This window comes from Paramormyrops kingsleyae, chromosome 15, assembly GCF_048594095.1.
Source record: "Paramormyrops kingsleyae isolate MSU_618 chromosome 15, PKINGS_0.4, whole genome shotgun sequence".
Taxonomy (NCBI): Eukaryota; Metazoa; Chordata; class Actinopteri; order Osteoglossiformes; family Mormyridae; genus Paramormyrops; species Paramormyrops kingsleyae.
The window spans coordinates 12,170,452-12,242,540 of record NC_132811.1 but is presented as its reverse complement, the minus strand read 5'-3'; the positions used below and the strand labels follow the sequence as shown (position 1 = coordinate 12,242,540).

Genomic DNA, 72,089 nt, shown 5'->3' with positions numbered 1-72,089 from the left:
TGCTATGGAAGATGAATAGATCAGACCTACGGCTTCTGAAATTTACAATGTACACAGGAGGCACCAAGAGTAAGTCCTGATAGTTTCCAGAGGAAATGGAATGACAGAAAAAAGTTGTATAACTGGTATTTATTGATTAATTTCTTTTAAAAAATAATGTAATTTGAGTTTTCTTCTTCTGGCATAAAATGAGACACCTAGCAATTTGTATACCTGTTATGCCATATGGAAGCATCATGAACGCCTGGGAGGGGGGGGGGATCACCAAATGTGGGGGAAAGCCTGGAGACCAGTGGCAACTTGGCAAAAACTTACTAAATTAACTTGACCAGGGAAAACTCAACTTAACAAAAATCTGTGACTGCAATGGAAAAACTAAAAATGCAAGAACTCCTGTATTTTGCTTGGTTACTCATGGTCATGGTTAGGGCTGGGTAGGGGTTAAGGTTGTCATAGTTACCGTTAGCATTTTCCCCATAGAAATGAATGAGCGGTCCCCATAAAGATATGTTTACCCGACGTGTGCGTGTGTGTGTATATACATATATACTGTATATATACACACATATAGTGCCAATAATAATTAAAAATCAATTCTATAAAACTTCTTTGTATGTTATTTGTCCTGATCTGTTATTTAATGTTACTTGTTATATGTGGTTTAAGTCTGAAGGGAGGCATGCAGGAAGTATTTTATAGTACATGCACAAATGGAAATAAAGCTTTCTGAATCCTTTACAAATTCAACAATTGCTGTCGTTAAAGTGACTGGTCAATGATAATCAGTGATTCCCTTGATTCTTTGAATGTCAGTGCCCATTAGAGATTAGTGTTGATGTCGGGAATTGCCCGTCATCTTCTGGCTTGCCAGCAGAGCCAGGTGTCAGAGCCAGCAACAGATTCTAAAATAAATCATGCAGGTTAAGCAGCTGTTCTGTAGACAAACATCCCTCTTTCCTGATAACATGTAAAACACTGATCAGCAGTAAGTCTTGGCGGTCTTATCATAATCCTGCAACACAGTCAAACTTGATTCTGAACATCCCTGACTCTCTCATGCTCTGCACATGTGTATGTAGCTTTAACGTTATTTTCACACAACGGCGTATTTAGCTTGGCAGTGTGACTATCATGTGTCACGGGGTGTTACGGTTGTCATGATGCTGAATGGCCTCAGCCAGGGAGGTCAGGACAACCGGTGTGATTCACCCTGGGCAGAATCTGAGACCTTCCCAGACTGCCTACACATGCTTTTGCTGACCACAGCTATCACTTCAGCTCAACAGCACATCTCTGGAGCGTAAGATTAAACAAGGTTACCTAGGAAAATTTCACAGAAGCACCAGAGCAAAAAATTGACATCGCATTCAAACCTTCCGGAGCAGAACAGTGAGGTGACATAGCTTTAAGCTGTTAAACCACAGAGCCACCATAATAATCATAATTATTATTATTTTTTGTTATTTCTTTTCATTGTTTATTAAATTATATATAATTGCATATACAGTGGGGAATTTAGAAAAAAAAAATTCTTAAAGAGATGACTAAGCTGAGTAAGAAAATAATACATTATTAACCATCTGAAATGGTTTTAAAAAATAGAACCATACATAAAATATGTATAACAGTGATACTCTGAGATGGTTCATTACCATAAAACATACGGTTCTCACCGAAGCTAATTTTTAATGATTGTTTGCACAGGATAAAAGGAAACCTAATTAATTTTGACTTGAATGTCATATTGATTATATGGCTGCATGACTAAACCTGTTCAATAAAATTTTGGGGTTTTTCAAAATTAATTATCCTCTCTGGGACTCAGAATATCTATGCATTATTCTGTTTGTTTCTAATACATTGTCAAAGGCATTTACTGCCAAGTGAAACATGCACTCATAACTGGACTGTGGTGCCTGCAGATTACTGCAGACCACCAAAGGTACTGAACGCTTTGGGACGATTCTGGGATTTCTCTAAGATGACCTCCCTTGTAATGAAGTGTTTTGAAAGGCTGGTTAACGACATCTGCTCCATCATCTCTACGACCATCGATCCACGTCAGTTGGCCTATCACCCAAATGGATCCACTGACGATGCCAGTATTCTCACCCACTTGGACAGTGGCAGTGGGAATTATGTGAGACTACCGTTCCTTATTTGTTACATATTTGTTATAATGTAACTTTGTCTTACTGCTTTCAGTATTCTAATGGATGAGTTGACCACCTCGTATTTCACTGCAGGTTGTAGTTGGACTGTATGCCTTTGCATGTGACAAATAAAATCCTTAAGAGGGGCCATAATTTACACCTTGGTGCCAACCTTATCATTAACCAATGATATGTTTTGAAATGGTGAATAACAGGGGAGGGGGCACCGCTGACCTTGACCCTATATACAGCCCTGCAAGTACGGTAACAAAAGACACTGTGGAAAAGTTTAATTTATTGTAGCCAAACACAACTAGTTAGTCATTTCAGTCACTGTTCAGTTACAGAGGTATGTAAACTTAAATGATCTTATGATGAATGTTTCATTTTGATCCACAAATTGCCAGTCCAGCTGGATTCTGCTCATCATTTTCCTTACTGTATCAATAACCTTTGGCAGAACCAGACTGTTGAACTAGAAATATTTTTATCCGGACAACCTCACCTTCACAGCGTGATCATGCAGTCAGGGCTAATGTGTACTTGAAATGATGCATGTTGACGCAGAGGCAGGGAAAGTGGCCGAGTTTCAAATGACAGCAGGACATCTTCATCGAATGTCATTACGACTAGTGCGGCATTCCATCAATCGGCAGAAACTGTGGTGATGGAATGGCCCCGCTTTTTTTTTTTTTTTTTGGTGGGGGGGGGGGGGGGTTACAACACAGCATTCTCATGTGTCCCATCAAGCGACCTGCAATGTTTTCAAAAACGTGTCGACATCCGGACGTCTGCCACCACCTTGTCTATTAAAACAAATTACAACCTTGTATCCTATGCAGAAGATCAAATGGCGTGCTTCTGTCATGTCCTTCCAAAATAAACACATCTCCCTTAAGTACTCCTGGGGCCTGTGAGCGACATCATGATACTCTAGCAGAACCATTTTTATGCAACATTTTGTGCCCTGTGTCAAGCTATTTGTCGTCCTTATTCATGCTCCATGAGAGGGTTTTGGCAGCTGCTGGGGAGTTTGAATGAGAGTTTAATTTGTTCCCTGCGCTTGTTTTAAATCCCACAACAGGTTGCTGCTATACAACGTATGCACAGGATAAAACGTGCACTTCAAACAATGATTCTAATGGGATGTAAACTAAATGGACAGCGACGTGTAATTCATCCATTTGTGGATAATTACTGGCCAGCATCCTTGTCTGACCTTAGTTACATCATTGCTAAAAGAGATTTGGCTCTAAAGGACTAGATGCCTAAGAAATAATAAGCCACAGCCCAAAAGTCATTTACAGGAAATTTAAAGAGGCAAAATCACAGATGCTTCACAATGGTTTGATTACTCAAACGAGGAAGTCTTTCCCCATATGAGTAATTTTCTCATTTGCTTGCGTGCATAAATTTGGATACCCTTCTAGTATCTATTACCTTGTGGTCACTGTTTTGTAGATAAATCATTAAACCGTATCTGGAAACAGATAATCAGCTGACCAGTCACTTCACCGGGATCTGCCAATGGATTATAAAAGTGGCTTCTGTAGTGACGCCTTCATTGAAGCATGATGGCTCCCTAAGGAAAAGCCATTGAGAGATACCTCCTACGCATCATGCAGAACATTCTAATATGCTGAATACACTGTATTGTATGAAATCGAAAGATCATGGTAATTTGATAATATTAGAAGGCAAGTATCAGTTAATCCAAAAATGCAAAAATGTTTGCATCTTTATTCAAGTTTCTAACCATAGGAAGAGGTGACTTTCCTTGTGGTTGTGGTGGCAAATTCATTTACAGTAATAATCATGTTTTTTAGTATGATTCTTGGCTTGTGGTGAAATGATACATTAGCTAGACTATGGGGAATCTTTGACAGGTGAACTTTGAGGTGATAGACTGATACTTTTAGGAACACAGCGTGTCCACTAAGTTTCTGGAGTCTCAGAGCAGAAGTTGTGCACTGTGTCTGCAGAACAGCAGTGACTCGAGAAGCCTTGAGGGATGATGGAGACCAGGGGAGCCGTCAATAGGGCAAAGAGTGAGGGACCCCGCACCAATCCCTGCTGAACACAGCTAGAGAGGATATGACTTAGAGAGCTAGAGTGCATGTTCTCAGGATTTGGGCGGAAAGGGGATAAGACATATATCACTAGTTCCAGACTATACCAGGATCAAGAGTTGACTTCTTCCTCTTCAAAAATTGATGTCAGTGGGAAAATAAGCAGTAGAAAAGTGAGAATTTAACAACAGATGAGATAAAAGGAAGGGGTGGAAAAATAAATCTGGGGAACAGGCTGGTGATAGAAGCCAGTGTCTCTTTTAAGTGAGGCAGAATCTTCTGTGGTGAGAGAAGTGGAAAATGGAGGCGGAGGGAGGGAGAGGCGAAAAGAGAGAATTAACAGCATGACTCGGCTGAAAGAATTCTGAAAGAGGGTCACCTTAGCAGGGGTGACTGTAGAGTGGCATAATGCCAGGATATTCCTGTAGATCACCAAGTTAGTTCGATCCTTGGATTCGTGCCATTTCTATTCAGCTGCACACAGCCCAGTCCTGCTGGCATGAAGCACGTCTGGAAGTTGAGACCTTGTGGAGGAAGCGGACAGAAAGATTGAGAGTGAGAATAAGAGGAGGTTATTGGCCACTTGGATGTGATGGCTGGGGACACATCAGGTCAGTGGGACAGTGTAAAATTTGTTACCCTGTGATAAAAGGGACATTGTCTGGGCTGGTTGGAGGTGTGAAGTGGAACATAACTTATTAGGGAGGGGGTTAGAAGCTCATTTGGGACACCTGGTCAGTCGGAAATGGCAGTCAGGCTTCCTTGTCTTTATTCTGGGTATTACTACCACAAATCTGTCTTTATAGTGGTGGTTCTGCATACAAAGGGTGTATATAAGCTGTGATTAAAGCTTTGCAGTTTAATGAAAACCGTAGTGTTTGCCTCAGATGAAATGATGCTGGCATGATTTTTGTAGATGTCTTTGGACTACAGGAGGAAACAGGATTTACCAGAAGAAATGCACAAAGCATGGGAAGAATATGCAACTCCACAAATGAGCAGAGTGAGGATTCAAAGCCCCAGCCCTGGAGGTGATGGGACTATCTACTGAGCCACTATTACTGAACACAATTCAGGAAAAGTTATTGTTTGTGTTTATACCTTCCACAGACAATGTAAAAAGACCCCAATGCCATTTGTGTTTTTGTATAATTCCTTAGCCAGCTGTTGGTTTATATTTTACTTGCCAAATTGTGGAAGAATAAAATTGTAAAAAGGCTTTTAAGTTGCGGCTGGAGTTGACAGTCAAACTAATGCGGTAATAATGAGTATTTCTGCTCTATATGTCTCACTGCCATTCATGATTCTTGCAAGTGCTACAACAGTAGAGCTACAAGGAAAAATGGTTAGGTACTTTTGTAAAGCTGCAAATATTTTTGCATTTTCAGCATTTTTGAATAAATTATTTCAATTTCCATTGTTATAAAATTTGCAAAGTTATAGGAAAGCTTTACACTTGTTTATACACAGTGATGTTGCAGCAATATATTTTGTTTATTTTGAATTATATAATTGTATGTAATCGAAGAGTCATTGTGCAAAGAAAAGGTCATTTTATATTTAGGATTAGTTACAATGAAAAGTTATCATTTTGCTTTTTTCAGTTGATCTCTAAGTTTAGTGACTGTAGGCATTGAATTTTTAACTGAGGTATCACTTTTAATTGATTGCTGGTCGATGATTGATTTCATAATTGTATCATCTGATCTGCGGCCTTCCGTCTTGGACACTCGGGTAAAGAGAGGGGCAGAGCTGATCAGGTGGTGATCAGTTGGCTCAGGTGGCGGGGGAGGAAGCCGGTCAGACCTGGTAGGCCCAAGCGCATAGTGAGGGTCTGCTGGGAACGTCTGGCAGAGGCTCCTATTCGCCGGAGCTTTAACTCGCACCTCTGGCAGAATTCCGACTGCATGCCGGGGGAGGTTGGGGACATTGAGTCTGAATGGACACTGTTCCGGACCTCCATTGTGGAAGCGGCCGTACGGAGCTGTGGCTGCTGGGTGGTTGGTGCCAGTCGTGGCAGTAACCCCCGTACCCGATGGTGGGCACCAGAGGTGAGGGGGGCCGTCAAGCTGAAGAAGGAGGCTTACCGGGAATTATTAGCCCGGGGGTCTCCAGAGGCAGCTGACGGGTACCGGCAGGCCAGGCGGAACGCGGCTCGGTCGGTCGCAGAAGCAAAAACCCGGGCGTGGGAGGAGTGCAGTGAGGCCATGGAAAGTGACTTTCGGTCGGCCTCAAAAGGGTTCTGGCAAACCATCCGGAATATCAGGAGGGGGAAGCAGCTCCTGGTTCCTACTATTTATAGTGGGGAGGGGGTGCTGTTGACCTCACCTGGGGACATCACCCAGAGGTGGAAGGAAAACCACTCACCCAACAGGACAACACCCTAAAGAAAGTTTCTTCTAAGTCCATCCATCCATCCATCCATTTTCTCCCGCTTATCCGAGGTCGGGTCGCGGGGGCAGCAGTCTCAGCAGGGAAACCCAGACTTCCCTCTCCCCGGCCACTTCCTCCAGCTCCTCTGGGGGAATCCCGAGGCGTTCCCAGGCCAGCCGAGAGACATAGTCCCTCCAGCGTGTCCTGGGTCTTCCCCGGGGCCTCCTCCCAGTGGGACATGCCCGGAACACCTCACCAGGGAGGCGCCCAGGAGGCATCCTAATCAGATGCCCGAGCCACCTCATCTGACTCCTCTCAATGCGGAGGAGCAGCGGCTCTACTCTGAGTCCCTCCCGAATGACCGAGCTCCTCACCCTATCTCTAAGGGAGAGCCCAGCCACCCTGCGGAGGAAACTCATTTCGGCCGCTTGCACTCGCGATCTCGTTCTTTCGGTCACTACCCACAGCTCGTGACCATAGGTGAGGGTAGGAACGTAGATCGACTGGTAAATCGAGAGCCTCGCCTTTTGGCTCAGCTCCTTCTTCACCATGACAGACCGATGCAGCGCCCGCATCACTGCGGACGCCGCACCGATCCGCCTGTCGACCTCCCGCTCCATCATCCCCCCACTCGTGAACAAGACCCCGAGATACTTAAACTCCTCCACTTGGGGAAGGATCCCATCCCCGACCCGGAGAGAGCATTCTACCCTTTTCCGGCTGAGGACCATGGTCTCGGATTTGGAGGTGCTGATTCTCATCCCAGCCGCTTCACACTCGGCTGCGAACTGTCCCAGCGAGAGCCGAAGGTCACGGTCTGATGAGGCCAACAGGACCACATCATCTGCAAAAAGCAGAGACCTAATCCTGAGGTCACCAAACCGGACACCCTCAACGCCCTGGAAATTCTGTCCATAAAAGTTATGAACAGAATCGATGACAAAGGACAGCCCTGACGGAGTCCAACCCTCACCGGAAACAAGTCCGACTTATTGCCGCTCATGCGGACCAGACTCTGGCACCGGTCATACAGGGACTGAACAGCCCTTAAAAGGAAGCCCGGCACCCCATACTCCCGGAGCACCCCCCACAGGACTGCCCGAGGGACACGGTCGAATGCCTTCTCCAAGTCCACAAAACACATGTAGACTGGTTGGGCAAACTCCCATGAACCCTCCAGAACCCTGCGGAGAGTATAGAGCTGGTCCACTGTTCCACGGCCGGGGCGAAAACCACACTGCTCCTCCTGAATCCGAGGTTCGACAATCCGGCGGACCCTCCTCTCCAGAACCCCCGAATAGACCTTACCAGGGAGGCTGAGGAGTGTGATCCCCCTATAGTTGGAGCACACCCTCTGGTCCCCTTTCTTGAAGAGGGGGACCACCACCCCGGTCTGCCAGTCCAGAGGCACTGCCCCCGATGTCCACGCGATGCTGCAGATGCGTGTCAACCAAGACTGCCCTACAGCATCCAGAGCCTTCAGGAACTCTGGGCGGATCTCATCCACCCCCGGGGCTCGGCCACCGAGGAGCTTTTTAACCACCTCAGCGACCTCCGCCCCCGAGATAGGGGAGTCCACACCCAAGTCCCCATACTCTGCTTCCACATCGGAAGGCGTGTCGGTGGGATTGAGGAGGTCTTCGAAGTATTCCTTCCACCGACCCAAAACGTCCCGGGTTGAGGTCAGCAGCACCCCATCCCCACCATAAACAGTGTTGATGTTGCACCGCTTTCCCACCCGGAGCCGCCGGATGGTGGACCAGAATCGCCTCGAAGCCGTCCGGAAGTCGTTTTCCATGGCCTCACCAAACTCCTCCCAAACCCGAGTTTTTGCCTCAGCGACCGCCGAAGCCGCATCCCACTTGGCCTGCCGGTACCCGTCAGCTGCCTCTGGAGTCCCACAGGCTAAATAGGCCCGATAGGACTCCTTCTTCAGCTTGACGGCATCCCTCACCACTGGTGTCCACCAGCGGGTTCGCGGATTGCCGCCGCGACAGGCACCGACTACCTTACGGCCACAGCTCCGGTCAGCCGCCTCCACAATGGAGGCACGGAACATGGCCCATTCGGACTCAATGTCCCCCGCCTCCCCCGGGACATGGGAAAAGTTCTGCCGGAGGTAGGAGTTGAAACTCCTCCTGACAGGGGATTCAGCCAGACGTTCCCAGCAGACCCTCACTATACGCTTGGGCCTGCCAGGCCTGGCCGGCTTCCTCCCCCACCAGCGGAGCCAACCCACCACCAGGTAGTGATCAGTTGACAGCTCCGCCCCTCTCTTCACCCGAGTGTCCAAGACATGCGGCCGCAAGTCCGACGACACGACTACAAAGTCGATCATCGAACTGCGGCCTAGGGTGTCCTGGTGCCAAGTGCACATATGAACACCCTTATGCCTGAACATGGTGTTCATTATGGACAATCCGTGGCGAGCACAGAAGTCCAACAACAGAACACCACTCGGGTTCAGATCGGGGGGGCCGTTCCTCCCAATCACGCCACTCCAGGTCTCACTGTCTTTGCCCACGTGAGCATTGAAGTCCCCTAGCAGAACAAGAGAGTCCCCAGAAGGAATGCTCTCCAACACCCCTTCCAGAGACTCTAAAAAGGGTGGGTACTCTGAACTGCCGTTCGGCGCATAAGCGCAAACAACAGTCAGAACCCGTCCCCCCACCCGAAGGCGAAGGGAGGCTACCCTCTTGTCCACCGCGGTAAACCCCAATGTACAGGCGCCCAGCCAGGGGGCAATAAGTATGCCCACCCCCGCTCGGCGCCTCTCCCCGCAGGCAACTCCAGAGTGGAAAAGGGTCCAACCCCCTTCAAGGAGACTGGTTCCAGAGCCCAAGCCGTGCGTCGAGGTGAGCCCGACTATATCTAGCCGGAATTTCACAACCTCTTCTAAGTCGGCTTTTGTATACCCTGTATATTTCTTTGCTTATGACTGCTAGTGTCAATATACAGGTTACGTTTGTGTGTCCTTAGATAATCTTAGTGTTTTGTGTGCCACCCTTATAGCCACGTTCACGGAGTATCACCTATTTTACCCCTTTACACTTGGACACTTATATAAATTTGAATAAATAAATAGGTATAGCTACCACTGCATATATGTTCTCATGGTTATACCAGAGGAATCTTGAAGATTGAATAGTCTAACCAGGTATCTTAGGGCGTTTTTCCACCACACTGTACTTTCGGTACTTCCATAAAGTGCCGAAAGTATGGTACTTCTTTCGTGTCGGTTTTCCACTGGCATAAAAAATGGTACGGCGCCAAATGACATCATCAGTAACCGCCCCTGACTGACATCGTCACAACGCGCAGCTTAAACCATAATTTAATAAAAAAAAAAACCAGCTCAAAATGAAAACTAACAGTTTAGGTTTTATTGTTATGTCAGCTTCTATCACGGTTTAAGATTCAGTAATATCCAGATTGCATGAATTCTGCCATCATTTACGTTTACGTAGGTACACTTAGCATAAAGAATTAGCTTACTGCTAATTCAGTCTTTTGAAAGCAAACAAATTATTTAATTATGTTTTTTTATTTTCAAGCGGCATTGTTCGGTGTTTCGCGTGTGCCCCAAATGGCTTGGTATTATGGTGTTCCGGGCAATTCAGTTTCCCTATGTTAATAATCAGCATTAAATAATAATTAGTTAAAATTTTATTAATTTCAAAACATATTGGTGGAGATATTAAAATTTACCTGAGCTAATAATTCCTACACTGCCCAGCTCCTTCTTACGGCATGGATTCTCATGTACAGCTGTGCCTGATTAGTTCTCCTCCAAGACCTTCTCAAGACCGCAGATAGGACAAATGTTATTGCAAGACAAGACAGTGTGAGACAAAAGTGCAATATAGGAGATGGTACAATAAGTATTAACAGGTTTGTGCCAGGAAAATGTCTTAATTTTTTTTTGCTATTTATGTGGAAATACAGGTGCACATGGAATTTACAATCTCTTTAAAAAGGTCAGGAATCTCTAGTGTAAAAGAAAGAATTAAAAATCCACAAAAACTAGTCACATGTGAAAACAGAACTCAATTCTGCCATGACTTGGCTAGAAAATCTGAGCCTGCGTGGCGTGGCTCCCAATGAGCTGTGGATGCTGAGCGTGATGGAATGATCTTCCAGCAGACCATGGCGTGCAGTCCATGTTCAAACAAGTGAGGCTCCTCTCACCTCTAGCCATGTTCTTAATTTAATTCTGCCCCAGAGTCCACATCCGCAAGTGGCTTTAAGGAAAAAGCAGCCTCATCTTCTCTATAAAATTTTCTCTCTGGAGCTCGCTGGTCTCTGCTGTTCGGAAAGGTTCAGCCACAGCTCATCCCGTCTGTGCGTGACCTTTTCAAAGTTATACATACAAAATGAGATTTTGCTCCTCCAGGAATAAAACATTTGGCACTGATTCCATGACTTTGTAAATACCTTTCGAGGTAGGAGGGACCTTCTGAAAGCTATTCTTAACCATTTTCATTTGCTTTTTACGCATGTCACACCACAATTTTGAAATATTTTAGGATTCTACTATGAAAACTCTTTCTTGGACAAAAGCTTTCACTCACTGAAGTGGACATTGCTTTTCAGTCAAATTCTATTTCATAAAGTCCTAAACCCTATTCTGGGAGATTTATATGCAATTTTAAACCCACTTCCACTAGTTTTGGTTTGACTGTACTCACACAAATCAATCTGAGGAAGACACAACAATATTCTAGCCAGATTCAAAGCCAAGTATTAGTCACACAGCATTGTGTGCACAGCACCAAACATGCTCCAACATAACTCCCTTCCGAACTCTTGTGCATAACGGTATGACTTACAAGACTCTTTGAGTCCAGCCAGAATTCTTTGAGGTAAATCAACCACAAATGTTATTGAAAATAACTGAAGTGATAAGGAGTATTTTTTAAACACAGGGAAGCTCAAACAGAATGTATAACTAAGCTTCTGAGGGATGGAATAGCATCATTGATGCTATGCTATTTGTTGCTGTTTGTTTTCCCTTTTTTGATTGTATATTGACATTATGCTGAAATGCAGCCATCTGCTTATTCATTTCCATCTCAATGGGCATTCAATTTCTGTTTATAATGTCTGCTTTAGTTAGCATCGGGGTCCATTTGTGACAACAAAAGGCAGCGAGGCCCCTCTTTTCACATTCTGCTTTTTAAAAATGTGGAAACATTTCTGGATTTCTCTGTCCTAGTCTAGACAGCTGAGGGTTGGATGGGGTCATGTGACCCATTGTTTACCCGGGGACCTGTGCTTTAGAGAGCGATACGCATAGCCAGTGAACTTGATGATTAAACCAGCTACCATCTCGTCATGCCATTCTGACCTGATATAATTCGATGTAGGATGACTCATTTGCGAATAGACTGAGTTGGATTACTAAAGTATTTTTGAATGGCAATCATAATGTCATCCATTTAAAATTAATTAAAGCATTAATTAAAGGTCACATAAATGTAGCTTGGGTGAGTCTTTTTTTAAACTAAGCGCATAAATGGGAATAAGATTTACATTTATTAGAATGTACACTCAATGGCAAATTTATCGTGTGCAGTTGTACGTTAATGCAGACAGTCAGCTCCTCCAAAGAGGGACTCTCATGACTGCACCTACATACAAGATGCAGACGGGATCAAGAGCTTCAGTTACTGTGGGGCTAAGCACAAGAACGACTTAGACACCGGATCTGAGGGAATTTGAATGTGTTGTGATTGAAGGCAAGAACTCATACTTACGAACGGACTTCCATAAAGCCTATTATATTAAAAATTCATGTTAAACACAATAGTTTGTAATAAAGAATGCACACACTACTTCGTGAATACATTGTGTGGCTTCCACGGTTCGTCAACTCGAGGTACAGTACCGTTACTTTTAATATTACTGTTTATTAATTATTATTATGTGCTGTGTTGTTTTTCTCACTTACCTACAAATCTGATGTGAAGACAGACATAGGGAATGGATCTATGTCGTAACCTGTACTGGTGTCAGATGATTCCATGGCGATTCCATCATTTCAGAAACAGCCACCCTCCTGGGATTTTCATGCACTCGAATGTTTACAAAAATGAGTGTGAGAAGCAAAAAATATCCAGTCACTGGAATTGCTCGGGCTGAAAACATCTTGTTAATGACAGACGTCAGATAGGAATCGAAAGACTAACAGCTAACAATAAGGCCCCGAGTGCAAAATCACAGCTCAGGACAACAGTGGTGTGCAGAGAGGCTTCTCAGAATGGTACTAGCTAGGCTACCTTATAGTGTCCACTGAGTATACACTATCCTGAAATACTGCAGGAAATTATTTGATGCACAGGAATTTTCCAAATTATAAACTAAAGTTTTTATAGTGATGCACGGAAGAACTGAAAGACTGTCATAATAGACAATCTAAGTTGCAAACCACAAAAATTTGTTTCTCTTGGCACTTATTGCCATTTAAAAACACAAACAAAATGGTAAAATCAAAAGTACATACAGGTTGTTTTATGTACGCAGAAGCTTCATACAAATTTGACAAGTGTGAACATAGAGATCATTCAGAGACTAGTCTTCGAGCAAGAAGATTAAATTACATATGTCTGAAAACTCGGAAATACTGAAGCCAGTGGCATCAAAGAACCATTGCCGTCTGCTGGAAGATGTGCAAAGAAAAGCACTATCCTCTCATCCTAAGAAAACATCTCATTTTGGATTTCAGTAACAAATCCTGCCCATCCAAGATCAGACTTGTGTCATGGAAATGGCAGCCCATAATCAGAAGGAATTCACGTAGGCTCAATGAGTACTACTACAATCACCTTGTCCACAGGATTTAAAATGACTGAGGTATAAAAGGTTCCTGACACTTAAGCTCCTAAGGGGCCAGCGAAGGATGTCTGTGTGTTTGTGTGTGTGTGTTTACAAAGATCACATTTGAGGACCAAATTGTCCTCAGTGTAGTAAAACCAGAAATTTCCTTACTTTTGGGGACATCTTTTGAGGGCCCCATTTGGATAACCTCAGTTTTATAAAAATCTGTGGATGCAATCCAAAAAGTAAAAATGCCAAAAGTCTTGTATTTGGGTTGTTTACTTATGGTTAAGGTTAGGGATGGGTAGAGGTTAAGGGTGTCGTGATTGGGATTAGGGTTTTTCCTGAATGGACGGTCCCCATTTAGATAGGAAGACCAACTTGTGTGTGTGTGTGTGTGTGTGTGTGTGTGTGTGTGTGTGTGGACGTGAAAGAGTGATGGTGTCCATAGTTGCTCCAAGGTGAGTCCTTCTCTGTGGCTGATGACATCAAATCTTCCCAGAATCCTTTTCCTTTGGGCAGTTGGACTCATGTCAGCGTTACTCATTAGTCCGTCCACCCGAGTGTGTCTAATGTGCCACTGATGTGAGTCACATCAGAAGTGGTCTGTTCACTGCAGCCGCTATGTGGCCAGTGGCAGAAAATTCTGGGAGGGGTTGGTTTAAATACCTATCCTCCACCAGTGTGAGAGTGTTTGGACACTGCCCCAACCCACCACTAATTTGGGAGCTGACAGAACTTTGGAAAACACACCTGGAAACATGTTAGCTAGAAAGCGTCGTTTTTCCAGCATTTTAAAGGTTATCATCAGTGGCTGATCATCTATTGCCTGCCCAAAGGACTGTTTTCTTAAGGACATAATGTCAGGATTTTAAGTTGCTTTCAATGGAGGGTAGATAAATAATATTTACTAGTTATCTAGAAATCTAGATGTGCTTGTAAAAGTGCAGCTCTTGGCAAGGCTAGGACTGTGTTCAAATACTTTTCCTCTACAGCTGACTGCATTCATAAATTTCCATATCCCAGAAATGTTCTAGGCAAAAAAAAAAAAACCTCAAAAGGATGGTCATTACTTCAAAAGCTAAGAACTCTTTAATGCATCTTTTCTCAACAAAAGTCCTTAAAAACCTAGGAGTCCAATCAGCATTCTCCCTTTTAACTCCAAAAAAGAATCTAAAAACTAATTATTTCAGTCATGAACATCCCCTTATGTTCATAGCTATACAGCCTGTCCCCAGGTTACGTTGGGGTTACATTCCGATAAACCTCTTAAAGCGAAAATGCATTGTAATACAGTACACCTAACCTAGCCAAGCCCACCTTAAACATGCTTATAACACTTACATTAGCCTACAGTTGGGCAAAATTATTAACACAGAGCCTATTTTATAATAAAGTGTTGAATATCTCATATAATTTATTGAATTATGCACTGAAAGTAAAAAATATTTGCCCGTTGTAAAGTCGAAATATCGCAACACGGCCATCGTAAGCCGGGGAGCGCCTATACAGCTTAAACCCATCTTCTGAATGAAAGATAAAGTCATTAATTTAGCAATAAAAATGAATTTAACTTATTTCTCTTAATTTTCCCTCACAAAGGGAAAGGTGCACAGGGATGTTCCCACGCGTCTCCCTTCTCAAGAGAGCAGAGGCTCAAAGCCGATACTGCTGCCCTCTGAGGTCCCTTTGTTCTTTGTTAGAACTTCTCCTAAAAAAATATTCTCCATATTTGGGGGAGAAGGAAACTGATCAGAACATCTGACCCTGGCGTGCAGAAACATAATAACAAACCCTTCATGAAGTGAGTATGAAGTTAGTATGAAGCCAGTGTTCCTGGAAACCACAATTCGTTACATACATCCACGGATGTAGGAGGGGCTCGGCACCTTGGCTGATTCAGGGGGCCCAGCACCTTAAAGGGGCCCTTGAACACGTAAAATGATACACAGCATTAGTTATGTTATATTGTCTCCTAATATAATGTCTGCATCACTTGCTCTTAAAACAGGAAGAAAGTTTCCCAGACATATGAGACAGCCAAGCACAGGTTTTATAATAGCACTGAAAATCAATACTAAATATATGTTTTGGAGAATAACCGGTTATTTTCTGCGTGTTTTTTTCTATTGCACCCTTAACAAAAAGGAAAGCTGTTTGTAGCACAGCAGACACATGGCTGCTTTGCTAAGCTAGATGATTTATTCGTGAAAAAATGTGACCTCTTAGTGGATGAATGTACATGGATTTAGCTTGCAGCATAAATAATAGCTTCTGGTGCGACAAAAGCTCTCCAGTGTGCTGACATTTGCTGTAATTTAACAAGGCACCTCTGTCACCTGCAAGCCGTTGGTCCTCGTGACGGTAGCTTAGCACAGATCTGCTGGGCATTGCACCTTAAGCTTCGGGAATATAACACATATTAGTGGTGTTTCTTGGGCACCTTAAATGCTAATGCACGTTATGAAAGTCACGACCCGTCTCTGCTCCCGTAGTAGCAGGACTCCTGCTCTTTTTGTATGGAGCATGCAGAGAAGGGACTTAATGCCCTATTAAAAACAGGCGTCGCCATCTGTCCTAAAAATGTCTCGAGAGAAGGATATAGATACTGCTAGGGTGCTCGCCAAGTTTTTTTTTTTTTTTACCCTCATTCACACCCTTTACAGCACAAGGAATGTGGAAGATGCACCAAGAGTATTGGGCAAACGTTAAAAACAAGCTCAAAGACAGAGGGTGATGAGTGTAAAATCTGAACAACAGTTGTCAGGAGGGTTTGAGACAGTTTGTCATTTCACTTCTTTAATGCAAATTAAACTACTTGCCCATAGCATGGAAACAGGGTGCCTATGCATTGCAATAAAATATTTTGCTTGCTGCATAATGAAAGCCCCCTTATTGGCATTTGTAAGATGCATTTGTTGCAGTTGCTGGGAAAAGTCGCACATACCTTTGTATTCTGATAGCTTTGTTGGGTGTTTTGGCTGCAGGTCTTGGCCTCATTAGTCTCTAAACCAGATAAGACGATTGGACTGATCGCTGATTGGATGAGCACACATGTCATGAGATTTATGCAGCCATCTGATTGGTATGACTTGACTTGCACCCCCCCCCCCCATCTTTCTTCCTGGTGTTGACTTTTGTTGACCTTGGTAGGCAGGTAATCATTCCAAAAACATTTGTTTGGAAAATTATGTTAGTCCAGGAGCGGGGTAAATGGTTAGATGATGCATGGATAGAATAATCTTAGCATTGTTTGTCTCTTTGATTATTTCCTTTTAACAGGATTTTATTTATAATGGGTATTATTTAATACACTAATCACGCACTTGTATTCTTATTCAAATTATTCAAATTGTAATTAAACAAAAGAACCAGTCCACTTGACCTTGTTAACCCTTTTTGATGTTATTCTCCTTATTGAACAAACTAATACCCTCTACAAATGGAAGAAGACAAGCCATGTCTAATTTTACTTTACAATGACAACATTTAGGGATCACAAGAGCTCATATTTTCAGATGCTTCTGTGCATCAACTGACAATAAGGAAAAAAGGTAAAAGAAATGCTTCCATATATAGACATTTTTACAGTTTTAGTTTTTATAGTTACAGTATTCTTTATTCATTATCCAGTTTCTAAAAATATCCAGGGTACATGTGTTGGTCCTTGTATCTTCCCTGCAAATACGTCCACTTGCCAGTTCGGCAGATCACAGCAACTGCTGTTTTCTCAATTTCCCAAATATCTGTTAGAATGTGTCGCAAAGGCACACAGAGTCTGGAGGACTTGGCAGCGTTTTTGCCTTTTGGGCCGGAATGGAGCAGTTTGTGATTGAGCTGACAGTACACAAGAGGAAATTCCAACATGAGAAGCTGGAAATTATGAAATGGAAGATCTTGGGACTGGTGTCAATAGCCATCTGGGTTATTGGGGGTGACAACATTGACACATCGATTTAGACATAGAGCGCAGACTCAAATAGTGGTGGAAATTGTCAGGGGAAGATCACCGCCCCCCCCCCCCCCCCCCAGACCACGTGTCCCTTGTCTGTCACAATAATTCTATGGAATTGTAATCACAGTATTTTATCAACCTTCATTTTTTAAACTTTATAATTCAGTTAATCAGCCAGAATTTGTGGAAAAAAGTATATGTCAGCTCTTAGTCCGAAATTTAGGTGGTATTTAATAGGGTGACTTCATTTTTCTTTTCTTTTTTTTGCTGGTGCCTTGTTTTTGAAGACTTCATATAAGTGCTATATCTGGAGCAGGATTCTTCTGAGGTAAAACAAATCACCCTCGTAAAGTCGAAATACAAACGGCATCCTGGAGTGAGATCTGTCGACCGCTCATTTTCCGAATACATATTTTAATACGGTAACGTTTTTGATACACAATATGATAACATATATTTCCATCATTCTGTGGCGGGGCATACTGTAGATAAAGAGCAAGCGGGAAATGTTGTATGTACTAAAATGAGCATTGCAGGGGCTGCATTTATTGAGTGAAGGCGGGACTGAACTTGGTGCAGACTTCGGCGGCCTCGCTCCCACCCAGAAACAACAGTCGGATAAGCAAAAAGAAAAAAAAACGCTTAGAAAAAAGCTAGAACAAAAATCGATAAAGTGATTACAAAATTACTGCTCAGACAGCGCGGTCGCCATTGCAGCTCTGCCGACTTTTGTCAGCTGGCTGCATACGCATTTACACGTATGTAACAGTTTTATTACCTTGTAAATAGACTGTGGGGTTTGCAAACTACCCTGATGCTTTTGATGTAGCTAATGTTAGATTTATAATGGAATAATATAGATTTCCCGTAAGATTTCTTGCCTGAGTGTCAAAGTCTGAACGCATGAGTGTCACGCCAGATGCGTGAGGGTTGGCATCCCTGCCATTACTTCCTGGCACAGTCAGGGTATTTTAAAATCTTCATCCGTCTCTGGAGGTGTGTCCTTTTGGGCGTAGGTGTCCAAAACCCTGGTCCTAAAACCTGATATGGTACTGCACCGTGGCACGCGTGGGTAGGTCCCAGAATCACCATAATATCAATATGTAAGATACCTGTATACCTGAATATGGTTATACTTCTCAGACATGTTAAATTGTGTTTTTATCACTGATACAGTCCATTACCCATATTATCCCAACAACTACTACAACTATCATTACTACTAATTAATGAGCTTTCGCACTGTAAGACACTTCTACAAATACTGCTCTCCTGGACGTAAGATGCTTGGTTCACCTTAATCTAGGCTACATTTCCATCACCATGATGTTGCTTCCTTTCAATTTATTTGTAGTATTATGCATTACAGCAAGAGTTAATGTGGTGAATTTTGTATCCCACGTGATTGTCACTGCAGAGATAATGTGACAGTATGCCTTAATTAACTTGCTAATGCAGCAAACATTTACCGCAGCTTGCGATCGTGCTTTCTGGATGTGCAAGTTACAGAGTAGGCGTAGCAGGGTAGACAATTTTTACATCCCAGCGACAAGCCAAGACAAGGCAATATATTAAAAATCACAGCCACCCCAAAGGAATATAGGACGACGGTAATAAAAAAGATCAGCTGGATAATCCGTTCTCCTAAAGTGTAATTATTTGGACAAGCCTGTCACATGTGAGATGTAAGTTTTCACGTCCAACAGTCTCCCATGCCCAGGTTGGGCATGAGCTGTCAGCAGTGGGATGTCAGTCTGCATGATAGCTCCAGGGGCATAAATTCATTATAAATTCACAACTCAAGTTCCGAATCCAGATTTGCCTACTCGGCTCAATAAATTTTCCATTTAAAATGAAAAAAAAAAACTATGACCGCACGTATTGTTCAAAAGCCCTCTAGGCTGTTATATAATTATTTATGCTGTCACCACCGACCTGGTGGGTGATGCTCAGACTGACCCTTCAACACCCCCTCAGCGATATTTGTGGATGTAGGAGCTGGGGGGGGGGGGGGGGGGTGACACCACCCCAGTACGTGAAACACACTCAATTTCCCGCATACAATAATAACTGAAAACGCATCACTGCGTTCATGTTAAGTGTCTCCACAGCTTGCCATGACTGACAGTGATTAAGTGCACGACTAACCGGAAAAATCTTTCTTTCTGACTGGATGAGTGCAGCACCCCCCACCCCACCATCACCACGGTGTATTTGTGCATGAGAGTACATTTATAAAGAACATCATAAATTAGATAATTAAAGCAAGAAATGTATGTTACGTGTGACTACTCACCACATTTTGTACAGAACAGAAATATATTTAAATGTTTTGATTATTTGTGTCCTATAGTCCAGGAGTTTTGTTGATTGACCACTGGTTAATGCCTAATGTGCGTTAAGAAAAAGTACTCTGTTTGCAGTTTTTGGCAGTAATTTTAAGCTGAAATTGTTACTTTGTTTGTCTTCAGATAGGGCACTGTGTGCCGTGTGCACTGTCATAAGCTTGGGACCACAGCCTCACCACTACTGTCTCTCACTCCTGCTAAACTTTCCCTGCCATGTAAGTTGACTAAGTAGCCTGCTGTCCCAGCACACGGTCTGATGCTAATCCATCCGTTATGCACCCGGGTCTCCTGGTACACATCCAAGGGCTCCGTACCATACCAGCGGGTCACTAATCGCCTAAGACTTCAAATGATTGCGTCTTGCCCCCCTGCCTGAGGGATTTCCCCACTTCTTGTTTAGTGCCGGGTGGCTTTTTGATTCCTTCAGTCCCCCGCTGGGACCCTCCAGGAATGACGCCAAAGTGCGACAGTCGCAGCTCCCGTCTCACCATCCCAGGCCCTGGTGCAGCATCCCCACAAGCGACGTCTTCCTCCTCTGAAATCGGAATGTTCCGTTCTTTGCGGTTTGGCTGTGTCTCGCTATGATAACACGCTAATATGCGACACTGGTTGGGTCCCTGTTTTACGTCAACTGCTCTTGAGCCTGGCTAGTGTTTAATATAGTCTTCCTTTGCAGTTGAGGTCTTACACTGACCAAATATAGGTGATTCGCTGAGGGGCCTGACAGGTATAAATAAATGCCCTCGATATGTCCAGAACCTTCTCCTTTAAAAAAGTCTGCATACTTGTCTTAGTTTTGCACGCACATGTATTTTAGTACAGTTTTGTAACTTGTCAAAGCTATACATATATTAAAAGTGTTGTGGATAAAATGTAAATATTACATTCTAACATTTGTTTTCACAAGTACTTGGAATGGCTATTTAAACGTATAAGCTATGGGTACAAAGGAGTCATTTAAATATATATGAATGAATAAATTACTGCTATACACGATTGGTAAGGTGTCCTTGTTAGCATTTTCAAGTACCCCAATGTGAATTGGTATCCATGGGGACAGTGTGGCAAGAAGAAGTGGAAAAGAAGGAGATGATATATTTTGTCTTGTTTAGATTAGCCAGTAATGATTATAATATTGAGTGTAAATTGAGAAACAGAGCATGAGAGAGAGACAGAGAGGAAAGGAGAGAATCCTGTGTTAGTAAGTGTTGAAGGAACTTGCTTTTTCACCACGGGGAGCTATATTTTGTGTAAAGTGCAGCATATTTAGGTGAGCTCAGTTGCTCACAAGACGACGCACCCATAACATCCCATGCCGAGCCATACATATATTAAAATCTTCAAAAATTTCCTTGAAGCTACAGTACAGCTTGAGTCGGATTAATTTTCATAAACACACAGACACCCAAGGCTATGGATTTTCAATGCTGCAAGACATGCTGATGGTGACGTCTTTGGGATTTTTTTCTGAGCATATGGCATAAATAATAAACATCGTTCATACTCCTAAGTTGACTACGAACCAGCAAAGAAACCCCAAATGTACTTAAACTCACAACATTAAAGGCTTTGCTTGCATTTAATTTTTATTATGACAAATATACCCTAACATTTTAGTACCTTGATATGATTAAACAGTTCTCATTGCAGCAGTTGTTCAAATATTCCAAATATATTTCTATTTTAGAAGCAATTACATGAAATATTGGATACCGCACCAATTAAGTGCATGACTGAGTCTCAGAAAGAATAACAAAGCAAGCCAGCAATGTTCCCTCACATTTGTGATGCTATCCAGAGGTTTACGTAAGTGTTGTTTACTGCACTTTAAAATTGTATTTAGACATTTCTTTAAAGCAGAGGCTTTTGCCTTGATGCATGGTTTTATAACAGTGATCAGACATGCTGTGATTATTTTGTGCCGCATGTCAGCTCTCACTAGCAATCTGCAGCAAACGGGAAACCAAATTGCTAACTCTTTTTGCATAGTCAATTCATTTACCGCCAGTAAGTAGGAGAATGTGCTTTGTGTAAGTATTACTGTTCGTGTATTTTTTGGGTATTGTACACTCAAGTAATCCTGGAACTTTGAAGGTCTATTTAAAAGACTACATCTTGGTAAACGAGCTTTCAGTTTTGTTTGTTGATATATATTTTTATTTTCTGATATATATTTATATATTTTTTTCCATGTCCCACACCATTGAATTGGTGTCTCTAAAAGTCCAACTGTGTGATTGTGTTTGAATAATCCAAGCCCTATTAAAATTCTCAGAGGATACCTCACAAGTAACTTTTTTCCAGGCAACAAACCTTTGCAAAGAAAGACTCTGAATGATTTATTTGCAGTCATTAAATGCAATCAGTTTTAGATGGCACTGAGGTAAACCTGTTTAATGAGAATTGCAGAGATCAGGCACAATAGTTCATGCTGTTCTCCTCTCTGAAAAGTGATAGTAATCTTTGTTGTTTGGAAGATAAGAAGAAATGAAATGATAGTCACTGGTTTTAATGCTAACCACATTTTGAGAGTTGCCATTTCCATTCACCTCGGAAAAAAATAAGTAGGGCATTGGTTTACTTTTTGGTCCTGTCCTTGTAAAATGTATGCAAAGCAGCGGTCAAAGTGCATCAAAGTGCATCAATGTTGCATCGATGGACCGTCATCGATGGTTTGACGGTCGGTAACTGCTGATGTGTGTGAGTTGATGCACACAAGAGGAAAAGGACTGTGTAGTATCATTATTATTGTTTATCCAAAGGTTTTACCACACATTTGATATTGTAGCAGGGGCAGATTAAGCAGGAGCAATGTGCAGGCTATACAGGCAGCATTTAATTCATGGGGCAATGTTGATAAGCCATTAACTCATCTATATGAGCTAGCACAATACTTAAAAGCAATATATATCAGCATGGCTCTTTAGATAAAATGATATTAGATAGAAATATAAACTAAAAAAGTATTTAAAGTTCAAAAAGTAAAACCAATGAAATATTTAATTTCTTCCATAATAAGGCTTCAAAACGACTCTAGCCTTAATGTAACTTCTGGCTGTCGACCTTATAAAATGGCTTCAAATGAGCTTTTTTGACAGGTGAGTGATGCTGAAAGCATTCTGAAGTAAACCTGCACTGGAATTTCCACTACGGATACTGACATTGTTATCCAATGAATTAATATAAGACTGTGTGAAGTGGCCGTCCTTTGCTGCCATCAAAGCATACTTAGGCCCAGGCAGCCCGGCAGATCAGGAAGTGGACTGAAAACTTCAAACATGCTCGTTCAGCTCATTGAGAAAGGCCCTTAATGGAGATGGCTGGTTAAAGTAACTATCTGTAAATTTACGTTTGGAATAAAATCTTCATTCATCATCTAACTACTACAGGGGAAGCGGGGAGTGGAGCTATCCCAAGCAGGACAGGGCACAAGGCTGTGGAACACCCTGGATGGGATGACGGTGCATTATGGGAAACACATAGAAACCAGGGGCAATTCAAAGACATCAGTTAAGCCTCACTGAATGTCTTTGGAAGGTGGGAGAAAGCTAGGGTATTTTTCAATAAGCGTACTTGTGTTCTTGCGTACACATTTGATGTCATTGCCGAAGTACAGTTTCAGTACTCAAGAACAGAATTATGGAGGACAGTAAAAATCCCCAGATGTTGTTCTTGCCCAGTGCCAAATATCAAGGATGCATTGGTTGCATCCACGCCAGTCTGAACAATCTTACATTTTATTGCGGCCCAATTTCATTCTTGGGAGGCAAGTTAGTAACGACGTTCTTGGTAAGAATACAAGTATGTTCTTTGCGTTCTTGGTATTGATAAACACCCATAGACTTCCACGGTAGATATTGTCAGGCTGAAGCATATTCTGATTGTGCTTCAGATCCATCCTGCAACCGAAATCTTTTTTGTCACATCAATGAGAATCTAGCTGACAAAATTATGACATAGGAGCAGAGGGACACAGGCCTGGTAATCTGACCATGGCACAAACAAATACTGTATACAACCCGTTTAAAAAAAACGTTGTGTACAGTAAAATGTAAATAAAAACAGCATGCAATGATTTACAAATCATAAAAATCTATGTTTAACTGAAAATAGAAGAAAGACAAAATAACAAATGTTGAAAGTGAGAAGTTTTATTGTTTTATGACAAATATATGCTAAATTTGAATTTCATGCCAGCAACATATTTCAAAAAAGTTGGGACAGGGGCATGTTTACCGCTGTGTTGCATCACTTCTTCTTTTAACAACACTTTGCATATGTCCAGGAACTGAGGAGCCCAGTTGCTGGAGTCTTGTAAGTGAAATGTTGTCCCACTGTTGCCTGATATGGGATTTCAACTGCTCAACTTTGTTGTATTTTTTGTTTCACGATGCCCCAAAAGTTTTCGGTGGGTGACAGGTCTGGCAGGCCAGTCTAGCACCCGGACTTTTCTACTAAGGAGTCATGTTGTTCTAATACAGTACGTGCAAAATGCGGTGTGGCATTGTTGTGCTGATATATTCAAGACCTTCTCTGAAAAAGATTGTCTGAATGGCAACATATGTTGCTCCAAAACCTGTATTTATCACTCAGCATTAATGGCGCCTTTCCAGATGTGCAAGCTACCCAAGGCATGGGACACTAATGCACCCCCGTGCCATAATGGATGCTGGCTTTTGAACTGTCTGCTGGTGACAAGCTGGATGGTCCCTCTCTTCTTTAGCCCAGAGGACGCGCTGTACATGATTTCCAGAAAGAAAAAAATGGATTCATCAGACCACAGGACAGTTTTCCATTTTGCCTCAGTCCATCTTAAATGAGCTCAGGCCCAGAGATGTCAGCAGCGTTTCTGGATCATGTTTAGATATGGTTTCTTCTTTGCATGGCACAGCTTCATCCTGCATTTGTGGAAGCAGCAATGATGTGTGTTCACAGATAATGGTTTTTGGAAGTGTTGAGCCCATGCAGTGATTTCCACTATAGAATCGTGTCTTTTTAATGCAGTGCCGCCTGAGGACCCAAATATCGCAGCTATCCAATACTGGTTTTCAGCCTTGTCCTTGTGTACATAGATATCTCCGGATTCTCTGAATCTTGATGATATTATGTACTGTATATGATGAAATTCTCAAATTCTTTGCAATATTATGTTGAGGAAACTTTTGCAGTTTGCCCACGCAGTGTTTCCCAGATTGGTGAACCTCTCCCCATCGTCACTGCACAGGGGCTCTGCCTCTCTGGGAGACCATTTTTATACCCAATCATCATACTGACCTGTTGCCAATTAACAAAATTAGTTGAGAGATATTCAACCAGTTGTTTTGTTTTAGCATCACACTTTACTAGTCTTTTGGTGCCCTTGTCCCAACTTTTTTTGAAACATGCTGCTGGCATCTAATTCAAATCATATTTTCATCATAAAACAATACAGTTTCGCAGCTGCCACATTTGAAATGTTGTTCTTGTTCTATTTTCAATTAAAAATGGGTTGATATGATTTGCAAATCATTGCATTTCATTTTTCTTTACATTTTTCACAGTGTCCCAACGTTTTTGGAAGTGGGGCTGTATTGTTTGTAGGCCCAGCACAAAAAATCTGAACAGCTACTACACACTGTATGATGTCATATACAGGTATAAGTGCCTTATGATGTCATATACAGGTATAAGTGCCTTATGATGTCATATACAGGTATAAGGATGCCTTATGATGTCATATACAGGTATAAGGATGCCTTTCTGGGTTCCAGGTCTTTAAATCAGCTTTCTTGTATGTAGTGTTCCACAGATTAAAAACAATATAAATTAATTATAATTATATACAAATAACAAAGCTATTTTAAATATATTAATAGTATACACATTTCAGCTGGTTTTAAACTGTATATGCTGGATTTTAATCCTGTAATTTTTATTTTTAAATTACATGATGCTCTTAATGGCATTTATAAATGAATCTGTGCTTCCCCCTTTTTGACCTCACAAGTCAATCAATCAATGGAGCAACCACTCAATTATTCAATCAATAAAACATTTATTTTTATGTGATAATCCATCAATGAATTTGCTTCATTCTACATTATACAAATAATACATTATACGTATTGCAATTATTGCAATTCTGTCAGTATAAATATAACATTGCAACGAGAAAAAAAAAAGGAGAAAAGTAATCATGCTGCACAATACTGTTCGTACATGTACAAATCTCAGATGACAGATATATATCTGACAGCTTTTCCATTGTTGGCTGATAGTAAGTGGGGACTTGTTTCTGAAGCTGGGTGATCTGGACTTTTGCAAATTGAGGAGGCTTGATGCAGATTAGCAGTTTGAATCACGCATTAATCTTTTACTGTACCTGGATATTCTGAAATACTAATGGTGTGGCTACCATCAGTGATCTTTTAGTGTGAGATCAGAAATCATCAAGAGGGGACTTTATACATACATACTTTGGTGTGGCACACATTCAGATACAGAATAGCTCTGGCAGACTGCTTTTCCTAACAAAAAGCCATAGATGATGAACAGTGACACCTAATCATCATCAAACACAGCTAATGGGCTCAGTACCTTTATCTGTAAGTTAGGCTATATAGATCCTTTACACTGCAAATCCAGGTGATGTGCAATTAAACAATATGTCTAAAATAGCAGCTGTATCAGAAAGGCTTTATCGGAGAGTTTTATGCAAATGGTGTATGGAAATTACTATGCTGCAGACATATTGTCTTTTATTAGGTTAATAAGCATTTCAGTTCAAGAAGTGTTCACTTGTAGCCACAAATTTAATCATTTAAAATGGCTTCCAGATGCTTCACCTCCCAGAGGAGTTAGGAAGGGTTTTCATCTATATGTGATATCCACCACGCATATTGTGCCTCTCAATACATAAATAGATAGCTGCTGGTAACAGAATTACAGAGATGAAACTTTTATATTTTATATTGTCTAGAGGATCTAATCTGATCTCATTTTTCTGCTGCTTCTCCCAGAGAGGGTCATGGTTTGTATACACAATGCCATAATCTTAAAAATATATATGTAAATAAAGTATTTTAATTTAAATGGCTCAGACTGTGAGAATAAAGTGATGAAACTCTTGTCTTCCCTGAGGAGATTTTAGATTGATTCCATTGTATAGCATTCCATGTTGGTTGATTTCCCATGCTTGTTGAGTACAATAAACACAAAGGCAAGTATCCACAAAACAGTTACTATAATGGTTACCATTTAATGTTCACTAAGTTCTGAATCAATATACATTTGCATGAGAGCCACTGCGGTTTGGGCATAATGCTTGTTTTTTTATTAATTAAGAATATATACGAGCAGAAACTGCAAGGCTTGCAGCTAATAACCACACTTTGAAAAAATGGATGTAATATAGAACTGATTTAAGTTTTAAGATTAATTCAATACTGGAGTTTTACAGAGATGATTTGTAGGAAACCTTAGTCTGTGGCTTTGTGACATTAACACTATTATGGTCTTATACAATTTACAAAAAAATAAATGAATGTGAACCCCCAATGTTATTTATCTCATTTGCAAACGTAAATGTCAAGCATTACTCGTAATTTAATTTTTTGGTAACAGCATAGTGAGCCTTCCCTTGAAAATAGCAGAGGGGCTAGATTTCAGTTTATAACTGAATGATATTATTCCAAATTAATCTTAATCTTAAAATCTCTGCAAATTTCATTAAGGTTTTCTACAATAAGGAAAAAAAAATAACAGGCTCACGATTCAAGAAAGTATTTCATATTACATCCATCTTAATATAATTAGATCTAGAAAGCACAAGTGCCATTACCACCACCAACAAACAAATGACTAATTCCAAGTATTTAACACTAGAAGTTTCCAATCTCAAAGGGGGAGAGTGCTTTTAAATGACATGTACATACTAGCTGATTACTGAAAAAGACAAAATGCTGTGAGTGTTTGCTGAGACGTCATGCCAGCTTCATAATATTTCCTCATTTGAGTTGCTGATGAATTTAAGGTTTGAGCACCATAAAAACGAAAGTGTTTGTTTCAGATCATTCAGTTATTTGTCATTCTTAACCTGATTTTAGTTATTACCATCATTTTTGTACTGGTCAATAAAGTTATACTATAGAAGGCTATATGTTAATCTGCATTAAACCATTAAGAAATCATTGATTAGAATCATTAACTGATGGCCACAATGATAAAAAAAAAAAAACCTGTACCATGCGTTAGTGGTGTGATGCCTTTCTAAAACAGCCCAGTCAAGGCTCATTACTGATAGCAAATGCTAAAGGCTAAAGATGGGCAGCCCTGGTGGTAGGAGGGTGCAATTGCACAACATCATGCCTCTGTTGTAACCGGAGCTGCCACTCTATAGAGAGGACAATATGACTGCTTCACTACTGTGAAGAGTATAACAATCAGCACAGTGTGTAGTGTGACTGCTGCTGTTTTCTGCAGAGATGCTGATGTAACACTGAACACCACAGCCCGTCAATGCTAGGTTCTCAGAGGTCACCAACTTAGCAAGCTGTGCCCTCCCTCCCAGGGTGTGCACTGTCCAAGACAAAGTGAAACTGGGGCGATCATCGGCGGTCAAGCTTGCCCAGAGTGTCACAAGCGCTTTGACCAGATCTGCCAAATACTGTATGATGTAATGCAAACCCAGTGATTGTTCAGTAACCAAAACTATGAACTTCTATCCACCCATATATCCATCCATTGGGCTGATATATGATGTTTTTACTGGAACAATAGCATAAGGGAAATTTTTGTTCTTTAAAAATTTAAATAAACTAATAAAAAAAAAAATGCACATTTGTGCTATCAAACAATTCAAAATTAACACATGCAATATTTCATTCAGGACTATGAAAAATATGACTAGGTCCAAAATTCAAAAATATAAATGAAGATGAAAACCACAAATTGGAAGAGCTTATCAACTGCAGAAAAAAACAGGGAGAATATTAATGGAGACAGTCAGATACTTGTCCAAATGAGATACATTATGGTTCAGCCAACACACGTGCACTAAGAATTAATATGCTGCTCATACCCATCGAAATTTAGGACAATGAACAAAAGCTGAAGAAAGCTAATCAAAGACAAGGGCCAGAGCTGTGGGTAATTCTGTGACTCTAATTGAATTAATGTGAGTTTTAATTCTTTTAAGAACTCAAAATGATGAATTACAAATGAATTATGTTTGCTGTTACTACCGTGTAACTGAGGCAGTATTTTATGCATTATCACAGAGTATCTTTTCACCATCCTGACTTGACTGTCTAGGAATTGTAAATAATGGATTGTTACAGTTCCCACTTACTACAAATAAAAAATGTGACATTTGGCCTTTAATTTGATTGTGATGTTGAATTTGGGTTTTTGCATAATTGTTTCTGCTTTTTCATTGTACTGTATCTCAATAGTAGTACCAATACATTAACTTCGGTGGTAGAATGTGACTGCCATTTGGTACAATAGAACATTCATGTTTATTGAGTATCACTCCTTGTGATGGTTTAGAGTCCAGGAGGCTTGATATACTGCAATTTTGAATGGATAAAATGTGCCAGACAATTTCATAAAATGGTTTTTCTTCTCTTCCTGTCATTTTGTTGAACTGAATTGAGAAAATTGTTCCATGGAACAGTAGTACTGTATACACTGCACATTCCACGCTATACACATTCACAAGTCTGAACTGTCCTGGGAAAATTAGCTTTTGAAAATGTTCTTCTTACTTTTTGTCATTTCAGCCCCAAAATGATGTTATTTTCACTCTGTACTGAAAAAAAAATTATTATATATATAGTGGGACCCCTGTAATTGTGGTTTAAGTAACTGCAGTTTCAGTTATCTGCGGTTTACCACAGTGCAAAAAATAATAATAAATAATTGGAAAACAAACAGTTCATAAGTTTCAAACTGAGTACAGGCTGTAGTGCTGAAATCCAGCAGGTCATTGGCAGGCAGTGTGTGACTCTTCTCCCTGTACAGTGTACTTTATTATTATAAGTATTTGATGTAGGTAATGTGTTTCTATGTATAATTTATCAATTTACCTTTACCTATGTACGTATGTACACAAAAATCATGTTACCGTCACACCCTGCCTCTGCCCTTTCCGTTTCCTCTCCAGTGTGGCCTTAATGAGCCTAAAACCCTAAAACCACAGCTGCCCAACTCAGTGCAAAATTAAATGTGCACTTCGATTCACCTGGTTCCGCCAAAACTGTTTATCGGAAGCTCCACAGGGTCAATATTCATGGTCGGGCTGCTATAGCCAAACGTTGGTTTCAATGGTGCTAGCAGCACAAATCTTGGGCTGTGGACGATGTGAAACATGTATTGTTCTCTGATGAGTCCAGCTTCCCTGTCTGTCCCACATCTGGTAGGCTTACCACCTGGATTGTTGTGCAGCACGGGGTTGGATGAGTGAGAGTTTGGGCTGCAATATCATGGCATTCCCTAGGCCCACTACTTGTGCTGGATGGGTACATCACTGCCAAGGACTACCAAACCGTTCTGGAGAACAATATTCAGCTAATGGTTCAAACAATGTCAGGAAACGTTTTCCTCCACCAGCATCACATAGTGACCTGGCTACTGTGCAAGAGGAATGGCTCAAAATCCCCATGGCCACTGTATAGGACTTGCATCTTGAATTGATGCTGTATTGGCCACAAAAGGTGTTTCAGTTTCATCGCCCAACCTCTGTATATAGCTGGGATCGTTTTAGTGACCTTCGTGAACACTTGATTAGACTGAGTACAGCAGGGATGTTAGACGCATATACAGTATCTGTAAAAAATGATAACCTTTCAATTCGTTCTTCCCTTTCATAATGCAAACGATGTGTCTGGGCCATTTCCTGTGATTTGTTTGGTTTTCCGCGTCGCCTTTGTCGGCCAGAGCTAAAGGCCAAGAGCAACACTTTGGGACCTTTTCTCAGAAATGACAAACTACTGCAGTCCCACCATGTAAAACACTGAGGCAGCTGCAGCACCACAGCTCTATTAATGTGTTTATACTAGTACTGAGATAAAACAGAACAAAAAGCTTTCAGAAAAAAGCAGCTTCTGTGGGCTTATAACTGGCTTCCTATGTCTGCAAAACACAAAACCACCCACAATTTAAAAAGACATCATTTAAACACGAGGCAATGCCTCTTTTAAATCAGGTTTCATATAAAATACATGCTTTGCACATTGTTACAAGTTTACAGTAGTATTTACAGAAGTTTGTACAGAACAATGAATGTATAGGTGTTATTCTTTTCAAGTTTACATGAAGATCGTTTGTTGGTTGGCATTAGGGCCAGAATTTTTGAAACCTTTCCTTAAGTTTGTGCTGTGAGAATATCCAGACACACATGTATGAAAGACCCGACCGATTTTGGTCTTCACTGAAACACAGGGGCGTCTTGCTCTTTACAAAAGTTTTGATACAGACTGAAATTTTCTCTGAACCGTAATGCAGAATTTGCTGGGTAATCACCAGGCACTGAAATGCAATAAATAGCACTTGTGCTGTGGGATGTGATTAATAGGTTTTAACAAAATAGTTTATTGTGTTTCATATTACACCATGATCAATGATGCACTTTCCCTCTGTGTATCAGAGGTCAACACCACGGTGAAATGTGATGGACGTTGTGATCAAAATTAAATATATACCATAGACACAGTATTTCAAAATGAATGAAGTAGCCTGCAGTTTTTTTACCATGTACACAGACAACGTTTGTCCATGTACAGTATGAACAAGCTGATGATCCTTCCTACAGTCATATTCTAGCATATCTTGGTGTCTAATTAAAAATGCATGTTATTTCAGCTGATTGGTATGAGAAAATGCAGTGATACATCTCCCAGTGCTGCTGCTTGTGGTCAGGCAAACCCCGTTTCCACTGCTCACTGACTCAAGAGCAGTGTTTCCAAAACCGGTCCTTGGGGACCCACAGCCGGTCCATGTTTTTGCTCCCTCCCAGCTCCTGGCACAAAGATGTGGACTGTCTGGCAGGGAGCTGGGAGGGAGCAAAAACGCGAACCGGCTGTGGGTCCCTGTGGACCCGGTTGGGAAACACTGCTCTAGTTCTTTGTAGGGTGTTGACTATCGACTGCCATATTTTCTCTTTTACGAGAAGAGGAGATTTTAAATAGGTCGTGCAATAAGCTGAATGAGAACCTCTCGCCCCCATCAGGAAATCGAGCTGATATGGCAAAGACTGCAGGGGAAATTCATTTTGCAGGTTCTCCAAAGGCTATTATCAGAGGGACCAGCATGACAGTCATGACCTGATGATGACAGTCAATTAATCTAAATAATTATTATACACTTTTGATGGAAAATAAATTATGGACTCAGTAGCCTAAACACTATAAAGATTTTCTACTGAGATTTAATTTTTAACATAACCATTTCGCAGACAAAAAATATACAGACATCAAAAGGCTTTAAAATCAAAGACAATAACCAATTTTATGAGACATCTTAAGCAGCACATAATGGAGTCCAACACTGCAATGCATACATCATTCTCTATATATTTTCCTCTAGTTTAATTCTTTCTTATTACCAAAATATACATCGTGATCAAATGCTTAGTTCAAATCAAAACCAAATTTTTTTTTAATGCTTTTAACAAAAGAGGGAGAAAATGTTACTATGTACTATTTAATATAAGTCAGTCATTCAGTCCAAATTAATCTTTGGAAAAATAAACTCATTTTCATAACATATAATTATATATATACTAAAAATATTGGACTGTACGTTTTCCTTTTTTTTATTACTTCACCTTGTTCTAACTAGCTACATATTTTGTGAGCTTCATAAATTATTGCTGCATGAATTTATTTTATGCAAGTATTTCAACATTTTTGTCTTATATTTTATTCTGGCATGCCTGATAACTTCTGGTCAAAGACTGATTTTTTAATATAAAGCTATCTACCTTTAAAATTCAAATGTGTTATTTATGATATATGTGTTGTATACACTGCTTATATGAATCATATGTTTATGTTTATTCAAAGGTACTTATGTCCTCCGTGTACATATGTATGTGTAATATGTAAACATATAAAATATGTACGTGTTATTAATAATAACAGCAGATAGAAAGATAAAGTGCAAAATGAAGGGAAAATGAATATTTGGGTGACTAGATAAGAAACAGGAAGCCATACTTGACTGTACAGTAATGGTCTGACTACCAGGGTGGGGGCTGCAACCAATGGCAGTTATCCAGGCTGACTTACTTGATACCATTTTCATTATATAAATAAATTGAATTAAATGTATGTACACAATTTGACCTGGTAAAATGCATACCAACACATTCTCAGAGATATTTCAATTTCTTTTCAATATTCCCACCATGGAATTTGTTTCCTGAAAACATATTTTAAAAAAGTCGGTCTATCATGTGAGGAAATGTATTTCTAATTTTAGAATGAAAAACTCGACATGAAATATATTCCTTTGAACGGGGTTACATGATTGTCAGAGCGTCATGGAAATTAGGTGCAGGGAGCATATTCTTCTGGATATTTAGGTTGGGTTCACAAAGCAGAGGTAAAACATGAAGATCATGATTCAGAATGAATTTACCAAATAAATTAAATGACATTTGCATGAAATTTAGGGGGACAGGAAATTTTCCCCAGTCAGAGCAGAAATCAAAGCCTTTTCCACGTTACCCATTTATTCCAAACACTTCAGAATACTAGCAAATGGTACTTCTATACTTTTCATTTTAATGATATATTAACACGTTAAAAAATTATCCCAAAAATTGTTATAACAGAAAAGTGACATTTATTATATCAGGAAATGTGCCCCTACAAACAATTAAAACCAAACTCATGTGGAAAAGATGAAAATGAATTACAGAATTTGTCATTTATAACAGAAAAAAAATCCATATTTTAACAAAAAAAAGTTTACACAGCTAAACCGTCTGAATCACAGTAGACATGACTTATTTACTTCTTCAACATTAAGAGAAACTGGGCAAAATGCGAGCTTAACAATAACCACAATATAGAGATAAACAAGTTTTAAATATATTCTGGATACTGTCACAATTAATGTACCTGTACTTCTGAAATAATTTATTTTTAAAAAAGTCCTGGTAAAGATTTATTACTTCTCGTGTCTGAAATCTGAATGTGGGGTGGGGGGAGGGGGGGGGGGTGCAGAGCGATGGCTGGAATTCTGGGCCAACTGTGCTGTCCGTTCCATGGAAAGAACCGGCGATTTTCTCTAGCTTTACGAAGAGAAAGTGATATCGGAAAGAGTCAACTCTGGGGACTACAACAAAGCTCCCCTCACAAAGCCACACGCGAGAAGCACCAGAGCAAGTCCGTGGCTTGCAGCTATCCTCGTACCTGTGGAAGAAATCAGAAGACATTGGCTCATCTCGGGGCTCTCAGGTGCACTTCCTTTAAGGCCTTTACAAAAAGGTCGCAGGTTGTACAAGAGGATGTGCACACCTTCATGAATTTCACATGTGGCAGTGAGTTGCAATATAGACCGTTCACTTGTATGGTTACAGCGTGTTCCTGTAGGGATCTGGGTCTCATATCGGAGGTAAGATCTTTGGCATGCATTATTAAAGGGAAAGCACTCAAATATCTTTCATTCCTATGCATGCAGCTTGTATGCATGTTTGTCTTTATAAATAAAAAGTCTTCTTAAATTAATATTGTATGCAGTAAAAGCTGAACGAACAGTGTAGCGATGGACACTTCACACAGCAAATTTATGATACGGTCTTGCGTCAAAGAAAACAACCTTTTAAAGGTATTTTTGGTTGTTATAAATTGGCTTTACATGCATATCAGCCAATAATGGAATAACTACCATTAATGTAATAACTGCCGATGATGTAACACATTGCAATAGAAATCAATAATGGAATAACTGGCCAATTTAGAAATTTTATTAAATTACTGGTAAGTTATTACATTATCGACTTTTAATACATTAAGAATGGAACAATTAATATGTTATTGGCAGTTATTAAATTAACACTAGCTATTATATTATTAGCTGCAACAACTATGGACAACAGCTGCTGTCCTATTTTGTTGATACCAACATTTCTGAGAGCGATTATGAAGAATGTGGAAGATTTGAAACATAGGCGATCTTTGTATGTACTTTGTTTTAGCATTAAGGGTCAGTCTGGAAACCAGGTTTATGTAGCATCTACCATGAACACAATGATATGGATCCTATTAAAATTTAAGCATAGTTCTATGTAAAACATAAAATTCCAATACATTACAGACACTGAAATTGATATATATACAGCCCTTCGTATTTTCAAAAATGAAAGGCTCTCTAGATAGAGTTCAAAAACATGTACACATAAAAATACTAAATACTGAGAAATATTTACTCAAATGTGAAAACATTTAGTGGATTTTACATTTGAATGCCCATGCAGATTTTCTCCAAGGGGAACTGTCATAGAGCACTTCCGTCTGGCTGAGCTTAATATCTTTAAAACAGCTATATGTAACCTGCTGTTCCTCTCCGCCAAGTTTAATTTGGCCTTGGGTGATCAAGTGGGTAGGGACATCGCAGAGGAGCTCCAGTAAAGGGGGTGTGGGGGGGAGCCATCAACATCATGGCCGATAATTATTTTTGAGGGTCACTTCAATACCAGAGCCTATAATGCCTGCTCCCATTGTCTTCCACACTGCTCTCAGGTATTAGAAGTCTATTATGCATCACTTTTAGCACTAATATGTGAACAAAAAAAGGATGCATACCTCACACCTTTAATTAGACTATTTGCCAAAATAGCACCTAATCATTTACGTTAAAACGAATTAATTGGATAATGTCATCAAAAATATTAATGAAGAGTCTACTGAAAATGTATTTGCATTCACTTCGGAACACCCTCTGTCACAGTGAGCACATAATTGCTGTAATTAATCTGACCCCTATTAAAGGAAAAGTTAAAGGATAAGTGATTACATCAAATGAAATCTGCAGCTCTGTGTTAATAATTGAAGGGAAATTACTGCATGAGTGTGGAAAAAAAAATCCTGTCTAGAAAGGGATCACGACACCTTTTAGTGGGGGTGGAACTGAAGGTTGGATTCCTAAAGACTTTTGCTTACAGAACATTAAACTGTGCAGTGCTTTAACATCTATAGCACCCGCACTGCACCAGCTGAAAAATGCAATTGAAAGAATGTTGCGTAAGATATGGGGGGGGGGGGGGGGAATCACATGATCAAATAAGATCCGCTAAGAGTCCAAACTGCCTGAAGTGAAAAGCATTTGCATTATAACGGAACGCACATTGTTTATGAATATCATTGCAATTGGAATTTAGAACATCTTGGATAGAGAAATATGTGTACCTACCAAAATAAAAACAACAAGGGTTGCATATTTTCCACCCTCCAATATCTCAAAAGATTTCAGTGCCACAATAATGGAATTTAGCCTGGGGTATTGGTGTAAGTCGATCCATGTCTTAGCTGCTTTCCCAAGCATGTGTTTCTGTCTCTGTTATATATTCTGTTGGTAAACTGCCACCATCTTTCTTGGGCTTCTGTGCTGGCAAATACTAGCCAGCTCGACTGGGCCATGGCGGGTGGTGGAAGGAATTCTATCATAGGACATTATAAGAATGTTGACGTCAGATTCTAAAGTGCATTTGTGGGTACTGAATTGCAGCCATTTGTGCAAACTCTTTTCCTTAATTTTGATTTCCTCACATTGGCTTAAGTGGTTGGGACCATTTTTTGCATTTTTTTATTTGTTGATTTATTTGACTTGGAGACAGAGATGACAGCAATCAGATCTTTACTGAATGAGTTCCATTCATCCGTTCAGCTATGAAAATGCTGCATTATAAGGAGTCAGTTGCATTTTTATTGAATGTATTTTACCTATAGATAGGGCAGTTAAATTTGTGAATACATACTTATTCAAAGGAAGGGCATTTTTAAAATCCTCTCTATTAAGCAGCTGTACGCAGAGCAAAGAATTTGCAGTTACACTTGAATGTGAATTATTCATTAAGTATTTATGTATCTCAAAAAGCAGTGGACTTGAAGTGCTATAAAAATGATACGGATGCTTCTTTCATGTACAGTTTACGTGCTAGAGCTGTAGTTTATGTGCTATAAACAGTAGTGGGTTTACACAGCAGGAATAAAATATACCCGGTAAAATGATAAAAAAATTATTAAAAGAACAGGCACTTTTTACAGAAGACATCTGTATAGCTAAACAGTGCCTACATCTATGTGTGGACCTTCAGAAAAGAAATGTATGGACAGTCATATGCTCTACATACGTAATATAATACTCGTATAATTTGGTTCAGTAGCCGTTAAATACATACAGTACCATAAGAATTCTAATCTTTAAAATATTGCATAGACACCGATAAGCAAAACATTTTGAGCAAGTGAAATGAATACGGGTGACTATATTTTAAAAATTGTATAAATAAATATCTGGGATATATTACACATGAGCCACTAATTGGTACTTGTGGTTAACATGTTGGAAGCCAAAGGAAAGGGCAGCAGTAAAGATCTGAGTGACTTTGATGAGGGCCAAATCGTCACAGCCAGTTGACTGGGTCAGAGAATCTCTGAAACGGCAAGCCTTCAGTCAGGCTGCTTTCAGTCAGCCATGGTGAGTACCTACTGAGAGTGGTCTGAGGAGGGAAAAAAACCACGAACCGCTAACAGGGTGTTGGATGGCCAAGACACATGACTGCAAGATGCGAATGAAGGCTATCCCATCTGATACAAAGCAACAGAAGGATTGCTGTGGCATAAAGGCCGTCAGTGTCATAAATAAGCAGTCATGACTGAAACACTGTATGTTTGTGTGTGTATAAAGCAAATCCCTGATTTAGCCACTATCCACCAACAGCTACTAGTAGCCACTGTTCAATGTGGTGGTGTAGCTCTTTTTTACTTCCAATTATTTCCACTCCATGAGTTTTTAGCATTGTTACAATCACTATGTACAGTAACTGTGCACTATGTAGTGAATCCCCTCCAGACTCAGCCAATAGTAGTCACACCTGTGTCAATGTGTGAAAATGATTACTGGATTCGCGTCTCTCCAGTGTGCTGCAATATATGCTTAAGCAGTGAGCGCTAAATTTTCCTCAAATAGCGGGAGGTAGCATAGCGATTAAAAATGTGTTAGTTAAAGGCTCCCGGTTCAGAGTCCCAGGAGGACCAGTGCTGTAATCCCCTTAAGCAAGGTGCTTATTTCATTTTGCTTTTGCTGAAAACATTTGCCATTTCAAAAATGATGTGACTAAATGTGGACGTGCTTCTTTACCAAATATTTAGCTGGATGAATGCCAGCAAATTAAGCAGTGAATAATTATCCTAAACTAGCAATGAATAATTCTTTGTATGCATTTTCCTGGTCGGCTTCTATAAGAGCCACCATATTTATTCAATTCGTTTAGTCCCGATTTGACTGAACATGTTTCTGCACCACTTAAAACCAATGATAATGTGTTTGTGTGATGTCTCTCTGCATCAGGCTTTATAACAGATATAAAACTTCAAAAAAAAAAAAATATATATATATATATACTTGTGAGCAAAAAACATGGGCCAAACTGAAAATTGCAAAATGTTAAGCTTTTAATGGGCTTAACAACAAAACACTGGTCATAATAATTAGCAAGACCTAAAAAATGCTCTCCAGAGCCCAGTGCCACCATTTGCTCATTTCTGCTGGTTGCTGCAGTGAACTGGTGAGGGAAAAGGCCGGAAACAGGGAAATTCATTTATACAGTCTTGTTAAAAGATAAAGTCATAAAAGGATTTAAATGATTGATATGAAATTCAAAATAACACATATCTGGGTATTCAGAATTTTCCAAAATATCCTCTGATTATTTGCAGTTAAAAGCTTAATGTTTTGCAATTTGGGTTTGGCGCATAATTTATTTATTTATTTATTTTTTGCCCAGGAGTACCCGATTATTTATTCACTTTATTCACGGTTTTTTCTGGAAAAACTCTAGACATGAAGCACAAGACCAACGTGTGTAAGATCATTTTATAACTAACCTCCAAAAAGACAAGAAAAACGTAAAGTTGGTAAACTTTAAAAAAGAAACAGATAGATAGACAGACAGATAGATTAAAAAAAAAATGAAATAAATAGAAAAATAAAACTACTGATCGGATCTGTCCATCATTTCGTTATGGAAGAAATGTTAATTTCCCGAATATGCTTTGGCAGATGCACTTACCTGATCCGTGACTGTGTTTCCCTGTTTTGGCTGATTTAGTCTGAGAGCTAGAGGTAGAGCGCACTCGCTGCTCGGACCCTGCGCCGTCGTGAGGCCCGGCGTGGTTGGCTTTGCGGGGCTTTTTGTCCGTCAGGTGCAGCGGCGCTGTTTTCTTCACCGCCTTGTTTCGCAGCTGAGCCGTGCCGTTCACGTGCAGGTGGGCCTGCACCTTGTATTCTCGCAGCTCCCCGTAGTTGGCGTCCGTGACTCGGCACTCGTACAAACCCTCGTCACTTTTTTCCACTCTGGATACTTGCAGCTTGTGAGAGATGTCGGTTCCTTGCACCCTTACGGTCTGCGGCAACAGAAAATTGCAAGGATCAACACAATAGGATTCATGGGACCACTGTGTATCTGATTGCATAGTTTGTATCTTCATACAATGTCATGTAATTACACAAATATTTTCTATATATTGTGACTGTACTTTTAATTTTATCACTTGCACTGTACAGCATCCACAGCCTGCAAAGTGAATGATAATTATCGATAATCATAGTATTTTAAAAAATGCACAATAAAAAAACTTGCATTGCGAATTCAGACCTGCCTAGACTGACACACTTCATGGAAGTCTCACGTATCTGGAACGATTTTTCCACACAATCGCCCTTCTTTTCTCACACATTCAAGTTTTTCCATTTTAGCACATTAATATTATTTTACTATTTTTATTCTCTTAACACATGTAGAATCATCTACCAGTTAAACTTTAAAACATTTATCCTGCCTAATTCTTTCTGACCCATCGTGGCTGTTTACTGTTAAATATAAAACCAGGCTTGGTTGATAAATTGATAACCTTCCTTTTAGTGTTTGTAGTAAGTTCAATGGTAATTATTATTTTCTTCTTCAAAGGACCAAATCTTGCCTTGCGTGCCATGGAAACCAAATGCAGAAAGTCACTGTTTCAATCAAAAGGAAGTTTACAAAGAGCAATAGCAAACCAGTTATGACCTGCAATGTTTTGCTGACATGTAATTATAATAATAAACCTGTTCATGCTTAAAAATTGTGGTTCTTTGCATTTAATTGGCTGAAGAAAAATGGACTTAAATCAACCAATTCGAAAGAAAAGTCTTCAGAAATAGGAAATATTTGGAAATTTCAGAAGCTCCTGCATAGTAACCTCCAAAAAATTCAAAATTCATAGCAAAATTCATCCAGTCCTCCTGCAAATTGGCACAACACCCTTGGCAGGTTTGTGAGTTATAAGTCACAATGAAACAAAAAGGTTTTTTATTGTTTAAAAATATGTAATTCATTTGTAAAATAAACAAATTTCAAGGCTTACGCTAATTTTTGTCCCCTCGTCATCCAGGTCGGGTGGCGTAATTTCCATCTAAAAAAATACAGGACGATTGTTAAACCACACAAGTTAAATTACACAATTACATTTTGACATGCAGTAGATACATACAGTAATGTAAGATTTTTTTTCTATGTACACCAAATGGCAAATGAAACAACTGACGCAGTTAAGCTTACAGGGCAGAATGAGCATTGCACAAAAAAAGACATAAATCATAGTCTCAATGACTGGAAAAGCGATGGCCTCAGACATACACTTTGAGGGATAACGCAGTTTCATCAATGTCAATAAATGTTTTATGACTGTCATTGACCTGTTTTGGGGAGGGGAAAAGCTGTACCGACAAGGAAGACGGCTGCTTAGACAAGCAAAGAAACAAAACTGTAATGCTAGATATACCATGTACACTGTGATTCTATAAATATATACATGCACTGGTTTTAAAAATTATCTTAAAGAAAACTGTAGGGATGTAGAGTTCATAGATTTAATGAAAATCAATTTCATTTATTTGAGACATTAATTGCATCTCTAGGTACACTGCACAAGGGCTAAAACTAATTTTAAGGGTGGTAAACAAACCACCTCTGGTAAAAGATATCGACTAATGTATGGTATATAATGCATTTACAGGGCTATTTTATTATATACAGATACATAATATATTTTTGATGCTGATTTTTGTTTTAGAAGACAAAACTGCTTGTTTCAAAATGGTGAAATCATTAGGAAACGCACGACATTTCACTTTAAAACAAATTATAATATAGCAATTTCTTCATTTCAGTGCAAGCCTTATTTAATTTTTGTCCCTGAATACAAAATCTATAGCCTGAAACCCTTTCTAGCTCGTACCTCTTCCGCTAGATTGATTAAGAGGGCTTTAAGGGGCAATGCTTAACTACAAATGCCTAGGCTGTCCACCCCAGCGGCACACAAGACACCTTCAGCAGATTTCATTACTGCCACGAAATCAATTCAAATTAGTGACTATAAATTATGACTGATAGCACAGCCAGAGAGAAAGGCTTGAGTTCAGCAGCGAAGGCACAGTGGGGGCAGTGGCATGCAAGAGTTAGGTTGTATAAATAATTGCTAAAGACATGCATTTTTTTTGTACAGTACATCCTGTTCGTCCCTTTGCTTTATGTGCAAAGGCTAAGTAATATTAGCCTTTCTCATTAATTGCTCAACATTTATATTTACTCCCACATACCAAATGAGGATTCTGTTAGAGGTGACCTACAGTCAGGGGCCTGTCTCGAGTATACCAAGGTTTGGGGCTTAGCCCGCATGTTGTCTATATGCCCACCCTCCATACCCTCTTCTGTCTTCCCTCCATACCCTCTTCTGTCTTCTCTCCATACTCTCTTCCCTTCTCTTTGCAACCTCACTGAGAAGAAAAAGGCAGTCTTGTAGCTCCTAAATATTCGACATTAGAACAGGAATTAATCTGCAAAGCTACAAAGACTATTATCACCTCGAACTGACAATGACCGTGGCTCTCCTCGTTATATACAGGGCTGCCGACCCTCGCGCATCTGGTGTGACACTCATGCTTTCAGACTCTCACACTCGTGCAAGAAATCTTACAGCAGATGTATATTATTCTATTTATAAATCTAAAATGATTATTTGCAAGGTAATAAAACTGTTACATACATGGATATGCATGTGCGTGCAGAATTGTCTCGAATTGAAAATCTCACTCCAGCCAGCTGTTGAAAGTTGGCAATCCTATATATAGCAGTCTTGATTTATTTTTAGCACAAGTTTTATCAAAGACAATATATTCAAGTCAGTCTCATTTGATTAAACATGCTGTCCCTGTAGCTACTACTAACTGTTTCCTACTTAACGGCACCCTCCTGCTCCAGAGGTCCAACAAGCAACAAAAAAAACCTTCTGATGTCCATCGACATCTAGCTAGCCTAAAGTAGCCAGCATTTAAGTGAATACAGTGACTTTCCGATCAGATTCCAATGTTCAAATGGTCGAACGTATCTGACCATTGCCAACCTATGCTATGACCCCACCATTTAAAGGGGAATGTAACCTTCCGTTGGCAGGACAGGTTCGGAGCTATAAAAAAAATAAAAATTCCAGGGCCTAAACACGGCCCTACCCACACTCTCTACTATCACGGCACTATTTAAGGCATCCATCATTTTACATCTTTCTGACTTATGTAAATACATATATTTATATATTGCTTTCATATTTTGTTTAATTTGACATTTTCATGCTTTATCTTTTTCATTATTCAGTCTTTCTAATTTTTAAGTGTAGTCTCAGGAGCAGGTGGTAAGGCATTTTACATGTATGTTGTATGTTTGGGTTCACCACAAATAAATTTTAAATTGATTTGGAAACAACACATTTAAATGAAAACCAGTTTTTCAATAACATGTTATAGGGAAAGCTAGTGTGCTGTTTGCCTGAAAAAAACAATGTGTTCCAGAATCATTTGCCTCAGAAAACAATGTGTTTCGGAATCATTTGCCTGTAAAAATAACGTGTTGCAGAATCATGTGCTTGAGTGAATCAGTTGAATATTGAGCTTTAGTAGAAATATTGTTTAACAGTGTTTATTGATATTCTTATTGAATATGGAATTGGCACACTAAAGTGATGATGGCATAAAACATTTAATATTGACCCTGTTTAACTTCTGTTTACGTTTGAGAAAAAGCAGATATGCCGAGGTACAAGATCATTTATCTGTCATCAAGCCACTTATCCAGTATAAAATCAGGATGAATCTCATGACACAAAACGGTGGGGGGGGGGGGGGGGGGGGGGGGGATGGGTGCACAAAGAAATACAGTACACTACTTTTTTATATTATACATTTTATATATGTCATATTTGCATAGCGGTGTGCAACGTATTTGAAAGAAATATTGATCATTCAAGCATTCAAAACAGCTGACTCCCCCCACCCCCTGGCCCTCCCCAACCCCGAAGACGTGAGGCGGCAGTGCTAGTCGCAGTACCATTCTGCCATTTTAAAATCATTTTTTATTCTTTGAAAATATTATTCGCTCAATATTTGTCTATTCCCATACTTAACAACCAGTTTACAAACAATTTAGATTCAATCTGTGTGCTTTCATGCGGGAAGACAGAGTGCCGTTTATATGTTTTAATTAACCATCTGAAGATACGGAAGTGCACCCTGACAACAGGTTCGACTTCAATGCACCTGTTAGAAATGGCTGCACCTGACCGTTTGCCCTGCAGAAGCTGATGCACAGCGAAACGTAACACCCATACAGACAGAAGTCGAAATGAAGACATGTCATTTCTGTGAGGAGAGGAAAATACAGCCTGACTTAAATCCATGATGATATGAAGCAGGAGAGTTGTTAAAAACACAAGCTGGCTCCTTGACTACTGCAGGTTATTTGCCTCTAAAGCGTTTTACTTTTTGCTGACACTAGGGGCAGTGTGTAGGCTCCAAGCAACAGCCCAAGTCTGGGGACATGAGTCATTTATTCTGAAAAATGATGCCAAGTGGACTTAAGCCCAGAAAACTATTTTGCTGAGTAAAGACTTTCTCCCTTCAGTCTGCCCTTTATTAAAAAAAAAACCTCAAGATTAAGTAGGTAATGCTGATAAGTGGTTATTAAGAAAGAGTCCGCATTTAATTATTTGATGCCTATTTAAAAAAATGCATTTTGTTACAATTATTTTATTTTTTATACTTTCTCTGAAAAAAAGTCAGATAACGAGATTGGAAACTGGATCCTTGGCCAGCATCAACCATTACAGCAATCAGTGAAATGACAATAATCACAGAAGCAAAGCTGCTCTCTAATCCTCAGTAGATATTTTCCCTTTGTCTTCAATTAAACGAACCTGGAAGACAATTGTAAAAATGAGCAGCAATGAGAGTTCAGGAATTCTGTAGTATTTGTGCAAAGTAATCAGTCATAAGCCCTCCCTGCAGGTGTGGAAAATCCAATTTCTTCAGTCCCCAGGAGGCATCAAGAAAGAAACTTAAACCAGGAAAGAATTAAACCAACTTCCAAATGCCCCCCCCCCCCCCCAATTAAAACAATACAATTAACAGAGATACACTTATAAAATGTCCAATATTTTACACTATGTGCAGTGTCCACATTGATAGAAATACAGTGTGAAATATACAGTAGCAATAACAACCAACTCATTATTCGTGTACATATGAACAGACAGATAGTAGCTGGAGTGTGTTCATGACTCATATTTCTGCATAGCTTACAAGAACATAAAAATATCTTGTTTTCATTTAAGACCATTTTTATTTAAATAGATACAACACCCATTATGAAATTTCAAACACATCTGCAGAAAAATTACTCAAAACAAAATATTATTAAATTCTAAATATTTCTGGAGAAAATATTTTATCTATACCGTTTTGCTCTCCATGGGACACACAGACACATATAAAGATGAGAGTAATCTTGGGTGTCACAGTGCAGGGACTGCCAGCATCCCTAGACCACATGTGGGGGTCTAGCTCAAGGGCACAATGGCAGTATCAGTCTGTCAAACTAGCAAGCTACTGTTGACATGCACAGAGTTCCAAATCACTTAGCCACACCTCATATTCAAAGAGAAGTAAAATATTAATGTGCAGAATTACTACACTTGCAACAAAGTAGGCCAGGACTCTAGTTCAATAGAAAGAGATTACAGTTTAGTTACACATGGTGTAGGTTCCTGGTTTGTAGGATGACAACAAGACAGGCAGCACTGCCAACATGCCCATGTTAGGATGAAGGCTTAGGGCGGGCACATGCGTGTGCAGCCCAAATGCCAACCATGCTAATGCTAACTGCACCTATGACAAACATTCTTCTTTTCTCATTTCTACATTGTTCCGACCGATTCACAGAGCACATGAAAAACTCTTATGGTTCTTACTGTCATTGACTAATGCTTTTGAGCTACAGTACAGTATCTGATTTACATTTGCAATATAAATACTGGCATAGCAAAGGGTAACTGCTAGTCATTACTATATGAAACCGCTCTTTAATTAATCATTTAGTTTACACATTCAGATTAATGCAGTTTCTAAATGAGCATCGTGCTTTTTCATGTAAGGGACCAAACCTGCAGAAAATTGATGTCCAAATAAAAAATGCATCAAAACAAAGCTGGTGGATAAAAGTAGCTTTGAATCCGAACAGCACATCTCTTTGCTAAGGTTGTAAAATAAGATAATTCCCTTAATCTAGGTCCCTTTTGCACTGTGCTGAATTTCAGTTTTATGGGATACTTCATCTCAATGAGATGTGTTTCACTTACAGGTGCTTAGCAAACTATCAAAAGAACCATACATTTAACCGAGAAAATGCATTAGCCTACTACTGAAGCTAATTATACCATAATGAATTTAGCATTTCAATTATACATTCAGGCATAAATTCCAGCATTCGTCATTTCTGGTAATCAACATTATAAACTGGCTTCTTGCTTTATGGGCTGTCAAAAATTTTGCTGGTGAAATTTTATTACATTGTAATCGTGGATGTCTTTTTAGTCAGGGAGGTAGCTTGAAACAATGCAATGCGTTCCTGTTTCTGTCTGCCTGCACAATTTTTTTTTTCCTCATTTCTGAACTAATAGGAACATTTTTAAATACTCAGGGAAAGAATGACATAGCATCCTAGCTCTTAATAAATTGCAAAAAAATGTTGAAAATATTTGGAAACGCTTTACATTGATTGCACCATCATAGTTCATTCATAATGCATTCACAGAATACTCGTAAGCAGCATGCAAATATTCTTTAACATCCTAACATATATGAACAGCTTTTATATACATTAATGATACAAACATTGTATGATGATAAGAAATATTATAATCATATTATCTTGTAATGTTTGTTATTAATGTATATTAAAGCAGTTAAGATGTGTTAGGGTATTAAGGTATACTTTCATGCTGAATATGCATGTTCTAGGAATGCTTTTTGAAGGTGCACTGAGTATCCCACAAATGCATCATTAAAGCTTTATGAAGGTGCACTTAATGTAAAGAATTACCAAATATTTCAAGTGTAAGCACGTTTAAAAGAGGTTACTATCTTTATAGTGAAAGCCCACTCTTCTTTTTTACTTTGGGCAATCTGAGTCATGATCTGCAAGCTAACGTTACTAAGAAGTTTACTGTGACAGACTGTCAAACAGTGACGGTGTCAAATACTGTAGCTGCACCTCTGATTCAGAGATCGCCTTCAATGAGCCCAGGATACTACCCTCTAACATTCTCATCTGACTGGCATGATCCATCTCTAGGAATCAAATGGAGCATTGCGTCATTATCTGTCTCCATCATAAACAGAGGAGGGGTCATGGAGTTAGGGTGGTCAGCTCTGCTTCTTGTTGAATAGAGCATAGCTGCATTACCATCTCATGATGTTGGCAGGCCTCCAGAACAGTGACTCCTCAGACACCAAACATGAATTATATTTTTAGGAGTTACTAACAGTATTCTGTCACATGCTCTATAGCCATGTCCATTACAAGGTTGCAGGGAGCCTGGGTCTACCCCCAGGAAGCACAGGGCACAAGGAGAGGGACACCCTGGATGGGATGCCAGTGCATCACAGGGCACAAGGAGAGGGACACCCTGGAGGGGATGCCAGTGCATCACAGGGCACAAGGAGAGGGACACCCTGGATGGGATGCCAGTCCATCACAGGGCACAAGGAGAGGGACACCCTGGATGGGATGCCAGTGCATCACAGGGCACAAGGAGAGGGACACCCTGGATGGGATGCCAGTGCATCACAGGGCACAAGGAGAGGGACACCCTGGAGGGGATGCCAGTGCATCACAGGGCACAAGGAGAGGGACACCCTGGATGGGATGCCAGTCCATCACAGGGCACAAGGAGAGGGACACCCTGGATGGGATGCCAGTGCATCACAGGGCACAAGGAGAGGGACACCCTGGATGGGATGCCAGTGCATCACAGGGCACAAGGAGAGGGACACCCTGGATGGGATGCCAGTGCATCACAGGGCACAAGGAGAGGGACACCCTGGATGGGATGCCAGTGCATCACAGGGCACAAGGAGAGGGACACCCTGGATGGGATGCCAGTGCATCACAGGGCACAAGGAGAGGGACACCCTGGAGGGGATGCCAGTGCATCACAGGGCACAAGGAGAGGGACACCCTGGAGGGGATGCCAGTGCATCACAGGGCACAAGGAGAGGGACACCCTGGATGGGATGCCAGTGCATCACAGGGCACAAGGAGAGGGACACCCTGGATGGGATGCCAGTGCATCACAGGGCACAAGGAGAGGGACACCCTGGATGGGATGCCAGTGCATCACAGGGCACAAGGAGAGGGACACCCTGGAGGGGATGCCAGTGCATCACAGGGCACAAGGAGAGGGACACCCTGGATGGGATGCCAGTCCATCACAGGGCACAAGGAGAGGGACACCCTGGATGGGATGCCAGTGCATCACAGGGCACAAGGAGAGGGACACCCTGGATGGGATGCCAGTGCATCACAGGGCACAAGGAGAGGGGCACCCTGGATGGGATGCCAGTGCATTGCAGGGCACAAGGAGAGGGACACCCTGGATGGGATGCCAGTCCATCACAGGGCACAAGGAGAGGGACACCCTGGATGGGATGCCAGTGCATCACAGGGCACAAGGAGAGGGACACCCTGGAGGGGATGCCAGTGCATCACAGGGCACAAGGAGAGGGACACCCTGGATGGGATGCCAGTGCATCACAGGGCACAAGGAGAGGGACACCCTGGAGGGGATGCCAGTGCATCACAGGGCACAAGGAGAGGGACACCCTGGATGGGATGCCAGTGCATCACAGGGCACAAGGAGAGGGACACCCTGGAGGGGATGCCAGTGCATCACAGGGCACAAGGAGAGGGACACCCTGGATGGGATGCCAGTGCATCACAGGGCACAAGGAGAGGGACACCCTGGATGGGATGCCAGTGCATCACAGGGCACAAGGAGAGGGACACCCTGGAGGGGATGCCAGTGCATCACAGGGCACAAGGAGAGGGACACCCTGGATGGGATGCCAGTCCATCACAGGGCACAAGGAGAGGGACACCCTGGATGGGATGCCAGTGCATCACAGGGCACAAGGAGAGGGACACCCTGGATGGGATGCCAGTGCATCACAGGGCACAAGGAGAGGGGCACCCTGGATGGGATGCCAGTGCATTGCAGGGCACAAGGAGAGGGACACCCTGGATGGGATGCCAGTCCATCACAGGGCACAAGGAGAGGGACACCCTGGATGGGATGCCAGTGCATCACAGGGCACAAGGAGAGGGACACCCTGGAGGGGATGCCAGTGCATCACAGGGCACAAGGAGAGGGACACCCTGGATGGGATGCCAGTGCATCACAGGGCACAAGGAGAGGGACACCCTGGATGGGATGCCAGTGCATCACAGGGCACAAGGAGAGGGACACCCTGGAGGGGATGCCAGTGCATCACAGGGCACAAGGAGAGGGACACCCTGGATGGGATGCCAGTGCATCACAGGGCACAAGGAGAGGGACACCCTGGATGGGATGCCAGTGCATCACAGGGCACAAGGAGAGGGACACCCTGGAGGGGATGCCAGTGCATCACAGGGCACAAGGAGAGGGACACCCTGGATGGGATGCCAGTGCATCACAGGGCACAAGGAGAGGGACACCCTGGATGGGATGCCAGTGCATCACAGGGCACAAGGAGAGGGACACCCTGGAGGGGATGCCAGTGCATCACAGGGCACAAGGAGAGGGACACCCTGGATGGGATGCCAGTGCATCACAGGGCACAAGGAGAGGGACACCCTGGATGGGATGCCAGTGCATCACAGGGCACAAGGAGAGGGACACCCTGGATGGGATGCCAGTGCATCACAGGGCACAAGGAGAGGGACACCCTGGATGGGATGCCAGTGCATCACAGGGCACAAGGAGAGGGACACCCTGGATGGGATGCCAGTGCATCACAGGGCACAAGGAGAGGGACACCCTGGATGGGATGCCAGTGCATCACAGGGCACAAGGAGAGGGACACCCTGGATGGGATGCCAGTGCATCACAGGGCACAAGGAGAGGGACACCCTGGATGGGTGCCAGTGCATCACAGGGCACAAGGAGAGGGACACCCTGGACGGGATGCCAGTGCATCACAGGGCACAAGGAGAGGGACACCCTGGACGGGATGCCAGTGCATCACAGGGCACAAGGAGAGGGACACCCTGGACGGGATGCCAGTGCATCACAGGGCACAAGGAGAGGGACACCCTGGACGGGATGCCAGTGCATCACAGGGCACAAGGAGAGGGACACCCTGGATGGGATGCCAGTCCATTGCAGGGTATTGACACTCTTACACATCATGAGAAATTTAGAGACACCCACCACATTTTTGTGGAATGAGTCGAGAATAACTCCTCCCCCTCCTCTAGTTGTTGTTGTTATTATTATTATTATTATTATTATTAATAGTAGTAGTAGTACGTGATCAGTTTCTCCCTCTGATGACCTAGACCAGGATATGTGGTTTGAAAATGGATGGACAATAAAAAGCCTTGATTATTATTAATGATAAGGGAAGTGATGCTACGATATAATTCCTTGGTAAGTCCCCACCTAGAATACTGTGTGCAGGTTTGGTCACCATACCTTAAGTAGGACATTGCTGCCTTGGAAAAGGTGCAACGGATGGCTACGAGAATGATTCCTGGTCTTAGAGGAATGTCTTATGAGGAGAGGTTAGCTGAGCTGAATCTGTTTAGCCTCGAGCAAAGGAGATTAAGGGGGGACATGATCCAGGTATATAAGATTCTAATGGTTCTGGATGCTGTTCAGCCAAATGGCTATTTCAATATTAGTTTAAATACTAGAACTTGTGGCCATAAGTGGAAATTAGCGGGAGAACATTTTAAAACGAATTTGAGAAAGCACTTTACACAGCGTGCAGTTAGAGTATGGAATAGTCTTCCTGCTAGTGCAGTGCAAGCTAAAACCCTGGGTTCCTTTAAATCAGAGCTAGATAAGATTTTAACAACTCTGAGCTATTAGTTAAGTTCTCCCCAAATGAGTTTAATGGGCCGAATGGCCTCCTCTCGTTTGTAAATCTCTTATGTTCTTATGGTTTTATAGCAATTCATATCAGGTAAGATGTGCAATATGTGTGTGTGTGTGTGAGTGAGTGGGTATACCTGACCTTATGCGGACACAATATCCCCACAATGTGATGATTACCCCTTTCTTTGCCCTTATGGGGACCAGCTTCTGTTTGTGTCTGTGTGTGTGTGTGTGGGGGGGGGGGGGGGGGGGCGGAGGTGAGCACGAGAACAAACATAAACAGTCCAGCTTATAGCAAAGACTCAGCAGGATGTCCCAGGTTGATTGATGCCTCAGACCTCCATTAAATATTTGGACACAACCTTTGGCTTCCATCCATGACTGGCAGCTTCAAATGACTCCCACCCAGGAGATGTGGCCTCGGTCAGCAATCACAGATATCAGCGCTGGAGGCAGTTCCAATATAACCCCCCCCCCATTGTTTTAGGCCATAAAGTTTGGTGTCTAGCAAGTCACATTTCCATCTGCTCGATAAATATAAGGATAGGAACCACCTGAGATGGCTACAGTATCGGCTTGCCATTCACAGCCTGCTCTCTGGCTGAGCATGCACAACAGGAGCAGATATATCTCATGAACGTACCGGTACCTCTTCTGTTCTGTTGCAGCAAAGCCCAATGCTAACGTAGCAATATTATCAATTTAAAATAATAATCTGGATATTTTGCTGAATAAAAATGTATATTTCAAGAAGCAAGGGGTGGGTGAATTCAATCAGGAAGAGCACGAATAAAAGGAGAGAGAGAGAGAAATATTCTTTAGTATCTTGGAGACATTTGGAATCTTTAAATCGTTTAAAGTCATGGATTTTCAGTTTTTCCCAAAAGACAACAATTTTTGCAAGATTTACATTTTTTTCCTAATTTTTTTCCCACCAGCAAACTACTCATAAAATAACAGGCCTTTGAGACACATTATTATCAATGTTCCACTTATTCTAGTTCCAGACAATAAACTTTCATTCAAAAGTACTCGGCCAATTCTGGCAATAGAACAAAGGCTACCATTGCCATTTCCTACTGAGAATTTTCCAGGCATGATGCATCATCACTACTGGGAACCACATATGGCTTAGTAGTCAGGAACAATGCGAGTTTAGCCTACATGTTTGTACATGATGATTCTTTATATCACATTCAGTCTTGATCTCAGTGACTGCCAATCTCAATTATTTAAACAGCAGCAACAACAAAAAGCTTATTAAACCTTCCCACATTCCTAACCTTGCTGCTAATTTGCTTTAGACCAATGTAACAAAAAAAAACAATGATGCAAACAAGGGTACAATGATAATGATGTAACTGATCAGCGTTAGGTAATTCAGGTCCAGAGAGTAAAAGTCCTGACCGGGATTTTATTTCAACCAACTAGTTGAGCATAGAGCTTAGATCGGGCCCAAAAAATTAAACCCGATCCTACCCGAGCCCGTGCACCTTGTGTCCGAGCCCGACCCGGTCCGACACATTAACTGTAATTATGAGCCCGAGCCCGATTTAAACCCGACTATTTTTTAATACGTGAGCCGTTGTAACAGACGTTCTCAACTACAATTCTAAGTTGTTTGAACTACAGAAATTAGTTTAGATTTATCTTAATGAAAAATGCAACAAGGACGAAGCATGTAAACTGCATTGTTTGTTTATTCAGAATGGATCGCAAATAGATCCGAATGAAACAAAAACGTGAACAATGATAAACACAGAAAATGAACAAGTAATTAACTTTGGATGGCATATTTAATAAATATGATAAGTTTTAGAATATTTTTAAACAAAATAGGTAATAGCGGAACTGTTGTTCTGATGTCCGCTATTATTGAGACACGTTTAGAAGAAAAGCACGTTTTCACTTATCCAGTTCGCTTGCTGCTGGAACCAGTTTGTGTGCTCGGCATCGAACTTTAAGTAAAGGGTTAAGAAAAAGGTTAAATCCTTCCGTAAGCAGCCAACGAGGTATGTGTTAATTAAGTTTTAGTTAAGTTTGTTGTATTTAGCCATGTAAATGCTAACTGAGGCTCGTGTTAACTGTATATGAATTCTCTAAGCTGTCTTTATTGTTATTTATGTTTATATTTCATTTTAATTTCAATGTTTGTTAGCTAATATTGTAAGTAAATGTGCTTGATTTTGTGTTTCCGTATCTGTATTTAGTTCTCACGTCTGCCATGATGGTGATAATAACGAAGCCACTGTCTTTCGAATAAACCGTCGGCTCAGTTAAATGCAAAGGACTCTTGTGCTCGTGTCTTACGGGAGGGAGCTACATTTATAATTATGGCATAGCTCTCCACCCAATTAGGCTAATTAAGTAATGATTTAAAAAAAAAAACGAAGATAGTGGCAGGAAATATCGGCCCGACCCGGCCCACGGGTCGGGTCGGGTCAAGTCTGGGCTCGGCCTCGGGCAGAGAATCTAAACTCTAGTTGAGCACAAAGAGTCACAGTCACAGAGTATTCAACTTGTTGGTTGAAACAAAATCCTGGTCTGGATTTTTACTCTCTGGACACCAAAAGTATCATGGCAGCAATCATTGGGAATTTAATCTGAAAGCATTTACAGAAGCACAGAACAGATGCTGACAGCAGGATAACAGCACAGAGATGGTGGCACCTACCCATCTAACTGCCACCTTCATGAAATTCAGCCAGTGATACAAAAAGATCAAAGACCCTTTCAAAGCTTCTCAGCGAGTCCAAATGAAAGGGTTACTCTGTTACCTAGGAACAAGGAGTCCACTCTCCTGCCAAAACTGCTGCCAGTTATTAAAATGCCAATTGTTATATAAACTTAAGATTTTTTTTACCACCTTTGAAGGAGATAAAATCCAAATACCCTTTTAATATATATAAAACAGATTTTATCCAGGGCAGCTGCATCTAATCTGATTGCCAGTACCAAGCTAAAATGACAGCAATAAATTATATATAAATACATTTTACCTAATATATTTACTTTGCACTGAAAGTGATTACTGAGTCATAACATGGCATGTGCACATGCATCATGCTGTTTAATTGCTATAATATCTTTTCACCAATGCAAAGCAACACTTCTTTTCCCATGTTGCATTAAAACTGAGATATAAACAAATAAAATAAATAAATATTACAGGCAGAATCAATTTCCTGAATCAAACCTGCTTAAAAATTCTATTCCAAAAAATTCAAAAACTCTCACAGCTGTTAAAATAATTTTTGAGTGGTTTACATTTAACTTCTCAGTCAATGCTTCTAACTGTCGTAACTTACAATTTAAAAATATTTATGAAGTTGGACTTTAGCCTGAAAGGAGCAATTAATGATAAATAAGACTAATCCATCTAAAAACTGAACCACAAATTGTCTGATTACGAGTCCCTTTCTTGTTGTTACTTGACTCCCGCTGTGGCTTCAAAACTAATTCAGTGTTTCACTGTTTGCTGCTGCTGTTTTCCCAGGTTAACTCCTGTGATTCTTACTATCAGTGGGGTTGACTGGTTTTTAATACAGACTGACAGAGACTGACAGTGTACTCTTGGGCTACAGTATCACACATTAATGTAAACATACACAGAGCCTACAGGGATCGTCAGCCCTAGATCATTCGTAACCTTTTGGTGGTTCTAAGGGAGACTGCAATGTGTGGTCTCTCAGTATTCTAAGCAACATTCCACGATAACAAAGCCGTCGTTTGACATATCACAAGTTCTATATGAATAACATCTATGTTGCCTGTTATGTAAAGGTTACAAGTGATCTATACAATGACTTAAGAAAATCACTAAATGGGAATAGACACACAATTCCACACTAAGGTTTGACCTTTTATGCAACCCTTCAAAACATTTTCCATCAATTTGCAACATGCTGGAATGTCTAAAAGTAGTGTTGATGGATGAAAATGAAATCCAGCCATCACAGCTAATATAAATATTATATAGTAATCTCATCACAGCATTTGCACATATAGCAGCCCTACCTGGCACGTAGCTACATACTGTAGTACTACTTATCGGGTACCAGAGTTGGGTAATTCAGGTCCAGAAAGTAAAAATCCAGACCAGGATTTTGTTTCAACCAGCCAGTTGAATACTGTGATTCTTTATGCTCAACTGATTGGTAGAAAACAAAATCCCAGTCTGGACTTCTACTCTCTGGACCTGAATTACCCAACTCTGTTGGATACATATCCGTTTAGTAAAATAACTAGTTTGAACCACCCCACCTCTCTCAGAGAAATTTACCCATAAAATCTCTGGTCCCAAGAGGACCACCTCCCCTGCCGAAATTCCAGGTTACTGTAGCTTCCTGCCTGCTAGCCTCGTTGCATCAGCAGCACGACCACTCCAGCAGACATATGCTAGGAACATCAGGACATATTCAAGGATCTTCAGCAAACTGCAATCATTGATCAAGACACATTGACTCTCAGTGCCGAGGTGAAGGTGACCTACAGTATATGCTTAGAGGATTCAAAGCAGACAGCTTCTCAGAAGATCTGGTTCATTGGGTTGAACATGAGGCCAGTGGAGTCTGCATTATTGTGCACATGGTCAGGGGCCACTTTATTAGATAACGATACATAATACCAGGTAGGACCCATTTCATCTCCAGAACCACTTCAAGGGTACACAGTCAATTCAGGGAAGCCTTTCTGTACGCCACAGTTGTACTGAGTAGTTATTTTTGCACTTGTGGACTTCCTGTTAGCTTTAACTAACCTCTTTCATTAAAAAGGTGTTTTCTGGCACAGAACTGCCCTAACTCAAAGTTTTTTTCTATTTAATGCACAATTCTCTGTAAACTCTAGACACTGTAGTGCAGGGAAATCCCAGGAGGATGGCTGTTTCTGATGCTGGAAACTCGATTTAAAATCATTTGTCTTAGCTGTGATAATATATAGCAACTGATCACTGGACCCTGTCTGCATGTTGTATGTATTCAATTGTAGCCTGCTGATTGCAGACTCTTTGCATTAACAAACAGGTGTACCCAACAAACTGGTTATTGAGTGATCATTCTGTGTGATTCTGTCGTTCAGCCTCTTCACCTCACAGAAGGCCGGGTACCTGACATCAGATAGTGATCATTTACCTCACTCCCTTAAAACAAACACTTTACTTGATGGAGCACAAATAATATAGTATTACACTATTATTTATGTATTAATTAACCACAAACTAAGTCTTACTTACATAGTGATCTCATATTAATTTATCATTAATGAATCATGATGCATAATTCATCTCATGCAATTACTAGATATCTTAATATATCTGTTAATTCTGTAATCCTTTCTGAACTACTGAAGGAACCACTGAAGGAACAAGTCATGAATAACTCAAGTTAAATACTGATCTCATGTTTGTTCATCATTAATGAATCCTGACAAGTATCAAGTATAGTCACAAGTAGTGACTATATTTGTTCATGATCTGTTTTTCAGTAGTAACTAAGTTATTACAGTACTAAGTACTTCTACCCCATCAGATAAAGTATTACCAAATGAAATTATCTAGCAAGTTCTAGCCATCCATCCATCCATCCATCGTCTATAACTACATTTACAGTGCAATGCAGTCCACAGAACATACAAGATAATCTGTTTTATGTAAAAAAAATATCTAACTAGATTTGTCTAAAAAAAGAAACACAAAACAAAACATGTACTAAACAGAAAATTAAAGAACATACCACATTGTGTCCCATTAATAAAACATTTGTTAGAACACTATACCAGGTTCATACATGGAAAATTCAATTCAATTGAATAAGCAGGAAAAAAGCAATCAGACAATTCATGAACTTCCGCAGTTCTCATTTAGCACGGCATAGAACCAGTGTTTACGCAGTGATGAAGAGCTAAGTAAGGTAATGCATGTGACTGCACCCTCACCCTACCAAGTGCCAAATCTCTGCAGCCTCTCTCAGTAAACACATCTATCAAGAGCGTCCCCTCTTCCAGAATCTAATTAGTGCTCCACCAGCTCTCAGAGAGAGGTATTTGCATGCCACGCCATACACCGCTACTTCATAGCCGCTGCGTGAGAGGCCTCGAGTGTTACCAAGCACCCTCCGAGTGCAGCACTCACAAGCCGCGACGGCCAGCACTCGGTCCCGGCTCTGAAGGCCTGACCGAGCGTGCCAAAGTGCCTCCTGGACATCTCCTGCCATCTCCTACCCAGATTATCCCTCTGGAGCTGTCGCTGAATAAACAACCTCACGAAGCCCAGGAGATTGTGCCGCCTGCTTTTCAAACGTGTCAGCACGCCAGGGCATGGCGTTGGCAAGCTTTACAGAAGATATAGCAATGCCTTCACAGACAGAGGAGGTCTTTCTATGATAAGTTACTTGGATCTTTCTACAAAATAACCCAATTCACAATGAACATAGCCAAGTGGGTTAGAGACATCCGTTTTAAGAGCTGTCCCATTCCTCAGTGTTTAAAAGTAGGCTTTGCCTCATTGAGTAGGATCTGTGTAGCAAATATTAACAATTACTCATTGACTCTCCACAGCCACTTATCCAAAATGTTGTTACAGTGAGTCGGGAGCGTATACCAGGACACATTGAGTATAGATGGTATTCGGTCTGTTGCTTGGATGTACATGCACAAAACAATCCCGCTAAATGCGTTTTTCACTTAGACACGGGAAGAAAATGCAAGGGAATGGAATCGAAACCACTGAGCCAACATGCTACCCACTCAAATACTATATTTGTTAAGGTTTCACAACATATAGTGCTCTTGGGACGCCTGCCTAATCCAGCAAAAATATTGCAAATGTATTGGTTTTATAACAAAAACATTACTTCAATGATTTGTCTGCAAGTAACAGACATCACATTAGTAGTTTTAAGTAAAACTTCAAGTAGTGATAAATTGAAACTCGAATTATAGTTGTGAAAGAGCTGTTCTGAGTTAACTGCATTGACAAGCAGTCTCACTGGGTGTTTTTTAATTAGTAGCACCTTTACAATAACATTAAACACCAGACATTAATGTTTAGTATCCCTTTGGGAGCTAATGACTAGAAATGCAATTAATAGGAAAATGGCAAAAAGAGAACTGAGTCAGTCAAACAGTTATGAGACTTAATAAAAAGAAATTGTCTGTGCAAAAGATATGTGCAGATATGCTAATCATTGCTTGTCAATAGACTTTTGTTATGATGAACATTTTTGCAGAATTAAGCAGGCGTCCCAAGGACTTTCTGTGAGCACTGTACACATTGTATCAAAATATAAGTAAATATTTTATGAAATGAGAAATTAAAGTGTAGAACTAGCTTCAAAACTGCAATAAGAACAAGCTGCATAAATCCTTTCACATCTTTGTCAGTTTTGTGAAATGCACCCGTATGTCTTGTGGTGGTTAACAGGTTATATTGTCAACAATCGCCGTTGACTAAATCGAATCTTAATGTACCATGCATTTACCTTTAAGATGATTGTAACGCTATGATGCTTTTTGTGATTGGACCTCTGACTGATTGTTTCGGTTGCTTTTGGCTGGCTAACAGTGGCGGACAGTGCTTACACGGTGATGTATTGCATGTAGAGGAAGCAGCGTGGATCACTTTGATGATGGGAGCAGGAGGTAGATTCATTTATCAGCCAGTACTCTGGACACGATGGGATTTGATGAGTGAAGGCTGTGAAGGTATATCCTAGTGGTTAATTGCTTAATGCTGGTGGTGCTTTATGATAAATGCATGAAATTAGGAGTAGTTCAGCTGGAAATAAGGCATTAGATATATCATGATTTTTAGGTGTAGGATAGCTTGCTGAGGCTGTTTCCAGACATTGCAATGATATTACAAGATTACTAGTGAGTCTTTTACTGCTTGTGATGTCATGAAATGCACTCTTAATGACTAATGCATACATTATGGAACTGAAATAAGTACTTTATGCTGTTATAGGAAAAGCACATTTATGTGTCGTCCTGATGACCCTTAATTGTTAAATTACACCCACTTACATTTAGAATGAAGGACATTATTTCCAGGATGCCAGAAGATGGTCGGCTTTCCAACAGGAAACAGCAGATAGGTGGTAGACAAAATCTCATTCCTTAAGATGCTGACCTTTTCCCGCCATAGTATAGCTGATCGTTCTTAATCACGTGTGCCATAGATGCATAAACACTTTCGCAAAGGATATTCAGTGATAATTTTACATGCTCCACAGATTCCACGTCTACTTGATAATAACAACCAAAGAATGGTAAATTTCACAATTTGCATTGTAATGATTGACTGTGTCATGTTCAGATAATGTGCTGCTACATAACAGCACATCACTATAACACATTATTTATTTGTAAATATATTAATTGGCATGTTTAAGCCCATACTGTACAAGTGCTTAATTACAAAATGACACCTGGTACCAATTCTAATGATGTACATTAAAGTCATGGATATGATTGCATTGCTTCTGAAGCTATCTTATTTTCTTTTATTTTATTGATTTATTAATTTATAGTGTTTTATTACAATATTAATTCTTATTGTTATTATTAAGTATTATTATTGTTGTTCTTGTATATACTTTATATATAATTTTATCTAGTTATCTGTATAGCTCTGGTTTCCAGTGTAATTTATCTTATGATAACAGCTGAATTAGTTTTAACTCGGGTGTTTTTCTGGTTTGTCTTTATAATTTTTCCTTGCGGAACGAAGTCAACATTTACGCTTTGAATAACAAAGAGATCATTAACTGAAAGACTCCGAGGAAGCACAAACTCATAAAATGAACACAGACACCTACACTGGATTTGTGATCCCTGGGAAATTGCATTGGCTACAAATGTGTCTTCTTTTATTGAGGCAGAGATCAATAGTCGTTATCAAGGATGTGCCCTCATTAACTCTACCCATTATTGGGAAGCCCTATGTGTAAGGTCCTGAAGTGAGGATTCAGATGAGTGGAGCCGGTCAGTGACAAGTGCCTGACTGTCAGAAGTACACGGCACCGCATGTTTTATGCATGACCAGGATTACTGCCCAAAGTATGAACGGCTATTTGTATTCTGATTTGACAGAATTGTAGTATGACATTTTTATGAGCTGTGTGGTTGTGCTGTCCTGGTATTACTAAGCTGAAACAAGGAAAAAAAAACATCCTTACCATGTAAAACTGTATAACAATGCTTGGACACTAATAATATACTTGTGCATTATTTAAAAAACAAAGTTAGTGGGAAAAAGAACACGCTGGGTTTAATGATCAAGTTGTTCAAAAAATGTTCTTCTAGGAAGTGAAATCATGTTATCTGACAAGAATTGCTCATTTAGTCACATGTAGTTTAAGACTATAAGATTCATGGGTTTTGGTATAGCTGAGGTCTACATAAAAATGGCATGAGATGAACTATTGGACGAATCACAGACTTCTGCAGCTTGCCATGGTGCATGTTCATTGGTCATGTGCATTTAATTTTCTTGTATGTTGACCATTGTATTTAATGCACAGTGGACTGAAAATGAATGGGTCAGCTAGGATCAGGCATACTTTTTAAACACATCTGATGTTACATTATTACTAATGGGACGAAACAAACAAATCAAGGTCAAATATAGGGAAGAACTCAGCAAAATGTATCAGAAAGTAGGAACCACGGTGTGTTGAAGGGACGTTCAATGGGATTGCTCCTAATTAAGCAATTAATCTTCATCCATCAAAAATTATTGTATGCAAAGTGAACTTTATACTTGTTCATCTTCTACAAACCTTTACAACTTCTAAAATGCCATCTGCTATCTGGTTTTGCTTAAGTGGCAAAGATAGTAGTTCGAAACATGTTTCAATTGCGAACGGCCGTCCCCGGCATGAGAGTGCTGGGTAATTGCCAGCGTTTGACATGAAATGCCAAATTCCCTGCAGATCAGCCTCACTCGGTGTAATTTTAAAAACCACCATATTCAATTTCAGTTCTACTGCTATCTGTTCTTATCAGTGATCATTGCATTGTGGTCAGCATAAAACACAGTCCGTCTGTCCATCCATCCCTCCAACCATCCATCCATCCCCACACAATCACACACTATGGCCAAGTCATACTAAGCACAATTCACCTAAAACACATGCTATTGCACTGAGAGGAGCAGTACTCGGAGGAATCTTGCACAGAAAGGAGAGAGCATGCAAACTCCAGACAAGCAGAGCAGGAATCAAACGCAGAACCTTTGAGGTGCGTGCCACTGCGCCACCCAACAAAGGATTATTATATCCACAAAAGGCTTTTAAAAGCCTATTTAATTGGCAGAATATTTTAGATAGGAATTTCCAGCTTCCTGATTTCGATATTGCCGTCCATTAGTTTCAAGTCCCATTTACACATACTGTAAACAAACAGTCTCCATAGTGTGATTAGCAAAAGCCTGAGGCACTTAATGATTTCCTTTCGATCTCGATATGTCAAAGAAATGCCTACTGGACTAAAACATGAAACCCTGTCTCCCTCATTCATTTAAGACAGGACAGAATTTTTTTACGAACAAATGTACTTCACTGATTTTTTTTTAATTTTTAAAAAAAAAACTTTTTTATTTATTTCAGATCCATGCCCGAAAATCTACCCCTTTTAAGTTCTGGTTTATCGAATGACAATCTGCTGCATTTGACAGACAGAGACATCCATTCTTATGTTGTTTTAATCATAATTCTTACTGACCTGTAAAAATCTGTAGGGACAGCCAATTTAGATTTCCTTAAATTTTGAATTCAGATGTAATGAACTTGACAAGCGTTCAGCCAAGGTGCTCCCCAACCTTAAGCTCCATACATCTTAGAATAGGCTCCAGGAACTCCAGCATTGAATACCTCGTTATGGATGTGTGAGGGTTGATGGATATCTTACACTTAATGGTCAGATCACTTTAATGGACCAATTCTTACTAGAAAATAGCAGTTCTTTTCCTGTGCCCATTTCACGTCTTTGCTAAGAATCAAGAAATATCCTCAAAAACACCTCCAAAATTTCTGTAAAAGGTGGATTTAAACGGTATGATAGATAGCACATTATCTGCAGCAGTGCTTATTATCCACAATGAAATTTCACAGTCAGACTGTTTATCTCAAACTATTGATTTATCGAGGATATTTAATGTAACTAATGATGCTCAACTGTTACAGGTTTTACTGAATGCTGGTGCTGTTGGATGCTATGTAGATGCAGGTGGTCAAAATACACAATCACAGCTTGCAATGTTCCATCTTAAGCCCATATTTTATTTACAATATTGCCCAGGAGAGACACAAATGACATGTTTTATTGGATACTGATAATGAAATTGTCCGTACTTATGCTCCCTTTATGAATCAAGCTATACTAGATTTACGAAGTCTGATTTAAATTGCCCTCTTTAACATCAACACTGTTACCATGTGTAAAGAAAATATATTAAAAAACCATTGTTTCTGCAAGTGATCTGATAATCTGATTCATGTATATCTCATTTGCATTTTTCACTTGTCATTTCATTTTCCACCTATGAGATTTAGCGCTACAGCTTAATAAGACACTGAGCACATTTAATCACACAAGTGCTTGGATGTAGGATCGCTAAATAAACACATTTTCATAACTAATGAAAAGTCGATGTAAAAAAAATCAAAGGCCGACTGTTTGATTATGGTGACATTATGTTTATGAATGTTTCATATGTCAGACTGTGGAACTTGTACTAATGGCATTGTGTTTACATCCCTTTTCCTCTGTGTTTCTTTATGCACAGCCACATGCCTAATTATACAACTAGCTAATTACATCTGTGCAAAACAATCAGTCTGTTGCTGATCTTGATGAACATATGGTGCCAAAGCTGTATACCCTCCTAATGTTGAATTTATTTCTATTGAGGACAAACTAAAACAATGTGTCCATGTACACACTGTACAAGACAATGTGTTTCATTTTTTTTTGCTAAAAATAATTCTAAAACTTTCATTCAGAATACATGGTGGACATCGCGGGTGAGTTTAATGTTTATAATGGTGTCCACGGCTGCTTGCTCCTGAACGAACTTTTAACAGAGGATTTAGGAGGTAAAATATTCGAAAAACATTTTTTTTCTTGAGGGTGACAGGTTAATCTCCACCATAAAGAATGTTTTGTTCCGGCACTGAACTTTTTCCCTATGATTTTCACATGACCCTGATTTTATTCATGTGTCTCAATGGTAACATCTTTTTACCCCTATATACTGTATTTCTAAAGAGTACAGAATTGTCTGTTTTTAAATCGATACCCCCACAGAGCACGACACACAATACATGTCATTTCTGTGCTCCCTTGTGCCCAATTACCACCGATGAAGTAGCAGTTAGATAATTAAACTTAGATGGCTGTCACAATGGAAGACTTTAAGTAAAATCTATAATCAAGTGCATGCTGGGAAAGAGGCCACCTAAGCAATCAAAGTCTAAAATTCACATGGGGAAGCCAGTGGGGAAATGCTAAATCCCTCATTCACCAGAGACTCATGTTGCTGGACAGATTTAACTCTTTGTCACTGTCAGAGTCACTGATACTAGAAATGCAGCGAAATGTTTCTAAGGTATTTAACATGATGACTGGTTAGCATTCCACTCAAACCCTGTGTTACAGTAAGTGCTACAACATTGCCATTAGCCCTCAAAATGTTAAAGTATTTAATATCAGGCTAGAACACTTTAGCTTACACTTATTCAAAATCTTCTCACCGTACCATCAGCCAAAGACATCACACTAAATGACGGTTCATTCTGCAGTGGCTCTGTTCGGGTCCTGCTTCTTACAAACCAAAACCCAACCCAAGAGACAAGTGGCTGACCAAGGCCTGTGGCCTCATGCTATAGGACACTTGAAAGTGTATTGAAGTGGAAGCTTTTTTGAAAAACTGGCTTTTCTTTACTGCTCGGCTGTGAGATTGTATGGCCGTGGCATTTCCTGTACTTAGACTAAACTCCCACGCATATTCATTGCAGAGCTGTAGGTCCAGTCAGATAATGGAAACAGGTTCAAGCAGAGAGAAGATGCTAGGCAGAGTTAAGAAATGAGGTTATGAACCTCTCTCTGTTGGCCATTCCTCTTACCCGGGGCCAACGGCCCATTGACACATCACTCTGTCATGACAAATGTCCCTGCGTACCAGGTGCAGACCCACTGCTGAGAGATCAACATTCTCTGGGAGGAGGATGCCCTTAGTCTATGTTCTAAGCTACCTGGATGACAGTTTCTGCAGTCTGGTCCAGAAAATAGCACTTAGCTACCTCATGCTAGAGAAAAATGCATCCTTCATGGGACTTGGGTTGGGTTTGCTGGTGTGGCTAACTCTCCAGAATAGCCTCAGTATCATGCAAATGGCTACGCTAGTGGCCAAAATTGTGGAAACACATTTTTGACATTACACTTTAAACAGTACTACATAAATATTCAATCAAAGAATGTTTATAAATATCATACATTGGACGATTAAATAAGTAACTGGAATAAAGTTCTGCAATCTCATAAATTGGAAGTGTTTCCACAGTTTTGGCCAATAATGTACCTTCTTCAATAATATCTATCAAGAGCACCTGGCCCCAAGCCAGAAATCGCCATGTGACCAGGTTTACCTCCATTGATTAGTCCCACCTGCACTCTCATTCTCAACAAAGCGCAATATTTCCTGGTATGTTCTTATGGATCTCTTCCCACTAAATCAGACTTCATCACCTACAGCCATTTCCTCCCATGAAAATGAACATCCATTCATCCTAAATCCTCACTTCCATGTCTGTATGTGTATGTGTATTTATTTCTTTGATCCCAGCTTTCTGGATTTGGCATTTACATCTGTGTCATGCTGGCCCAAAACGCAACTGGAAATTTCTCAGGGTCTACTGTGAGACTTCGACTCCCATTTGATTTTTTTCCAGGTTTGTATGGAGCGGGTGTTATTACTATGTCCTGGCAACATGCTGTAACATTACAAGCAACATCTGACGATTCCTTCTCCCCTATTTGTACAGCACAATGTCAGGCTGTAGCAGTTCAATCTAAGTCAAGTGCAACGCCCAAAGGGATTTGAACCAGAAACCATCATGCAATGGGGCCAAGCCCATAACCCTTAGGCCGCTTTGCCAGATTCCATCACACCCCAGCTGACATATTACGCCTGATGGTCCATTAACGATTTAAGAATCCAGATATATTGCTATCCCACAATTTCATGTTGGTTCCTTGTATTCTGGAGGATCCCCGCTCTAGTGCCTTTCAAGAACAATGGCTCCTGTTTCATAACTTTCACATGTGGGGAGAGTTTATAATATGCTAAGAAAAATATTAGAAAGTATAATTTCTCCAGAGTATCATAGCAGCATCTCAGCATTAACAGACAGAAGAATGCTTATACTGAACGCTCACTTGCATTTATACAGTATCTTACTCGTTTATCTGCATTAGGATGACATTTAATATTCATGGAAAAAAGTACATGTAAATGACGACTTATGATATCTCTTATATATTTTGCAATGATTTCAAACCAGTCATCATTTTCTCATATACCACTGCACACAGGACGTAATTATCGATTAATTCACCTGCAGTAGATTTAAATGAAGATTTTCCAGTTCGCTTTATCACGTTGTACCTGTCCATACTAACTTGATTGCACGGCAGTCCTTCTCCAGGCAGAAATGAATCATCTCTTTAGCTTAAGAGTGAGAGGAGTGATCATTACACTGCACAGCCAAACATAACAGAACAGTGCCCTCTATGTTGAGACCCTAATCTTGGCATTTATAAGCATTGCGACAATAGTTCTTCATGCATCTCAAACGGGCTGGGATTCCCCATTGGGGGTGTTCTGCATACACATGACAGGTGGATTGTTTATTTAAGCTCAGATGAGGGCGAGATCATTTTACTACGTTAAGAGCAGCTCACACTTTTTGAAACTGCCTGAATTTGCAACATTTAATAGGTCCATTGGTATATTCTAAGTTCTGTTGAACAATTATCATAAACACATTTTTGTCATATGTGACAGATAAAGACTGGAATAAGCACTTATGATGGTTTATGAAAAGTGGTTTTCTCTTCTGTTTACAGAGGTGCTTTCATGGGGGTTCTTATTAAGTGGCAGATCGTGACAGTGCCGTAGACGAGTTAGAAGCAGAGTCATCAACACTATATACTTATCCATAATTTGTACATAGGTCAGAAGGTCAACTCTGAACAATTCAGGCATTCCTCAGTATATGTATTCTCTAAAGAGTTCACTGAAATTTATTTTGTCAAACTTCAGTATAATTTAGTGTTAAAATTATTGCAGAATTTAAGGAACCGAGAAGAAACTATTTGCCTAAGTGTGTGAAGACAAATGTGTTACATATTTCATTGGTTACATCTGAGAAATTGCATACCGTCAAAGAGAAACATGATAATGACATTCTGTACCATCACAAACAAAATGCCACGACATACTGGTTTAACCTGGCCACCACTGCCTTCAGCTCCCCTTAACACCTGGTTTTCACTGCGGTCTCAGTTGGTTACAGGCAGCATGTACAGGAAGAGGCATATTCATAAGGAAATATCCTGGTTCTTTGTTGGAAAGGAGGACAGCCCGTCAAATACCTGTCTCTAAATATACCGAATGATGGAATACTGCACAGCCAAACGGCATAGAACATCAGGTACAGATAAACGCATCAAATATGCAAATACAAAACTGAAAACTGGCAAAAATATTGGAAGGATAAACTCTGGGTGTGCATCAGGAAACAAACTTACTAATGTACCATTAGTGTAAGAAAAATAAATATAGAGTATTTTGGTATCAAGTTCAAGGAAATGTTATATCAAAACAATGTGGAAAACCTGTGTTGTTCTTATAAACTGTGACAAATTATAATAAATATAGAATAATAACACAGATAAATATTCCCTTTTCCCACAAATTGTATTATGTAAAATTTCTGAACTATTGCCACATACTTTATAAGATCAACATAAAAGTTACTTGAATACAATGTATTCGTATGTTTTTATATATTTTTTCCTACTCCACGAAATACATATAAAAGCTTCAAATCTCAATGATAAAGCATGGGTACAAATTTGACTTAAACGTGGAAACTACTTGTCTCCAGAAGGTCAAATGGTGATACTGCAGCATTTCCAAAAACTACTGTTACGCAGCAAAGGATGTATGCAAGCAGCTGCAATACATGGCAAAACATGCAGTCATCCAGCGGATTCCCATCCTGTATCCTAATCCCAGGCGTCAGGCACCGCCATGCTGACCTGCGTGTCACTGTCCCCCTCGCTGGCGTTCCGCTCCTCCGGCGGTTTAATGAACCACCACTGAATCTCCAAGTAAACAGAGGACGTCCCGCTTTGAAAGGCGCACGCCATTTCGATGTTTTGACCTTCCTTGGCAGTAACATTTGACGGCATTTCAGTAAACTTTCCTGCAAATCAGAAAGCACAGTTAGTAAGCAAATTCACCGCTCCACACGCACGTATTATCCGCAACGAAGGGCCAGTATCAGCAATACGCTCCTTATCGGCGGAGCCCTGGGGCTTATCTCTTAAATACTTAATTAATTCCTTTCAACAAGGAGATGGGCTTCTCCCCTAAACCTTACGAAACCATGCACCTAAAAGCCCGGCTGACCGAATTTAAACACAAAACCTCACGAATCAAGAAGCGATATGAATTTAACTTAATTTCCCCTATATCAAGATATTTTAATACGACTTTGAAGAAGTTTCCATTCAGTCAGCTCTACGGCTTGGCTTTTTAAACAGATAGGCTACCTATATATAAATATTAATAGGCCTATGCTAAAACATATCGGTTTGTTAAAAATATATATTAAATTGATTCTAAAGCAACAGGCAGTTTTAAAGGTGCCTGGAATTATTTTATACGTAATACTCCATAGAGAGAGATAAACAGCTACGAAGGGTATGCCATTTAACCTTACGCGGCACCCATGCATCGACTTATTTCAAGACGTCTCGTTTCGTGTTTGCACATCTGCAAACAGAATCATCATTGTAGAAGCTGCAAAACGTAATATGTATAATTTTAAACAATTTCCGGAAATATTAGTTCTAGCTGAAGTTTATAAACAGATGGATTTTTAAATCAGAATTCTGAAATAAAGGGAGCTGTCCAGTCCTACAACAACTGCATTCCATTAACACGGTGAAATCTAATTTCAGCCCATGGGCTACTTTGAATGCGAGCCGCGCTTCATGTTAAATCTAAGTTCCTCTTTTGTCAGGGATAAATTAAAGAAAAAAAGAAGAGGGAAAGCGCAGATGCTGCGGAGCCCGCGGATACCAGCAACATTACGGCAGATCGTCACATAGCACCTAATTTTCATGCTCAACAGTTGCATTTGATCCGCCGATGCTGGAACACTTTCCCCTGCACCATTTCCCCCACAGTCCTCTTTTTTAAAAAAGAAAAAAGAAAAAAAAAAAAAAACAAGCACTGCAATGTATTATGTTTTATTATTTTTAATTGTAAGGTATTGCTGTCATGTCAAATGATTATATATATATTATATATATATATGACCAGAGAAAAACGCAAGCATTACGGAGTACGGAGATTATCTGCTTACCGTTAAAGGAAACACCGACCTGGATACAGAAACTGGAAAAGAAAACAATTCCAATACAGTCATGAAACGTCCACATCATTCCAATGGGGCAAAAATCACATTAGCGGAATTTTTTTAAAAAAATAACGCAGTTCCAAAACAGTTGTGCAAATTAAATAGACGCGTCGCAAATCTGTTTCGGCGCTGTGCACCAGATGTTTAACATACTGAAACTGGAGCCTTGCTGTCAAAGTTACGTGCACGGCTTTTTGCGTTAGTGTGCCGTCCGCACAAGGCGCTGTGAACTAAGTAATAAGGGGGCTCGGTTCCCCTTCGTTCACTACGTGACTGCTGGCCAGACGTCAGGATGCAGCCCCTCTACTGCGCTGCCACATTCCCACTAGGGAGTAACGCTAGAGGATGGCTCACATCTGTCGGAACACTATAAACCTGTAGTCTTCAGTTTTATCCGGACATTTATAAAGAAAACGACTGTAGCGCTTTCTTGTCTTTAATATTGCTTATTCCCCATCTGGAAGCGCTGGGAGCCATCCGATTAGAATCGAACTGCTTCTCAAAAGCTTGGTGTTTAACATTATAATGTCTTTTCATTTTTGACCATTCTGTGCAGTACATTATGGATCGGAGGTAATCCATCAAAGGCTCTCCTAGGACATGAAACAGAAGCCTTTGGGAAACAAATCCAGTTGCTTAAACACTCCAGCGATCAGCTGTCCACCTCTAACTCTTTTTTTTGTCAGTGTTTTAATGATGTAGCTGCATTCGATGTACAGGCGGGCACTTGTTAACCTGTCCTTTCATGCGCAGACCTAGAGGTTGAACTAAGGCAGAAAAAGATGCAGTGGAATCGGCATCATTAATGACATTACGTGAAACAAGGCGCTCCTTAAAGAGCACATCCATTCCACATATGATCAGTCCACATAGGATCAACTCAAAAGGGCTGCCTTCATCACAATATTTAATAATGCCCAGTTATGCAACAAAGCAGTTAAACTTAGTTAAGTTAGATATGGTGATGAAGTCATGTATCTGAGGCTATTTGGTGTTGATTTGATTATACATCTCCGTGGAAAATGATTGAAAATTAAAGAATGGCTTAGAATCTGTACAGACTAGTGGTGATATAAGAAAAACACTAGAATAAAATGGGATGAGTGCAAACAGAATTTTGGCCAAAAAAGTGACAAGGACCATGTCTCTGACAAGAATCATGCCATTGAAATTAGCGAACACCTACAAAGCACGATATGATATTACTTTTGCAACCCTAAAAGTATCACTGCAGTCTTACCGCATAACCTCGTTCCACATCTGTACAAAAGGCCTGTCTAGTCCATGAGAAAATCTCACTCTGAGTCACCCCAGAACAAGTATCACAAGAACAGACCATGAGCTGAAAACATGAAAATCTCACCTGTTTCATAACAGGTCTTTATAAAAGTGATTACTTGAACTTTAATTCAGAGTAATATGATGTCCTTCTCCCATTTAACCCAAACCGCATTCATTTGAGCAGTGAGCAGTGACAGCACAAGTATTATGTGACATTGTTCACATTTTATTAGTCAGTTTTGGGGCCTGTATCATGAAGCCTAATTTTGCACTGAATCATTTGTCTGATTTAAGGTACCTCCTTTTTAAACGGATTTCAGTTCGTTCACTTACTTTTAGCCCAGACTACCTTAATTCCGCCAGTTACTCGGCTAAGCAAGAAGTCCACCTTCATGATACAGCCTACAGGTTCTCCTGACAGAACTGGCCAATTCAGCTTTTGATCAGTGACAAATAACAATAAACGAGCTAAACAGGACAACTATGTATATGAATAATAGACCACAGGATGCTTCATGATCGTAAGCAATAGAGTTGCATGCATAAGCAAGATACATCAAAGACTCAGAACACTGGTTCAAAAAAAGTCTGATTTGGTGGGATTGGTAAAGTCAATTGTGCCTATGAGTGAAGGTAATATTCAGGGCATCCTGCTGGCCTGATTTAGACATTCGGGGGAAAAGAGAGAAGCAGGAACATTTTCTCTGATGACATAAATTCTTCCCCAGTTAAACAAAGACCACTGTCAAAATATTAACATTGGCAGCAGAGCACAAGTGGACAGTTATTTCATTCTTGTAGAATCAATGAAAATGTCCAAATAAATTACATATATATATAATATGTACTGTGCAATAGTTTGGCACTAAGTGTATATTTGCACAGAATTTAAAAAAATTGATTTTTTGCAAATAACCAGAAAAACAACAACAACAACAAATCTTCTGTTCTCCAAAAAGTTGCCAATATTTCTCTATCTAGGTAGTACTGTCAACTCAAACCCTCAAAGCACCACGTTTTGGGTATGATTTGCCCCCATTTGTAGAGTGTTTCCTTCTTGTATTCTCTGGGTGCTCTGGGTTCCTCTTGCAGTCCAAAAAAACACGTACTAATTGAGCTGGCTTGGCCAAAGCGCATGACTGTCACGCCCGGCTTGTCCGATCCTCCTGTGTGCCACGCCCCCTCATTAACCTTGTGTGGAATCCCTATGTTTACCAGCTGTTCTACGTTTCCTGCCATTAGTCCTGTGTATTTCAGTCCGCGTTCAAGTATGTTTCCCCAGTCTAGTCATTGACGTCACGTGTTTCTATGCTCTGTATTAGGATTGACTCCTAATACATTCCAGCAAAGGCTGCACCTGCTAGAGCGTTCGTCCGAGAAAGGGCAAAGCCAGCCGTAGTCCCCACAACATCAGACATTGGTTAACTCGGAGGGGCACAAGACTGGAAGTTGATGGCTGATTTGAATCAAAGGCTTTGCTTCCCATCTGAGATCGCCACAATGAACCTCAGACCAGATCTTGTACTCTGGTCCTCGACACTCCACTATGTGTACATCACAGAGCTCACTGTTCTCTGGGAGGATGCTGTGGGGGAGGCCTACGAACGCAAGAGCCTAAAGTACATGGAGCTAGCGGCAGACACCGAACAGCGTGGTTGGAAAGCCAAGATTTGCCCAGTGGAAGTTAGCTGCAGAGGCTTCATGGGCAAGTCAACCATCAGGCTACTTAAGGATCTTGGTATTCGAGGCCAAGTCCAACAACAGACCATCAAAGCCCTCTTAGGAGCAGCAGAGAAAGCAAGCCGATGGCTGTGGATGAAAAGACGAGCCAACTCCTGGGCCCCAAAGTAAAAACAGTGGGTCAGGAGGGTTGAAAGCAAAGGGGGGCACACCTGGGATGCCAGGTATTGCTGATGAGCCCTCTGGAGGTGTAGTGGGCCCATCATCGAAACACTAGTGAAGGAGGGTGCCCACCTGATGACCCCAAGGAAGCTTACACGCCCCCTCCCCATACTCTGACATCACTATAAATGATACCTCATGCCGCAAATCTCAGGCACTTAATCAAGGGATTGTTTCATCTAGTCCTAATACAGAACTCATCTCTGATCCCTCGTCTCCCTGTTCCTGCTTCCATGATCTCAGTCATGACAGAATGACTGAACTCCAATCGACGAGGTAACATACTGGCTCGCTCAGACCGAACTCAGAGAAGATCCTGAAACTTGGGTTTTGTCCAGCCGAAACCGGGAAATTCTGGAGGGGATGTCCCTGGCTGAAGATGCACACCTCATGCTGCTGCGGAGGATGGCTGAATTAAAAACCCGGCAGGTAGTCCATACTACCGAGCTACCTGCCGCTTCACTCTCCGAGCCCCCAGAAGCACCCCGGACTCCACTGCAAGCAGCTAATTGAAAAAACAAGCGGAGAAAGCAGCGACCAGAAGAAGGACCAGTAATATTCTCAGTCTCAATCTCTGCTTCTTCCCCTGCCAGATATTGGGAGGAGCTCCTACCGATTTTGAGTCCGATGGTGTTCGCAACGAACGACATTGTCGCTTTGCCCAAGTGGGCGCACGACGCCCACACCGCCGCTTGCCCCTTGCTGAGGACACCCCAGATATTTAAAGGGGCCAGGTCAGTATGGGATACCATCATGCAGTGCCTGCTA

At 40.7% G+C, this 72,089-nt stretch overlaps 1 protein-coding gene across 1 annotated transcript; it reads right to left on the bottom strand.

Annotated features, from left to right (window-relative positions):
• Positions 1-31,775: 31,775 nt before the first annotated feature.
• Positions 31,776-68,785, bottom strand: LOC111854411 (V-set and transmembrane domain-containing protein 2A). Its single transcript, XM_023832335.2, has 5 exons — positions 68,085-68,785; positions 66,751-66,917; positions 40,327-40,374; positions 38,994-39,327; positions 31,776-34,113 (listed from the first exon to the last, which is right to left on the bottom strand). Exons 1-5 carry the CDS (start codon positions 68,161-68,163, stop codon positions 34,037-34,039), a joined length of 705 nt encoding a protein of 234 aa, XP_023688103.1. The 5' UTR covers positions 68,164-68,785; the 3' UTR covers positions 31,776-34,036.
• Positions 68,786-72,089: the final 3,304 nt, after the last annotated feature.

Coding starts and splice junctions, on each gene's coding strand:
- LOC111854411 (XM_023832335.2), bottom strand. CDS start 68,163: ATGATGTGGACGTTTCATGACTGTATTGGAATTGTTTTCTTTTCCAGT. Junction 40,375..66,750: donor AGGGGGACAGTGACACGCAG/GTCAGCATGGCG, acceptor GTATTTTTTTAG/ATGGAAATTACGCCACCCGA. Junction 39,328..40,326: donor ACGAGGGGACAAAAATTAGC/GTAAGCCTTGAA, acceptor CTGTTGCCGCAG/ACCGTAAGGGTGCAAGGAAC.